This window comes from Microtus pennsylvanicus, chromosome 7 (assembly GCF_037038515.1).
Source record: "Microtus pennsylvanicus isolate mMicPen1 chromosome 7, mMicPen1.hap1, whole genome shotgun sequence".
NCBI classification, from domain to species: domain Eukaryota; kingdom Metazoa; phylum Chordata; class Mammalia; order Rodentia; family Cricetidae; genus Microtus; species Microtus pennsylvanicus.
Window position 1 is genome coordinate 1628156 of NC_134585.1, and position 58271 is coordinate 1686426.

The window sequence follows — 58271 nt, forward strand, 5'->3', positions numbered from 1 at the left end:
GATTTGGTTTGATTGGCTTATTATATCATCTGCAGCGGATTCCCAGTAACCAGGAGTTAAACTCAATACATATACATGCATATGTGTATATTCTTAAATATAACCTGTTCAGTCTGTATAATGTTACCTATTATGTTTTCGGGCTGATCATTGTGTAGGTTAACCAGCTGGTGTGCTCTTCCCTGGGGAAGACCATTTCTCCTGCTCCCAGCATCCCTCAGTTACTGTAGACCTTCTGTAGGTAGAGGCCTCCTGGGCTTTCCCCACCTGTCCAGCTCGCGTCTGTCAGCTCAGCTCGGGTTGCTGAGACTTTATGACGTCATTAGAACTCACAGTTTCACAGCTAACTCCCTGACCCTCTGGCTCTTACATCCTTCCTCCCTCTTTCCCAAGCCTTAGGTGTGGGAGTTGTCTTATAGCTCAACAACTCAGCATTTGATTGATTGTGGTCCATGACCTCACTACCCTTGGGTATTTGGCTGGGTTGCCAGTCTCAGGCACGATTTCCCTATTGGATTTTTGTTTGTTTTGTTTTCCATGACAGGGTTTCTCTTTGTATCTTGGCAGTCCTGGAACTCACTTCTTAGACCAGGCTGACCTTGAACTCACAGAGATCTGGACCCTGTTCCCCCACCCTTTTTTTTGAGATAGGGTTTGTCTGTGTAGCCCTAGCTGTTCTGGAATTCACTCTGTAGACCAGGTTAACCTCGAACTCATAGAGATCCGCCTGCCTCTGCCTCCTGAGTGCAGATACCCAGCAACTTAAAACAAAACATTTACTTATTTTACTTCACGTGTGTGAGCAGTCTGCCTGTATGTGTACCACAAGTGCCTGGACCCCTTGGGGGCTAGAAGAGGTGCCCCTTCCAGATGAGTTAGCTCTCCAGCCCCATCAAGAACAATGTTTTGTTACTTAATGGGTTTTTATAAAATAAACAAATAAATATAGTTTTTTTCCGTTTATTTATTTATTAAAGATTCCTGTCTCTTCCCCGCCACCTCCTCCCATATTTTTTAAATTGGGGTTTGGAGAGATGGCATGGACAGCTTCTGCAGAGGACTGGTGTGTGGTTCCCAACTCCTACATAAAGGCTCATAACTACATTTCCAGGGGATCCAACATCCTCTGCTGGCCTCCGTGGGCATCAGGTACATGGTACATAGCCATACATCCGGGCAAAACACTGTACGTACAAAATAATTTCTCAAAACTTTGCTGGTTCATCAGACAGAGGTCTGATCTCCAAAATATACAAAGAACTCAAGAAATTGGTCATCAAAAGAACAAATAGCCTAATAAAAAAATGGAGTAGAGACCTAAACAGAGAACTCTCAACAGAGAAATCTAAAATGCCTGAAAGACACTTAAGGAAATGCTCAACATCCTTAGTCATCAGAGAAATGCAAATCAAAACAATTCTGAGATTCCATCTTACACCTGTAATAATGGCCAAGATCAAAAACATAAGTTGGTGACAACTTATGCTGGAGAGGTTGTGGGGAAAAGGGAACACTCCTGCACTGCTGGTGGGAGTGCAAACTGGTACAAATATTTCATATGTCCTCACTCATAAGTCTTTCTGGGTCTGGGTTACCTCACACAAAATAATGGTTTCTAGCTCCATCCATTTTCCTGCAAAATTCAAGCTGTCATAATTTTTTTTTCTGCTGTGTAGTACTCCATTGTGTAAATGTACCACATTTTCTTTATCCATTCTTCGATCGAGGGGCATTTAGGTTGTTTCCAGGTTCTAGCTAAGACAAACAAAGCTGCTATGAACATGGTTAAGCACATGTTCTTGTGGCGCGATTGAGCATCCTTTGGATATATACCCAAAAGTGGTATTACTGGGACTTGAGGAAGGTTGTTTCCTAATTTTCTGAGAAATTGCCACACTGACACCCAAAGGGGCTGTACCAGCTTGCGTTCCCACCAGCAATGCACGAGTGTTCCCTTTTCCCCACAACCTCTTCAGTATAAGTTGTCATCAGTGTTTTTGATCTTGGCCATTCTTACAGGTGTAAGATGGAATCTCAGAGTTGTTTTGATTTGCATTTCTCTGATGACTAAGGATGTTGAGCATTTCCTTAAGTGTCTTTCAGGCATTTTAGATTCCTCTGTTGAGAGTTCTCTGTTTAGGTCTCTACTCCATTTTTTTATTAGACTATTTGTTCTTTTGATGACCAATCTCTTGAGTTCTTTGTATATTTTGGAGATCAGACCTCTGTCTGATGTGGGGTTGGTGAAGATCTTTTCCCATTCTGTAGACTGTCGTTTTGTCTTGTTGACTGTGTCCTTTGCTTTACAGAAGCTTTTTAGTTTCAGGAGGTCCCATTTATTAATTGCTTATCTCAGTGTCTGTGCTGATGGGGTTATATTTAGGAAGTGGTCTCCTGTGCCAATGCGTTCAAGTGTACTTCTCACTTTCTCTTCTATGAGGTTCAGTGTGGCTGGCTTTATGTTGAGGTTTTTGATCCATTTGGACTTGAGGTTTTTGTTTTTTGTTTTTTCGAGACAGGGTTTCTCTGTGGTTTTGGAGCCTGTCCTGGAACTAGCTCTTGTAGACCAGGCTGGTCTCGAAATCACAGAGATCCGCCTGCCTCTGCCTCCCAAGTGCTGGGATTAAAGGCGTGCGCCACCACCGCCCGGCTTGGACTTGAGTTTTGTGCATGGTGATAGATATGGGTCTATTTTCACTCTTCTACATGTTGATGTCCAGTTATGCCAGCACCACTTGTTAAATATGCTTTCTTTTTTCCATTTGATATTTTTTGCTTCTTTATCAAAGATCAGGTGTTCAAAGATGTGTGGATTGATATCTGGGTTTTCTATTCGGTTCTATTGGTCCTCCTGTCTGTTTTTATGCCAATACCAGACTGTTTTCAGTACTGTAGCTCTGTGGTAGAGTTTTAAGTCAGGGATTGTGATGCCTCCAGAAGTTCTTTTATTGTACAGCATTTTTTTTGGCTATCCTGGGTTTTTTGCTTTTCCATATGAAGTTGACTACCGTTCTTTCGAGGTCTTTGAAGAATTTTGCGTTGAATATGTAGATTGCTTTTTGTTTGTTTTGTGAGACAGGGTTTCTCTATGTAGCCCTGGCTGTCTTTGAACTCTCTCTATAGATCAGGCTGGTTTCAAATTCCCAGAGATCCACCTGCCTCCCCAGTACTGGGATTCAAGGTGTGCTCCCCACCTGGTTAAGAAATGAGGCACTTCTAAGCTATTTTTGCTTGTCTGTGACCCAGAAAAATCAGGCTTCCAGGAGAGCATGCCTGATTTAAGTGCTCCTTAGTAAATCTCAGAGCACGACAGAGGGGCGCTGATGACCCAGCTGGCGGCACAGCTACTCCTTCCTCTCCTGTGTTTTAGGAGCCCCACTTTCTAGCTTCCCGTTGCCTGGAGAGCCCTTCACTGGTGGCATCCTCAACCACCTTTCTCAAGCCTGTCTGCACCCTGGCAGAATTCATCCCTGTCCCTTGGGAAGGGACCCCAAGCTGCTTCACAGTCTGCTGCCCCAGCCTCTACACCATTTTATGTATCTGCTCGACAGTTCCCCAAGAGGAGACAGCAGCCCCTAAGATCAGGGCTCATTCACCATCTTAATGCTTCAATCAAGAGAGCCCGTGCCATAGATACTCATTTCTCTGTTCATCTCTTATCAGACTGAGCTGCCGGGAGGAGATCATCTGTGACTCTCCCCTCTGTCACCCACACTCTAGAGGCTGAGGCAGGAAGATTTCCAGTTCTGGGTCAGTGCGGTGACAAACTTAGACCCTCCTCAAACCACAAACCAACAAGCCAGGCGTGGTGAAACTACCTCACTGTATCTCTAGCACTCAGAAGGCAGAGGCAGGAGGATCGCTGAAAAAGCCGTCCTGATCTACACAGTGAGCTCCAGGCCAGCCTGGTCTGCATAGTGAACTCCAGACCAGGCAGAATCACACAGCAAGACCCCTTCTTAAACAAACAAAGCCCACAAAATAAAAACATGAGATGGTTGGCCAGTCACCCACTTCTGAGAGGCACCAGCCTCTGAAGAACCCTGTCTTTGCTCTCTGGGCTCCAGGAAGGCTCACAGCACCCTACAAAGGTTACAATATATGGGACCCCAGACGGCAAGGTTTCTCCACCACTGAGCACATCTGAGCCCTTAACTCACTAGTGTCTGTGGTGACCAGTGGGGGCAGCTGTGGTTCATCCAGGCTCAGGTATTCGAGAGCAAGCGCAGCCGCTCCTGCGAGCCTGGGTCTGGTGTGGCCTGAGTCCGGATTCAGCTGGACTGGAAAAAGTAGAGGCAGCAAACACACACACGGTGTCCAGCAGTCCCTGACTTTGCTTCTGCCAAGAACGGAGGGGCACCCTGAGTGCCAGGCGCCTTGTGCATCTAAGCCCTGGGAATCCCAGCAGCAGGGGTACGGCTTCCCTGAGCAGGGAAGTTGGCAGGGGCAGCGACAGACAGGATAACACCTGAAAAGCCCACCATTTTATTCTTTGAGATAGGTCTGCCACTGAACCTGAAGGTGCCCTTTTGGCTAGGCTCCCAGGATCCGCCTATCTCCACCCTCCATGTTGGAGGCAGGTCCAGCTATGCCCAACTTTAATGTGGTTGCTGGGAAATCAACTTAGGCTCCTCTTGTGTTCCCAGAAACCCTTCTCAGCCAATGATTCTTCTCCCTAGCCTCTTGCTTTTTCTGCTTGTTCAGCCGGGTATCCCAGGCCAGGGACTAAAGCTGCCCATGATTAAATTAAGGTGGGTCTTCCCACGCTAATTAACCTAATCTAGATAATCGCTCACAGGTCCGCCCAGAGGCTGGCCTAAATCAGGACCACCCCTAACCGGCATGCCCAGGGGCTGCCCTAATCAGGACCACCCCTGACTGGCATGCCCAGGGGCTCTTCTCCTAGGTGATACTAGAACTTCAGCATCTTTCTTTTTATTTATTTTTGAATTTCTAGACAGTCTCACCATGTAGGCCTGTCTGGCCTGGACTTCGACGTGCAGATCACGCTCTACTCAAGTTCACATAGTTCCACCTGCCCCTGCTTCCAGAGTGCTGGGGAGACTAAGACAGGCAGGTACCACCAGGCTGGAAACAATCATCCTTAAACAGCCCAGTGGGTGAGAAGGCAGCCTGAGCTACGTGAGACCCTGTCTCAAAAATGGAAAAGAGATTGGGGAGACGGGTGGCCCAGTGGTCAAGAGCACCTTCTGGGGATCGATGCTTTTCCTAAGCATCATTTGTCAGTTCCAAGTCAGGCATCAGGTGCCTCCGACCCCTGGCGACGTCTGCACTCGGGTGAACGTAGTCCCGTGCAAGCGCACACCTACAAATAATTAGAAATAAATCTTTTCTTTCTTCTTTTTTTTTTTTCGAGACAGGGTTTCTCTGTAGTTTTGGAGCCTGTCCTGGAACTAGCTCTTGTAGACCAGGCTGGTCTCGAAATCACAGAGATCCGCCTGCCTCTGCCTCCCAAGTGCTGGGATTAAGGGCGTGCACCGCCCTGCTTAAACTGGGCTATGGTGGCGGTGCAGGCATTTAATCCCAGCACTTGGAAAGCAGAGGCAGGTGGATCTTTATGAGTTCTAGTCCAACCTGATTTACAGTGTGAGTTCAAGGGCAAAAACCAAAACCAAAACAAACAAACAAAAACCCCACAAAAACCAAAACCACAACCAACAGCAGCAACAACAAAGGAAGATTAGGTGTTTTGGTGGGTCGCTGACTCAGGCTACGGGGCAGGGAGTATTTCCAGGACAGTGTAAGGTCACACTTGGTAGAAGTAGTTTCCAGGGGCCATAGGTTTCTTTATTGCCTCCTTGCTTCCAGAAGGGTCTTTTCCCCCTGCCTATTTGTCAGCCACAGGCGTTAGTCTGGTCATCTGAGGTCTTTTTGTTTTTTTGTTTTTTTGGTTTTTTTTTTTTTTTTTTTGTTTTTCGAGACAGGGTTTCTCTGTGGCTTTGGAGCCTGTCCTGGAACTAGCTCTGTAGACCAGACCAGGCTGGTCTCGAACTCACAGAGATCCGCCTGCCTCTGCCTCCCGAGTGCTGGGATTAAAGGCGTGCGCCACCACCGCCCGGTTTAAACAAACTTCATAGACAGGCTGAAGTGCCTTATCTCCCGCCCAGGCAGGTGACCGTCCCGCAGCGGTTGTGGCTACTCTTGCCCCCACCCTGGCTGAGGCTCGCAGCAGCACAGAGGTCCAAGGTGAAGGTCACCTCAGCTGCTGGGAGCTGTGAGTTCAGCCAGAAAGACGCCGCTGTGGGTGGTGTGAGCAACAACTCAGGTCGCTATTTGGGGACTAGAATCCACTCCAGAGTTTTCCACTTTCTGAAAACATCTTGCCCAACCCTCAAGAAGAAAGAATTTGGCCTTTGATGTTTGTTTGTTTTAAGACAGAATCTCAGCCGCCCAAGCCCTGGCTGGCTTGGAACTTGCTCTGTAGACCATGCTGATCTCAAACTCAGAGAAATCTGCCTGCCTCTGCCCCTAAAATGTTGGAAATTAAAAGAAAAAAATTAATTAATTTATGTGTATGTGTGTGGACCTGAGTATATGTGTGTATCGGTATCACACACATATAGGCTTCTGAGGAGGCCAGAAGAGGGCATTGGATCCCCCGGAACAGAGTTAATGGCAGGTGTGAATTTCCCATGTGGGTGCTAGGAACTGAACTCAGGTCCACTGCAAGGGCAGAGGTGCCAGGTGCGGCCACCCCTGAGCCACCTCTCTAGTCTCTCCCTCCCTCTGGGGCTTAGGATGTAGCTCTAAGAGCTAAGTGGAGTGTGCCTGGAGTGTGTAAGGTGCGGGGTTCAATCCTGTAAAATAAATAATCCCACTGAAAAATAAAAACTACTGATTAAAAAGTATTTTCCTTTTTAGCCATTGCATCAGTAGTGGAGAACAAAATGGGATGTTGGAAATTGAATCCTTTTGGGAGAGTCAGGCTCAAGATCCCCAGACTCCTCCAAGCATAGAGTAATCCCAGCACTTGGGAGGCAGAGGCAGGTAAATCTCTGAGATCAAGGCCAGCCCGGTTTACAGAGCGGTGCTGCATAGTCAGGGTGGCTCAGAGAAACCCTGTGGGGGGCAGGGCGAGGTGGGCGAGATTCCCAGAATCCTTTGTGTGTCCCCACCTTGTATTGGGGTAGGGAGAGAGGGAAGAGCCTAGGCACGACACAGTCAAGAGAGTAGACCCAAGACACCTGGTTTGTGTCTTGGTCCAGAGGAAGGAGGGACAGGGCAGGGTACCAGCTGCAACTAGGGTCGTCTCAGCACCTGGACTTCACTTCTCATCCATTTTGTTCCTTTCTTGCAGGGTCTGGCCCAGTGATGGTCTCCCGTCACTAAGCCTTGTACCTACTCCAGAGTCCCCTTGGTGGGTTCGCCATCTATGATTCCATCACAGTCCCCCACTGCCTTATGCTTGGGGTCGCCTTTAACCTCCTCCCTCCAGGTCTATGTAAGCCACACCAGTGCCTCCAAAGAGACTCCGGTCGCTCCAGCCACCGCCTTCAGGGTCCTGTGCTGGGGGTGGAGTGAGCTGCTTGGTCCACGGCAGCTGCTTTGGAGCTCCTGTCTGGTCTTTCTCCACCATCTTTCTTCTTGGCTGCCTCTAAAGACCAGCAGGGCGGGGGAGAAGGAACCCTCGTCCAGCCTCAGCCTCGTGTGAGCCCTGGATCCCTAATGAACGTTTTTAAATCACACGCTGTCAGAAATGGTGCCCGAGAACTTGGGGTGAGGGCTTTGACATTCCACAGAATTGTGTAAGCAGAAACTGGACCAAAGTAAGGCAGTTTTTCAGAAGGATCTAGGAGTGAAATAGGAGTTTGATTTTTAGTTTGCAAAACCTATATATAGGTCTCTCTGAAGGCAGAAGTCAAGGGGAATTCCCTCGTCAAGGTACCAGAGATAAACGGCCCAGCCCAGCTACCACCCACCTTGTCACCTAAGGGCACCTTTCTTCCTCTACCACCTCCGGCTGCTTTGTTCCCTACCACCTCCGGCTGCTTTGTTCCGGTTCTGGGAAGTCAGTCCTTCTCCTCAAGGTCATCAGGCTGAAGCCTCACGAAGTCTTCACCTTCTGCCTTGCAGTCCCCACCCCCAGTGCCCCCTCCTCTTTGTTTGCTTTGTTTGCATTGCTCAGTTTCTGTTTATTTACCTTCTTTACCGATCACATGTTATTGAGAAATAATTCCACACTGAAGAAAGGCGCAGAATTGATGGAAAGCGATGGAAGACAGGTGTGGAGACCAGCGTCTGAAATCCAAGCAGAGGCAGAAGGACCGTGAAAATATGGCCAGCCTGGGACGGTGTGCCTTCAAGTCTCCGTGTGTGTGAAAGAGAGAGAGAGAGAGAGAGAGAGAGAGAGAGAGAGAGAGAGAGAGAGATTTTACCTTTTAATCATCATCATCATTATTATTATTATTTATTCTTCTTTTGTTCATTACATCCTGGTCACAGCTGACTTTTTACCTATTTGAGTTGTCCTTTTTTTTTCATTTTCTGAGACAGGGTTTCTCTGTAGCTTTTGGATCCTGTCCTAGAACTAGCTCTTGTAGACCAGGCTGACCTGGAATTCAGAGATTCACCTGCCTCTGCCTCCTGAGTGCTGGGATTGGGATTAAAGGCATGCGCCACCACCGCCGCCCAGCGAGTTGTTCATTTTTTAAAACCGAAAAAGACAAAGCAAACAGAAAAAAAAAAATTTAAACAATGATGTGGCCAGGCCCTGGGACCAATGCCCAGCGCTAAGACACACAAACACACAAGACACACACACAAGACACACAAACACACAACAAAACACAAACACACAAGACACACAAATGTAAGACTTTAAGACAATTCTGAAGCCATTTCTGACAATTCTGAATCCTCTCAGCCTCTGTGCCATAGTGCTTCCCCTCCTCCCCTGGGAACCAAGGACCTAACAGCTACGCGTGCACGTACTTAGTTCCTGAACAATTACCCATACACGAATGTTTTGATTCGGTCCCCTGGGAAACGGGGTCAAAATGACCTCTTACCTCATCTGATCTAGCAACAGCTCTCCAGTCAATTATTGGTAATAGCCCTTTTGAATAAGCCAATCACAACCCTCCTTGCTTCTGTGGCCTTCTCCTTTAAAAGTAGCCTGTGCCAGCTATTCGAGGTCTCTCGGCTTCCTGAATGCTGGGGGACCCTGTCATGACAGAATTAATAAAATCCTCATGCTTTTGCATTGGCTATGGTGTGTGAGGTGGTCTCTGGGGGCGACTCCTCCTCAGTGTTTGGACGCTAGAGTCCAATACAAACACACAACAAAACACACAAACACAACAAAAACACAAACAAAAAATGTTAAAATCAATGTTTTTGCTTCTTTCATTAAAGTTAAAAGATAAGATAAAAAAAACTGAGGGGGCTGGAGAGATGGCTCAGAGGTTAAGAGCATTGCCTGCTCTTCCAAAAGTCCTGAGTTCAATTCCCAGCAACCACATGGTGGCTCACAACCATCTGTAATGAGGTCTGGTGCCCTCTTCTGGCCTGCAGGGATACACACAGACAGAACATTGTATACATAATAAATAAATATTAAAAAAAAAAAAAACCTGAGCCCCGTGCTGGGCATATGTCTATATCCCAGCACTTGGGGTTTGGGGTTGAGGCAGGAGGCTAGAACATTGGGGCCAGCCTGGTGTACATAATATGCATATCCACCAATAATTTTTGTTGTTGTTTGTTTTTGAGACAGGGTCTCACTATGCAACTCTAGCTTTCCTGGAACTCGCTCTGTAAACCAGGTGAGTCTCAGACCCACCTTCCTCTGTCACCCAAATGTTGAGATTTAAAGGCATGTGCCGCCACACCCAGCACAATTAAAAATTTTAATCACTGAAAAAAGAAATCAGAGGACTGGAGAGGTGGCTCAGTCGTTAGGAGCACTGGCTGCTCTTCCAGAGGACTGAGTTCAATTTCCAGCAACCACACAGTGGCTCACAACCAGCCATGATGAGATCTGGCGCCCTCTTCTGGCCTGCAGGCATACATGCAGGGAGAACACTGTAAGCATTATATATAAATTAAAAACCAAACATCAACAACAAAAACCCAGGGGGCTGGACTGTCATTTGGCTCAACAGCTAAGAGCACTGGCTGTTCTTCCCAAGGACCTGGATTAAATTCCCAGCAGCCACATGGGAATCCGACACCCTCACACAGACACACATGCAAGCAAAACACCAATGTACATAAATTTTTTTTTTTAAAGATTTATTTATTTATTAAGTATACAGGCCAGAAGAGGGCACCAGATCTCATTACAGGTGGCTGTGAGCCACCATGTGGTTGCTGGGAATTGAACTCAGGACCTTTGGTAGAGCAGGCAGTGCTCTTAACCACTGAGCCATCTCTCCAGCCCTACATAAAAATTTTTAAAAAATCTTAAAAAAAGGAAGAGCTGGGTGGTGGAGGCACATGCATTTAATCCCAGTACTTGGGAGACAGAGGCAGGCAGATCTCTGAGTTTAAGGCCAGCCTGGGTTACAGAGTGAGTTCCAGGACAGCCAGAGCTGTTACACAGAGAAACCCTGTCTTGAAAAACAAACCAAAAGAGTAAAGCAAAACAAACACCAGAATGAGTGAAACTGTCTGTGGATATTAGCATCCTTCAAGTGGAGATGCCTCCTGCCATTTTGATAGTTTTCTCCCCTAACTGCATCATCTGTTACCTCTCGTTACATATGGATTAAAAGATAACTAATCGCCTCAGCACTTGGGAAGCTGAGGCAGGAGGATCACCTTGGATTTGAGACCAACCTTGAATCACGTAGTAGCCTGGGCTACAGGTGAGCTCCTGCAAAATAAATGAAAACCCAAGAGCTGGACAGATAGCAGAGTGGTTAAGAGCACGTGCTGCTGTCCCAGAGGACTCGGGTTTGAGTCTCAGCACCCACAAGCCTGCTCACTCCAGTTCTCTCTTCTGGCTTCCCTGGAGCACCACACAAGGTAAATGAAGGCAAAATAGAAAGATCGCGGCTTCAGCTATCTCAGCGCGCCATCTAGTGTCCATTAGGCGCCATCACACCATAGGTAGAAAATACGGATTGCAGTGCAATCAGTAGGGTACACTGGATCTATTTGAAGCCAATCCCCAAATTTCCAGCGTCGCTCTGGCCCCTCCTGTTAACCCTGTAATTTACTCATCCCCCTTAACTATGTTACTACAATGTCACTACATCTGAGGGTGCGAGAATTCCCAGAGCTCCTTTGGTTACATCATAGCCTTGACAACAGAACCACAGCACAAGTTCAAGCAGAAGGCCCCGGTACAGCGCCTGCGCTCTTCGTGAGTCCTGTGCTGCCTTTAAAGCCCCATCTCTTGCTGAACTCTGACCCTACACCTGCTCCCTTCCCAAGTGTCTGTCATTGTTGGGAGCTTTCTAGGACGGACAGGGTGTGGTCTGCTTGGGAGTATTTTCTCTCCCTGTCTTCTGGTTTGAGAAACCAGCCAGACTGGCTTGGGACAGTGTGGTCTCAGGGCAAGAAGCAGATGCATCAGTATCCCTTGTTAGGAATGCCCGCTGAGCTCTTGCCTCGTACCCTGACCGCTTGAGTTCTACTCCTGGACTTGTTCTTTTGAGACAGTATCTTACCACGTGGCCCTGGCTGGCCTGGAACTTGTTATGTAGACCTGGCTGGTCTCAAACTTAGAGATCCGTCTGCCTCTGTCTCTCAAGTGCTGACTGCTGGGATCAAAGGCATATACCTTCACACCAGAATCAGATTTCTTTTTCTTTTTAAAAAATATCTATTTATTTATTATGCATAAAGTGCTCTACCTGCGTGTATGCCTACAGGCCAGAAATGGGCACCAGATCTCAGTACAGATGGCTGTGAGCCACCATGTGGTTGCTGGGAATTGAACTCAGGACCTCTGGAAGAGCAGCCAGTGCTATTAACCTCTGAGCCAGCTCTCCAGTCCCTGGATTTCTTTAAAAAGACTTATTTTTCTTTTATGTGTATAGGAGTTGCCGTGGTCATGGTGTCTTTTCTTTCTTTCTTTCTTTCTTTCTTTTTTTTTTTTTGGTTTTTCAAGACAGAGTTTCTCTGTGGCTTTGGAGCCTGTCCTGGAACTAGCTCTGTAGACCAGAGCTGGTCTCGAACTCACAGAGATCCGCCTGCCTCTGCCTCCCAAGTGCTGGGATTAAAGGTGTGCACCACCATGGCCCGGCTCTTTTTTTTTTAATTTTTTAAAATATTTATTTATTATGTATACAATATTCTGTCTGTGTGTATGCCTGCAGGCCAGAAGAGGGCACCAGACCTCATTACAGATGGTTGTGAGCCACCATGTGGTTGCTGGGAATTGAACTCAGGACCCTTGGAAGAGCAGGCAATGCTCTTAACCACTGAGCCATCTCTCCAGCCCCATGGTGTCTTTTCAAGCGATAGAAACCCTAACATGTGCCTTTTTTGTTTTGCTTTTGGTGACCCAATGTGTTTCAATAGGGTTGCTCTCGGGAGTGCAGGCTTCTTACCAGTGCTACCACTGTCTGACTAGCCATCCTCAGGGAGGGAGCCTTTCCCTCCTGCATGTGGGCATTTTGACAGATTGGTGCGCAGCAGGTCTCTGAGTTCCAGACTGCAGAGGCTATACCATACCCGGGAGATTGCTTCACCTCACACCGATGCTCCTGGGACTTGAAGGGAGTGGCAGAGATGTCCCAGTGAGCAGTGTGGTACCCTGGGGCCCCAGCAGAGGGAGAGTGCTGTTGAAACTCCTCCCCCAGTTGCCACTGAACCTTGTAGCACTGTGAACACTCCCCAGCAGGCAGGACGCTTCCAGCTCAGTTCTCCCTTGGTTTCTCTATGTCCTGTAACTAGAGGACGCCGTATCCTCAGACATTGGTCTCGTTATCTGTTTCTCGTGGGCAACTCCTGTGTTGCTGTTGGGCCCTGTCTCCTAGACAATCATGGGGAGATGGCTCAGCCCTGGAACTGGGTGCTTTTTTTTTTTATTTTAATAATCCATGGCTTTGGGGAATAGCCTTTTTGAGACAGCACCCAGTAGTCCTAGGTGGCACAGACCTTGCATGTACACCAGCCTCCTTCAAACTCACAGAGACCTGCCTGCATCTGCCTTTCTTCTTTGGGGGATTTTTTTCATCCCCACGGCTCACTATTTGCTTTCTCATTGTCTAGTTTTTGAGTTCATCTGTACTCTGGATATTAATCTCTGTCTGCTGGCAAAGACTTTCTGTAGGCCCCTCTTCACCCTGTTAACTGTTTCCTTGGTTGCTCAGAAGACTGAATTCCATGGAGTCCCCTTAGTTGACTGGTGTCTTTTTCTCAGGTGACTAGAGTCCTATTTAGAAAGTGCTTTTCTCTGCCTTTTCTTTTTCTTTTTTTAAAAGATTTTATTTATTATATATACAGTGTTCTGTCTGCATATATGTGTGCATGCCAGAAGAGGGCGCCATATCTCATTACAGATGGTTGTGAGCCACTATGTGGTTGCTGGGAACTAAACTCATGACCTCTGGAGGTGCAACCAGTGGTCTTAATGGCTGAGCCATCCCTCCAGCCCCTTTTTTCATTTTTTTTAAATATTTATTTATTTATTATGTATACAATATTCTTTCTGCGTGTATGCCTGAAGGCCAGAAGAGGGCACCAGACCTCATTACAGATGGTTGTAAGCCACCATGTGGTTGCTGGGAATTGAACTCAGGACCTTTGGAAAAGCAGGTAATGCTCTTAACCACTGAGCCATCTCTCCAGCCCCCCTTTTTTCATTTTTCAACACAGGGTATCTGTATAGCCCTGGCTGTCCTGGAGCTCCACCTGCCTCTGCCTCCCAAGAGCTGCGATTAAAGACATGCGCCAGCACAGTCAGGCTGAGTTCCTGGTCCCATACTGGGGTGTCTGAATCGTTTGGGGCTGGTTTGAGTGCAAAGAGAGAGAGATGAGGATCGAGCTTCATTCTTCCATATGAGACACCGTTTTCTCAACTCCACATGTTAAACATGCTCTCTTTTCTCAAATATATAGTCTTAGCACTTTTATCAAAAATTGAGTGGCTGGAGAGTGGAGAGATTGTTTAAAAAACTGGTTCTCAACCTTCCTAATGATGAGATCTATAATTTGGTTCCTCATTATGAACCCTAACCCCAAAATTATTTTCTTTTTCTTTTTTTTCTTTTTGGTTTTTCGAGACAGGGTTTCTCTGTGGCTTTGGAGCCTGTCCTGGAACTAGCTCTTGTAGACCAGGCTGGTCTCGAACTCACAGAGATCCACCTGACTCTGCCTCCCGAGTGCTGGGATTAAAGGCGTGCGCTACCACCGCCCGGCTCCAAAATTATTTTCTTTGCTACTTCATGATTGTAATTTTGCTACTGTGATGAACTGTAATTTAAATATTTCATATGCAATCTCTGTTGGGTGTCACCACCCGAAGGTTGGGAACCACTGGTTGAGGTTAACAGGGCTCACAGCCCTTGGCGAGGTCCTAGGTTCTAATCCCAGCACTGTCAAGGTAGCTCACAATCATCCATAATCTAGTTCCAGGGGATCTGAGACTGTCTTCTGACCTTGTAGGGCACTAGCCACACATGTGGTCACATACATATATGCAGGCAGAACATTCCACACACACAAAAGTTCTGTGTCACTGCCATGCTGACTGTATTGCTATTGCTGTGATGTATAACTTGAAATGAGGTATGGTAATACATCCAGCAATATTTTTGCTATTGTTGTTTTGTTTGGTTGCTGTTGATATTTTTGTTTTTTTTGAGACAGTTTATTTTATTTTAATTAATTAATTAATTTTGGTTTTTCGAGACAGGGTTTCTCTGTAGCTTTGGAGACTGTTCTGGAACTAGCTCCTGTGGACCAGGCTGGCCTCGAATTCACAGAGATCTGTCTGTCTCTGCCTCCTGAATGCTGGGATTAAAGGCGCGTACCCCACTGCCTGACTCAGTATGATTTTCTTGTAAACAAACTGGCTGCTGATGTCTGCATGGTGATTTTGTGACCTGCTACTTTGTTCAAGGTGGTCATCAGCTGTGGAGTATTCTGAAGGAGCCTTCGGGTCTTCTCTATACAGAGTCATGTCATCTGCAGGAAAGATGTCTTCCTCCCGATGTGTGCACCCCTGTATTCTTCTTCCCTTGCCTTATCACTGAGCTCAAGACTGGAAGGGCTATGTTTACAGGAGTGGAGTGTGGGAGAGGGGTCACTCACGGGAGCAGGGATAACTGGCAGTCCACAGCCTCACTGAGAAGCTCACCTTGACACAGGAAATGACTCACGGATGACTCATCTTCCTGGAGTTCTCTGCACAGCTGCCAGACAGCTAGAAGTTCAGAGAATTTGCTTCTCCACAGCTGGCTGGCCAGTCCCCTCCCCAGGACATGTTACTCTTTGTACCACTGGGGAGGGGTCCTTGAGAGATTTTAAAGTGTTGTGGTTTTTTGTTTTTTGTTTTTTTTTTTTTTGGTATCGAGCCATGTGGCTAACATAGATAAGAATAATGGGCTATATAAGTTATAAGAGTTGATAAGAAGCCTGAACTAATGGGCTTTTATAACTTTTAAAAAAGTTTTTTTTTTTATTTTTTGGCAATGTTACTCTGTAGTCCTGGCTACCCTAGAACTCACTCTAGGCTGACCTTAAACTCACAGAAATCTGCTTGCCTCTGCTGGGATTAAGGAGTGCGCCACCACTGCCTAGACCTTTTTTTGTTTTTTTTTTTAAACTGTTTTATTTGACATATATGGGCACTTTTTCTGCCTATATAAATATGCGCCATGTGTGTGCAATGCCCACTGAGGTGAGGGAAAGGCACTGGATCTTTTGGAGCTGGAGTTACAGATGGCTGTGAGCAGTTGTGTTGGTGCTGGGAACTGAACTTAGGTCCCTTAGAAGAGCGGTCAGTGTTCTTACCCACTGAGTCTTCTCTCTAGCTTGTTGTTCTCCCAGACACATTTTGGCCTGTGATAGGGCAGAACAGAGCTAGGTGGAAAAGCTAAACTGAATGCTGGGAGAAAGTAGGCAGAGTCAGAGAGACGCTGTGTAACCACGGGAGGGGAAAGACACGAGCTGCCAGCTGGAACCTTGCTGGTAAACCACAAGCCTTGTGGTAAAATACTAAATAATAGAAATGGGTTAATTTAAGGTATAAGAGCTAACTAGTAATATGCTTAAGCTATTGGCCAAGCAGTGTTTCAAATAATATAGTTTCTATCTAATTATTTTGGATCTGGGCAGCCGGGAAATGGAGTAGTTTCCACCAACAAAATGGTGCACCAACGTGGTCTGAAACATTTGGGGTTGGTGCCCGCCACCCACTTTGGGTCCAGATGCTTGTGTGCTCACTTGGGGTCAGGAGGAAAGTAGCTGAGACCATGCTGTGACTCAGCGCTCCCTGCCTGGGTAGGCTGCGGGATAGGGTCTGCTAGGAGTGCACAGGCATGCCTGTAGCTCAGCACCCCTGCCTGGGCAGGCTGCAGGATCAGGTCTGCTAGGAGTGCACAGGCATGCCTGTAGCTCAGCACCCCTGCCTGGGCAGGCTGCAGGATCAGGTCTGCTAGGAGTGCACAGGCATGCCTGTAGCTCAGCACCCCCTGCCTGGGCAGGCTGCAGGATCAGGTCTGCTAGGAGTGCACAGGCATGCCTGTAGCTCAGCACCCCTGCCTGGGCAGGCTGCAGGATCAGGTCTGCTAGGAGTGCACAGGCAGGAGAGCATGGCGGATTCCCACCATCACACACAGATATTTCCAGGCTGCACAGTGCACTGCATGGCAGATTTAGCTTTTATTCAGATAAAAAGGTGCTTCCCAGAGTTGAGGTGGTGAGGACTGCTCCTTTCTGGCAGTCTCAGGGGCAGTTAACTGGCCTTTGCTATGCTGGACTGGGCAGAGCCAACAGGCAGGGCTGTGGAGTTTGTTCTAGCCATGCTCACTTAGCATTTAAAAAAAGTGAGTCTGGTCAAAAAATAATTATGGATACACATGTAATAAAGACAAATCCAAATGGAAAAAAACCTCTAAATAGGTCACAGTGTTGGATGAATGTATGTGGGCTTGAGAGAGAGAAGGAAAAGAATAGAGAAAAAAATAAAACAAAGTCTTTAAAGAGACAGAGTACAGACAGTTGTAGATTAAAGGAGTAAAGAAAAACAAGCCACATAAAGATGGAAAATACACAGAGAGTCTGGATTATGTATATTATTGTATTTTCTTTGAATTGTCTGACTGTGAACGAGCTAAGTACAGAGAGACAGTTCATTGTACAGGCTGCTAAGCTTAGCCAACGTGTATCCTTTAAATGTATCTTGTGAACGAGCTAAGCACAGAGAGACAGGTCGTTGTACAGGCATCAGGCTAGTGCCTTGTGGTCACGGCTCTTCCTACTTATCTTCTGTGTGATACACAGCAATTCTTCTTAGAAAGTATTTCTGAGCATTCCCCATTTCCATCAACAAATTCCATCCAAGAAGTATTTGTTGGGCATCTCTAGCTTCTCTGTGGCTCCTGTGTATGCAGAGCCCAGTGACATCCTTCCAAGAGGAGCTGGATGTGGTTCACAGCCCCTCAGTACAGCCTGAGTAGCAGGCTCAGAGCCTCTCAGGCAGGCCCTGGGGTCTGAAGTAATTAAGATTTTTGCCATGTTGGCCCCATTCCTCAGCTATTCAGGTAGTTTTTCAACCCATGGTTTCTCATTCCAAATTAAGACTGGCTTAGGAGGCCCTTAAAGTGTTTCTTGTCTGTGCTGAAGTTCAGACGTCCACAGTTTCTCTTCATTGGGCCTCAAAGTTGCCCTGAGCAGAGAAGTATCTGCCTGAATTTTGTTAACGACTTTTAGATTGTCCTGATAGGCTCTCCACAAGACCCAAGTCCCTTGCATGGCTTCTTTGAAGAACAAATACCAGCCATCACTGCTGACTCCTATGAATAAAGAGAAGAGAAGACAAGGATTGTGGCAAGCCTCATGGTACATTTGGTGGTGTACTTGAGGTACACAGTTCTTAGGGCTGGAGGGATGGCTAAGACACTGAGAGCACCTTCTGCTCCAGTCAAGAATCAAGGTCAGTTCCCTGCACCCACACCCAGGGGCTCTGATCCCTTGTCTGACCTCCAGAACCCCCACCTGACTACACCCACACAGAAGCTACATATTCACTGTGGTGGATTCCATGAGAAATGTCCCCATAGGCTTGGGTAGTTGAGCTTGGTTTTCTACTTGGAGGTGCTATTAGAGGAGGTTGAGGTTTAAGAGGTGTGGCTTTGAGGGAAGAAGTAAGTTACTGTGAGAGGAAAAAGTCCCATCTGCCTCCATTTTGCTCTCTCTCTTCCTGCTGGCCACGGAGGATGTGAGCTCTCAGCTTCCTGCTCCAGCCACCATGCCTGTGGCTCAGTGCACTGCTTGCCTGCCATGGTGCACTCCTATCCATTGGAGCTGCGGCCCAAACAAACTCTTCTCAGGATTGCTTTGGTCATAGTGATTATCACAGCAACAGAAAATTACTAATACATACACATGATTTAAAAAAAATACTTTTTTGAGATAAGGCTTCATTTTGTAGACCAAGTTGGCCTTGAACTCCCAGAATTCACCTGCCTCTGATTTCAGAGACCTGGCTAGCCTATGAGTTCAAGGCCAGCCTGGTCTACAAGAGCTAGTCCCAGGATAGGCCCCAAAACTACAGAGAAACCCTTTCTCGAAAAACAAAAACAAACAAACCCCCCAAAAACAAACAAACAAAAACAAAAAACAAAACATCTCTCTCTCTCTCTCTCTCTCTCTCTCTCTCTCTCTCTCACACACACACACACACACACACACACACACACACACACATCTTTTAAAGACAACAGCTCTCAGCTGGGTGGTAGTCACACATACCTTTAATCTTACCACTTGGGAGGCAGAGACAGGTGGATCTCTGTGGGTTTGAGGCCAGCAGGTTTACAGAGTGAGTTCCAGGACAGGTTCCAAAGCTACAGAGAAACCCTGTCTTGAAAAATAAAATAAAAGCAAACAAACAAAACCAACCAATCAACCAACAAACAAACCACAACAGCTCTCTGACCTGTTGCTTCCATCTGCACTCTGGACACCCTTCCACTTCGCTCTCCACCCCTGAGACAACCTGTCCTTGTTTATTCCCTTGCACTGAATCACAGGCATCTTACTCCAACAGTAGAGGTTAGCAACATTGTATTACATTCTTCCCCGTAGGAGACCAGCAACACTGTATACATTTTCCAGCTCAGAAGATCAGCAACATTGTATACATTCTCCAACTCAGAAGATCAGCAACATTGTATACATTCTCCAACTCAGAAGATCAGCAACATTGTATACATTCTCTAACTCTAGAAGATCAGCAACATTGTATACATTCTCCCACTCCAGGAGACTAGCAACATTGTATATTCTCCCCTTTAGGAGACCAGCAACATTGTATTTCTTTTTAGTACAAGCGTCGGTACATCTGGAACAGACTTTGTGGGCTGATCACAGTGGCTATATCTGTGTCCCTTGCTTGAGGAGCAGATTTCCTCCACCCAGAGGGAGACAGTGACAGCAGACCAAGGAAAACATCTATCCATGGTCAACTCGGTGAGCCCTGAGCTCACTGGTCCCTCACAGGAGCCTGGGTGAGTCGGGGATAACCACTGACAGCCACCCCAGTGCTCATGTCCGCTCACACAGCTGCACCACTGACAGCCCCCCCAGTGCGCATGTCCACTCACACAGCTGCACCACTGACAGCCACCCCAGTGCGCATGTCCGCTCACACAGCTGCACCACTGCAGCCCCCTGCACAGCTCCCAGCAGCTCCACTCCACATCTCCTCTCCCTCAGGAACTGCAGCTGGTTTAACCCTGAGAGGGAAGCGCTACATTGTGTCACCTCCGATGTTTCAGTCCAGAGGAAAATTCACAGTCACCTCCCTCTTCTACAGAAGCTCCCTTTGTTAATGCAATACCAGGTCAAGGGTTGGTGTGTCAAGTGCAGCCCCAGGTCCCCTCACACTGAGGTCAGAGACACCTGACTTTCCCCTCAGAAAGGCTCCCCCCCCCCGCCCCGACTTCTTCCCTCATCTTCCTTCTGTCTTTAACATGTGATCTTATATTTTATTCACTCACTATATACTTATTTTGTATAAATATTTGCTGTGGTCAGGGTAGTGGAAGTCATCATCCCTCATAAGATTATCACCTTTTTGGTCACCATACATCTCTGCTAAGGCTCCTAGAGCTCCCGACTTGAAGTCACAAATCTAGAACAGAAAACTGTGGAGGCCAGAACCTGGAGCAGGGAATGAAGTAATTTCTATCTCTGGTGAACCTTTTTGTTTTTTTTTTTAAATTATTTATTTATATATTTATTTATTTATGTATGCAATATTCTTTCTGTGTGTAAGCCTGAAGGCCAGAAGAGGGCACCATTATAGATGGTTGTAAGCCACCATGTGGTTGCTGGGAATTGAACTCAAGACCTTTGGAAGAGCAGGCAATGCTCTTAACCGCTGAGCCATCTCTCCAGCCCCCCCTTTTTTTTTTTTTTGGTTTTTGAAGACAAAGTTTCTCTTTATTGTTTTGAAACTTTTTCTGGAACTTGCTCTTGTAGACCAGGCTGGTCTCGAACTCACAGAGATCCGCTTGCCTCTGCCTCCTGAGTGCTGGGATTAAAGGCGTACACCACCACCACCTGGATGACTGCTCAGCTCTTTATTAGGGGTTGATCATGTGTTTTAGACAGACAAACACAGCTTCACAGAGTTAAACAAATGCAACATAAAAGAATGCAACTTGGGGACTGGAGAGATGGCTCAGAGGTTAAGAGCAGTCTTTGCTCTTCCAGAGGTTGTCCTGAGTTCAATTCCTAACAACCAACCACATGGTGGCTCACAACCATCTGATGCCCTTTTCTGGCCTCATGTATACTTACAGAGTTCTCATATACATAAAATATAAATAAAATTAAAATATAAATAAAATTAAAAAAGAATGCAACACATCTTTGCATCACTAAATAGATGTTCCACAACATAAACAAATGTAACACATCTTAAAATAATATTCTACGGGGCTGGAGAGATGGCTCAGTGGTTAAGAGCATTGCCTGCTCTTCCAAAGGTCCTGAGTTCAATTCCCAGCAACCACATGGTGGCTCACAACCATCCGTAATGGGGTCTGGTGCCCTCTTCTGGCCTGCAGGCACACACACAGACAGAACACTCTATACATAATAAATAAATAAATAAAATATTTTTAAAAAAAATAATATTCTACAACATACCAGGATTTCCATTTGGGAGGGAGGCAGAACATAAATCTGGTAGGACCCGATTCAAGAAGAAACCCTGTAGATCCCTCCTCTCTGCCCATCCTACAATCCAGGTTAGATTCTGAAAGATGGGAAAGAAGGAGAGAACCTTCAGGGAGGGGCCTGGAAGGAGGCAGGAGCTCAGGAGACTGAAGCTCGTGTTCTCATCCCACAGTCTCCCGAGTGCAGGGGCCTAGTTGGGCCTTGACAGGACAGGGATGGAAAACACTCAGGGACCCCGAAGGAGGATGAGACAGGCACAAGAACAGGCCTAGTCCTGCATACTAACTAAAAAGACAAGAATTAAACACAGAAGACAGGGGAAAGAGCCACAGCCAGGACTGACCCCAGGTTGACCTGTCACAGCAGCCTTGACAGGACGAGGCTCTGGCCATCCCAGTGTCCCTGTGATCACAGATGTCAGCATGAGGCTCAAGTGATGAAGAGAACAGAGCCAGGAGGTGACAGAGCTGAGGAGTGACCATGTCACAGCCAACAACGGACTGAGCTCCACCTGGGCACAGCCCTGTTCTCACTCAGCTCCCACAGCCTCATCCTGTCCCACCAGATGCACACAGCATAATGAACGCAGATTCTGGAAGGTTCTCCATGCTGCTATTTACTTCCTCCACAAAACAGTAATATTCTCCCCTTTAATTTATAAACCATCAATGTCTCAGGTCAAGTTCACATTCACAGTCTTTCCTTTCCTTTCTTTCTTCTCCTCCTCCTTCTTCTTCTTCTTCTTCTTTTTTTTTTTTGTGCTTTCAATATAGGGTTTCGCTATATATCTCAGGCTGTCTTGGAACTCTGTAGACCATGCTGGCCTTGAACTCACAGAGATCCACCTGCCTCTGCCTCCCGAGTGCTGGGATTAAAGGTGTGTGCCACCATCACCTGGCAACATTCAGATTCTTAATTTCAGTGGGGAAGTCAGGGCTACAGCTCAGGGCAGCTCCTGTCTGCAGGAACAGGAAGGTTGGCTGTGGAAGGGAACAGAGCAGTGCAGGGACAGAGTCCTGGTGTGCATGGTGGGCTGGACTCTCCAGTTCTTCACATGAAACCCATAGGATCACAGGGAACATCAGACACGATTGCTGAGAGTGAACTGGGGGCTCTGGATGTCACAGGAGAGACCTGGACACATCGTCTGTCACTCCATCCACACCAGGCAGCTGTCTTCACGCTACAGAACAAGAGTCATGAACAATCAGTGAAGACAACATCCCAACCACCCACCACTCACTCAAAGGTGATTCTGGGAGTCCCTGTCCCCCCTGCCCCTCCTCAGGTCAGGTTGAAGAGTGTCACCTTTACAATCTGGAAGAGACACATCAGAGACAGAGCTCTGGATACTGTCCCCGTCTAGAATAATACATAACTATTCATAGCAAGGTACAGAGGATCCAGAAGGTTTGGATGGTGGGATTATTATGGGCTGGCTATGTTTCCAATCATCTCCAGATTCACCCCAACAGCCATAGGGACAATCCTGCCCCCCATTCTTACCTGGAGCTGGAACATATTCCATTCATTTTCCACCTGTGAGAAGAAAAGCTGTGAGAGACCAGGGAAGACCCTGACCCTAGGAAGTTTCCAGAACCAACAGCAGACCCAGGTTAGAGAGAGCAGCAATGAGGGCTGTAGATGTGTTTCCCTTTAATGAGGCAGAGCACACTTCTAAAAGGGGCTGAGAGAGAACTCAGACCCTGCCCTTTCCTACCTGGGTTTCTCCTCCTCTTCATCACAACAGCCACCACAGCTAAAATGACGGTCACAGTTCCAGGGAGAACCAGAACGACAAGGATTGCCGTGATGGGAGCCGCGATGTGGATGGGAGGCTCTGGGAAGGGAAGGACAGGAGGGAAGATGAGGGTCATGACCCCAGCTCTCAGCTGACCCTGCTCAGGGTCGGTAGAAGGCTCCAGCTTTCCCTGACCCCAGCTCTGCACCCCCTTCCTCCTTACCCCATCTCAGGGTGAGGGGCTGCCTAAGCCCCTCATGGTACACATGGCATGTGTATTTGTGCTCCTCCCCAGAAGGCACCACCAGAGATGCCCACTTCTGGAAGGTTCCATCCCCAGAAGGTCTGGTCTCCACCAGCTCCATGTCCTGAGTCTGTTCCTCCTCCTCCCTCTGCCAGGTCAGGGTGATGTCAGCAGGATAGAAGCCCATGGCCCAGCACCTCAGGGTGACATCACCGTTAGATCCAGGATGATGGGTCACATGTGCCTTTGGGGGATCTGTGCTGATATGAAGAATTCCACAATTTAGCATTTGTTCAGGGCACCCCATAAGAGCTCAGGTGACCATTCTAGGAAGAGATAGAATTGGGGTGTGGGAAGGATGCAAACCTCACACAAAGGCATCTGGGAGAATGTATTCTTTGGAAAGTTCTAGAAACTGGGGGAAGCACCCTAGGGTAGGGGAGTCCATGTCTCCCATCAGGTAAAGGAAACTCCGGTCCTGGTGTGTAAGGGCTGACACACTCAGATGACAAAACAGGACTCAGTGTCCACACACACTGGGTGTGGGCAGAGAACCCGGCCTGGGAGAAGCCATGGCTGACAGGGGCTGCCGACTGAAGGAGCCACTGTTGGTGATGTCGGGATCCTCTCTCCTCCCTCCTGAGACAGATGAGGAACTGTCCAGGGAGAAGGCTGAGCCCTGGGAGGTCAGTGCAGTCCCTGCCATGCTGGATCAGGAGACCCAGGGACCCTGTCTGCCCTCAGAGACAGGGGCATGACCCCAGTGAGGGTTTCCTCTTTCTCAGGACTGAGCCCAGCCAGAGGGCAGAGGGAGGAGTTGCCCGTGCCCACCACCCCAACCCCGTACCTCTGCGCAGCAGTGTGTCCTTCCCGTTCTTCAGGTGCCTGAGCAGAGACTCCACGCACTTGTTCTCCAGGTAGGCCCTGTGTCTCTCTGCAGCACCAATCTGCTCCAGCTTTCGCCGGGAGATCTGCGCCGCCGTGTCCGCTGCCGTCCACATCTTCAGGTCGTCGTTCAGGGCGATGTAATCGCGGCCGTCGTAGGCGACTTGACTGTATCCACGGTAGAAGCGACCGTCCGACCACGAGCACACGTGACAGCCATACATATGCTGGATGGTGTGAGAGCCTGCGGGGATCCCGCGGTCAGCCCCGCCCACTCGCGGACTTCAGGGATTTCCGAGTCCAGCATCTCTGCGAGCTTCGCAGCCTCGGGCTGAACCTGGGACCCATGGAGACTCTGGCCCAAATGTAGGGACGTGGAGGAGTCTTGACCTCCGATTAAAGGTCACTCACCATTCTCGCTCTGGCTGTAGTAGCCGAGCAAGTTCTTCAGGTTCTCTCGGAATTCCTTCTCCCAGACCTTTGCTTTCCTTGTCTCCCTCTCCCAATACTCCGGTCCCTCCTTCTCCATCCACGGCGCCCGCGGCTCCATCCTCGGAGTCTTCGCGTCGCTGTCGTAGCGCACGAACTGCGTGTCGTCCACGTAGCCGACGATAATGAATCGGGGCTCCCCGAGGCCGGGCCGGGACACGATGGTGCGAAAATACCGCAGCGAGTGCGAGCCTGGGGGCGGCGCGAGGTGAGACCCCGACCCTGCTCCCGGGACCCCGGGCAGGAGCGTGGGCCGGGAGGGGAGCAGGGCGCGGGGCTCGGAACGCGGGTGGAGAAGGGGCGGGAGGGTCCGGCTGGGCCACGCGGGGACGCGGCTTCCCCGGTGCCGCCCCCGCCCTCCCCGCGGAGCCCGTTTCCCTCCCGACCCCGCACTCACCTGTGCGGGTCAGGGTCGGGGCCAGGGCGGCCGCCAGCAACAGGAGCAGCGTGCGCGGCGACATCGCCCCCATTTAGAGATCTCGTGCGGGTCTCAGCCCTGTGGGAGTCGACAGAGTCGACTTTATAAGCAGTAACTTCGGCGACGCTGGTTGGTTCTCCAGGTTCGCGCCATCCAATGAAGTTATGACCTGGAGTCTTGAAGTCATCAGTGTCCAGGCAGACTGACAGGGCAGTTTAAGAGATGGAGAAGTGAAACTGGGAACTTGGGGAGTCCTCAGCTCCGGACATCCCCACGCCAGACCTCACCCACTAAAGAACAGCTTTTGTCTCGAGCCCTGTGTTGCGGGATGAAGCACTGTTTGTCATGGTGTCTCTAAGTTCTGACCCAGAAGCTGAACACAAGGAGGCCAGGTTCATTTTGTTTTCTCTTCCACCCTTCCTCTTCCTTCTTCTCTTTAGTTGCCAGAGGCTGAACTTTTCTAGGAGAAAAGTCTTCTCTGGGAACACAGTGGCAACAACAAGCAGGCTGGAATGCAGGGCACAGATGCTTCTCTTTAAAGCAGAGGCGCTGGCCTGCAAGCACCACACAGACTCCCACAGAGACCAGGCTCCTGTGTTCACCTGCAGTGGGCAGCTCCTACTGCCAAGCCCGACGCTCAGGATCTCACCTGTAAATAGAAACTTTGCCTCTTCACTCGGGATCGTGTCTTCACAGCCTGTGCTTACACTCAGACTCCTAGTGTTTCTTCCCAGATGATCATCTGTGGCTCCAGGTGCTTGTGTTTTACACAGATCTTCATTCCATAGTCCTGAGATTGTCCTTGTGGACCTGGGTCATTGACTCACCACAGTAGACCCCTACTCCATGGGAAGAGACCCCTGTAGAGACCAAATACAGCAGGACACTGACCCTGTCTACAGTCCACGTTTCCCTGTGTGCACACACTTCCATGGTACAGCTGCTTTAGTGAATAAACCCCAGTCAGAGAGGAACTGGAACTAATAATAAAGAGAATAACGGTGACAGCATGGTAGAAGATACATAACCTGTGACCATATCTCTCCCCCCATCTCTGTCTCCCTTCCCCCTCCCCTCCCTCTCTCTCTCACTTTATGAGCTGATGAGATGAGGGAGATGAATGTCACAGACTTGTGGGATCCTGGACCTGATAACAGTTGGCTTCTGAGTTCTTCAGTCCTGTGCAGTGTGGACACTGGACAGAGGGTGATTCTCACGGCAGGGTACACACTGGGGTTTTTAGGTTTTATCCTACTGTTCCACAGTGTGGGAAATTTTAAATTAATAATTTCTTTGTTTCTGGAGATTTTGACTTGATCACTTCAAATCTCAACCACACATAACTGAAGCAGAAAGTAAAGGCGGAGGTGAGTGGGGACTCGGTTGCACAGAGTCACACACAAAGCAGGGTGTCATAGTGTGTTTGACCAGAGCTGTAAAAACTCCAGTCACCTCTGAATGCAGGTGTCCACGGCAGCCCCACACTCCAGGACTCTGTGACAGCATCTGCTTCCGTGAACATCCATTTTAAGTGCTGTGTGTATTTTACCTGGAATCTTCATTCTCTTAGGTTTCATCCTGACTAACCTGAGGAGGCAGTTAGCTTTTGGGAACTCTACAGAAAGTGTCTGTCTTAGATACTTTTCCACTTTTTAAATTTTTTTTTAAAAGAGATTTATTTATTTATTTATTATGTGTATAGTGTTCTGTCTGCATGTTTACCTGTAGGTCAGAAGAGGGCGCTATATCTCATTACAGATGGCTGTGAGTCACCAGTGGCTTCTGGGAACTGAATTCAGGACCTTTGGAAGAGCAGCCAGGGCTCTGAACCACTGAGCCATCTCTCCAGTACCTTTTTAAACTTTTAAATTTGTTTGTTTGTTTTTTTTGAGCAAGAGTTTCTCTGTATAGCTCTAGCTGTCCTGGAACTTGCTCTGCTGACCAAGTTAGCCCGGAACACACAGATATCCACCTGCTTCTTCTCCTGGAATGCTCGGATTAAAGGTTTGCATCACCCCCTTCTGGCTTTAATTCTGCTCTTATTTTTGTGGGTTTGTTGTTTTGTGTTTTTGTTTAACTAAGATGGGGTTTCTCTGTAAGGGCCTGGCTGACGTGAAACTCATTCTGTAGACCAGGCTGTCCTGGAACTCAGAGATCTGTCTGCCTCTGCCCCCTAGTGCTGGGATTAGAGGAGTGTGCCACCCCCACCTTGAATAACTATTTTCTTTTTTAAGAAAAGGTCTTTCTATACAGCTCTTACTGTCCTGAGATTTACTATGTAGACCAGGTTGGCATTGAACTCACAGAGATCCAAATGCCTGTGCATTCCTTGTGTGGCCAGCACACATGCCCATAGTTACTTTCTTTTTTTTTTTAAAGATTTATTTATTTATTACATATACAGTGTTCTGCTTGCATGTATACTTGCAGGCCAGAAGAGGCCACCAGATAACATTACAGATGGTTGTGAGCCACTATGTGGGTTGCTGGGAATTGAACTCAGGACCTCTGGAAGAGCAGTCAGTGCTCTTAACCTCTGAGCCATCTCTCCAGCCCCCCATAGTTACTTTCTTATGGCTGTGATAAGACACTGTGACCCCAGCGAATTATAAGAGGAAGTGTTTTTGTTTTTTTGTTTTTTGTTTTGGTTTTTCGAGGCAGGGTTTCGTGGTTTTGGAGCCTGTCCTGGAACTAGCTCTTGTAGACCAGGCTGGTCTCGAACTCACAGAGATCCGCCTACCTCTTCCTCCCAAGTGCTGGGATTAAATGCGTGCGCCACTACCGCCCAGCAAGAGGAAGTGTTTAATTTGAGCTTAAGTTTTCAGAGGATTTGAGTCCATGATGGCAGAGGAAAGCTATGGTGGCAGGAACAGCTGAGAGCTCACATTGTGATCCACAAGCAAGTGTCAGAGACAATGGGAATAGTGGGAGTCTCTAAAACCTCTGTGCCCAGCCCCAGTGACACACCTGCTCCTACAAGGCCACACCTCCTGATCCTTCCCAAACAGTTCCATCAGCTGGAGCTGAAGTATCTAAACCTCTGAGCCTGTGTGTCCATTCTCATTCAAACCCCCACAGTATTCAGTGTGGGAAGTCAGATGCCCTGCAGGGTTCTGCAGATGTGTCCACTGTGATCTGTAGACAAACACCCTCAAACAGGAGGACCCCACTGCACCAGGGTCTCCCCCTTTGCTTCTGTCTCCTCCTGCCCAGTCCTCTGCCTTCTCCCTCAGGCCTCCCCCATCAGTGCCCAGCACCCCTCACTCCAGAGCTCTGCACTAACACTGTCTCTTTGCATCTAGATTATCTCTCCCTTGTCAGTCATCTTGCTGTGATCCGGGCTGCTGTAGGACGATGCTCTCGTACACTATAAAAATTTATCATTCACAATACTTTAATAAAATGCTGATTGACCAGTAGCCAGGCAGGAAATATAGGTGGGGCAACCAGACTAGGAGAATTCTGGGAAGAGGAAAAGCAGAGTTAGTTACTAGCCAGACCAGAGGAAGATGAGAAGGCCTTACTCAGGAAAGATGCCAAGCCACATGGCTAAGCATAGTTAAGAATTATGGGTTAATTTAAGTTGTAACAGCTGGTTAATAAGCCTGAGCTAAAAGGCCAAGCAGTTTGTAGTTAATGTAAGTCTCTGTGTGTTTCTTTGGTACTGAATGACTGTGGGACTGGGCGGGACAGAAACTTCTGTCTACAAGGCTGCAGGTTCCTTCTGTAAAAGCTCCAATGGGAATAGAGAGATGGCTCTGCAGTTAAGAGGACTTATTGCTGTTGCAGAAAATCTGGGTTCAGTTCCCAGCACCCCCATGAAGACTGGCAAGCATCTGTGACTCCAGTCCCAGGTGATCCAATGTCCAGCTCACCTGCGTACTAATATTCAAAAACCAAAATTCACCTCATAAAAACAAAAGTTTAAGAATACAGTTTAGGGGCTGGAGAGATGGCTCAGAGGTTAAGAGCATTGCCTGCTCTTCCAAAGGTTCTGAGTTCAATTCCCAGCAACCACATGGTGGTTCACAACCACCTGTAATGAGGTCTGGTGCCCTCTTCTGGCCTGCAGGCATACACACAGACAGAATATTGTATAATAAATAAATAAATAAATATTAAAAAATACAGTTTAAAAAGAGCTCAAACAGCTTCATATCTCCCTCCTACACATCTTGAGTATGACAGTCAGGGGCTGAGAGCACAGGGCTGTTTGATCAACATTGAACCTCCAGTCAAGGAAGCCAGAGATGCAACAGGACAGGGACTGATGACTGAAATAGACGGTGCTGAAATGAAAAGTTGCCAAACCCCATAAAATTAACAATACAGTAATGTTTCATTTTATGGGTCTCCAGTGCACAGCAGATCACAGCCTCGTTACAGGAAGAAGACACTGTACGCTCACCTTTGCAAATGAGCCGTGTGCTGGTTTTGATTGCTGCTGAACAAGACAAATTCCTGTCAGTCACTTCAGTGGTAACTTGTAACAGACCGTGACAGCCCACATCCAGCAAGTTCCTGCAGCTCATGATGTCTCTTTTCCCATCTTCCCTCCCACATGAGGCCCTCAGGCTCTCATCTTTTTAACATGACAGAGAAGCATCAGAGTCTAGGGCAATAGTTCACCTTCTTGAAGAAAAAGAAACAGAACTCTGTCTGAGCCCACAGAATTTAAGGATGAGAAGGAGGAATCACGGTTGGCTGAGCTGCCCCATGACCTCCCCGCTACACCACTGCGAGGGTCTCAGGTCTCAGGCTGTCCTGTTCTCATGAAACTTACATCCAGATGGAACTTCCCATCCTTTCCCACCTGTGGGAAGACAGCTCCCTGCAAGAGGGTAGGGAGGGTGCAGAGCCAGGAGTCACAGCAGCTGCAAAGCCTGGAACCAGGGAAGTTTCTAGAACTCTGAAACAGACTGTGATGTCTATTCTTGGTTGTCAACTTGACTATATTATATCTGAAATTGACTAAAACCCCAAAATGGAGGGCACAGCTGTGAGGGATTTTTGCTTAAATTAAAGTGGAAAGATCGACTTCTGGTCTGGGTATTTGAGATAGGAAGATAAACATAGTTGGACTTTCTTTGGATGGTCAGCTCCTGACATGGAGACCTTTTATTAATTATGAAAGCTTGGCCTTAGCTTAATCTTGTTCCCAATTAGCTCTTAAAACCTAAATCATCCAATGTATCTTAATCTAAGTTCTGCCATGTGGCTCAATACCTCTTGTCAGTACCATGCATCTGACTTTTTCTTCTGGCTCGTAAATCCCCCCGTCTCTAGGTCCTTCCCAGAGTTCCTATCTCTGTCAGGAGGTCCCCCCATATTCTCCTGTCTAGCTGTTGGATAGTCAGCTCTTTATTTTTTTTATTTTTTTGGTAGCATTATTGTTTGTTTTTATTTTTATGGTTTATTTAACTTTATTTTTGTGCATTGGTGTAAAGGTGTCAGATCCCCTGGAACTGGATCTTCAGACATTTGTGAGCTGCCATGTGGGTGCTGGGAATTGAACCCAGGTCCTCTGGAAGAACAGTCAGTGCTCTTAACTACAAACAATAATGCTCTTTAACACAAGATAAGGCAGAAATCAATCAGTTATTTATTGGAAATGAGCTGGAGGCCTCAGAATTTCATAAAAAGTGTCATGTCAATAGCAAAGGTTTAAAAAAAGACTTCCATCATGTGACATCAAGCCAAGGACAGGAAATGTCCTACTTGTTCTTTACACAAACAATCACCACTAACTGCAGGAAGTAACCCAAAGGGTATTCAGAGGAATGAAATCGGGCAGATGGATGTGTTTCATTTTTTAGTATTTGGAAAACTAAAATCTGTACACCGCACCATTGATACCTATTCAGATTTTCAATGGGCAATTGTTTTGAGTTTAGAAAAAGTGATTTGGTAATCACACAATTGCTAGAAGTTGTGGCCATCATGGGTTTGCCTGCACAAGTGAAGATAGACAATGCTTCAGCATAAGTCTCTAATGAGATGAAACCGTTTTTTGATTTATTATAATATAAAGCATATTACAGGCATACCAAACAATACTACAGGCCATTATAGAATGGTCAAATCAAACTCTAAATGACATGTCAAATAAACATAAAGGGATGATAAATATTCCAAGAAATAGATTGCATAATATTTTATTAAGTTTGAATTTTATAACTTTTTTTGAATTTTATAAATGTTAACGAGAAAGGAACAATAGCTGCGGTGAGAAATTGGATAATAGAAAAACCTACAGAATTAAATCAGGTGATATACTTTAAAGTCATACTGACTTCAGAATGGAAACCAGGACATGTGTTACGTTGGGGAAGGAGTTTTGCTTTTGTTTCCATAGGAGAAGAAAAGCTATGGATATCATCAAAATTGATGAAGATTTGATGTGAACAAGAGATACCTCTTAATTAGAAGAGATGATAGTTCATCAAGCAACTTGGCTCTTTAATCTGAACTAACCTATAAAAATAACAAATGTTTTTCATTTGAACAGATATAAATTGCCAAATAAGAATTTCTCCAAAATTAGGGTTAGGGAAGGGTTTTGTTTCTGTCTTTTCAGGAGAATGAAGGTATCCATGGACAAATGAGACTTCTGAAGAGAAAGGGCGAATCATGCATAAAAAATGTCCCAAGAAACAGAGTAAATTGGCAACTGGTATATCACATTCCCAACATCTTCCCAAATGTTTGCTTCTGCTGTTTTCTGCAGACATATAATGCAAATGCTCTTTTTTGTAGCCCCAGTTCAATTAAAGATTAAAGCTGGCTTTGCAGTTGGAGTGTGGCTCTCCTTCTCTAACGGAAGCATGCTTATTAAAGTGAAATCCAAAATCTCTGTCTCATATCAGAAGAACCACCTGATATGGGAAAGAACAAAAAATTTAAGGACATTTTATTGTCACTAATCTCATAATCCTTTGGCTATATATTGACTTTATAACAACTTCTCCAGAGGTATAAATTTTATGTTTAATATATTTATTAAACTTTTCATCATGATATTAATGGTCATATAGAGTACTAATTAATTCTAGAAAATTATTTCATATACCTTCCTGTACATCATTTCGGGTTTGAGTCTCTGTGAGTTTTCTGAAGTGTAGGACAATATTATACAGGTCACATATTTCTGCACTGTATTGGCAGCCAGGCTCTCAGGCCACCGTTTGCACCTGAGGTGGTCACATGACACTTACAGACTGGGTGTCACCTGGGTCAGGATATGCTAATGTTGTTCTGCTCCCTTCTTTGTAATTATGGAGATTGCCTGGGAAGAGGTGTTAATTCAAGCTAGCAACAGAGCTGAGAACTTGACGTTAGTCCTGCTATCCCAGAAACAGAATGCGAATGAACTTCCCCCTCAGTTCACCTTTGGATATAAAAGCTGTTTGGAGAATAAATGTTGGTGATCTTCAGGATTTGAATGAACCCTGAGACTCCTTTCTGATATTGCTGTGTGAACTGTGTCTCAATTATTCCCATGCCTCCATGCTGGTCCAGAGAGACAATTTATGTTGGCGTTGGACCCCGACACTGAAATGAGCCATGAGCATACCTAACAGTGATCTCTGAAGTCTCCATAAAGAGAATGGGACCCCATTGTTGTAATAGGAGTGGCGGGGTTGCGTCCCCAGCACCCCGGCCGCCTGCATGGCTAGCTTATGACCCGAAATAACAACACACAAACTGTATTCATTTAAACACTGCTTGGCCCATTTCTTTCTAGCCTCTTCTAGGCTAACTCTCGCACCTGGACTAGCCCATTTCTAATAATCTGCTGTAGCCCACGTGGTGGCTTACCAGGGAGATTCTAGCCTACATCCATCCTGGGTCGGAGTTTCATCGCGTGTGCCTCAGAGAGCAGAGCTATCACATCTACCCTGGAGAGGGGAGCATGGCGTCTCTCTGAGGCTTCTGCTCCGGAGAGGAGAGCTATCGAGTCTGAGCTCACTTCCTCTTCCTCTCAGCATTCTGTTCTGTTTACTCCTCCCACCTATGTTTTAACCTATGAGGGCCAGCCAAGCAGTTTCTTTATTTTTTTAACCAATGACCTTCCTCCATCACCCCATGACAATGATTTCTCCAGGACTATGACAATACCACTAAGCTGAGAAACACCACCTAAAGATCAGTTTTTGACTATAAACTGCTCAGAACAATTTCAAGGTGTCCAGCTAAGATGATCCAGTCTAACAGACTACTCTAGCCAGGACTTGTGACAAACCCTGCACTTTCCCATTATGCAGAGACTGAACAACAAATGATACATCTATCTCCCCCAGGACTTGACAAGTAACTCAATCTTTTCTCCACAATCCCTTAAAGATACTGTCACCACCCAGACAAAAGGAAGTAAATCTAAGAATACAATGCCCACATTCCCAAAAGGTGGCGTGGGTAGCTTTTGGCCTTTCCACGGTTTATGAATATTTGTCATTGTTTAGGGGGATTGGTTACCCGTTGTTATCGGTTATGGTCAGGAGAAAAGTTGAACAAAGGAGATTAGATACAGAGTACTTGTTTTGAAAAGAAAAAGGGGGAAATAGATACGATAGGTTAAAAGGGAGGATTATTGACTCTACTCTAAAAAGAAAAAAAGAAAAATACCTATATATGATAAGATAAAAAGGTAGATTCGTGAATCTACTTTTAAAAATAACTACTAGTTTTAAATGTTTTGCATTGGACTGAACTTTTGTATATTTTATACTAATTTTTTTAGTATTTATTTATTTATTATACAATATTCTGTCTGTGTGTATGCCTGCAGGCCAGAAGAGGGCACCAGACCCCATTATAGATGGTTGTGAGCCACCATGTGGTTGCTGGGAATTGAACTCAGGACCTCTGGAAGAGCAGGCACTGCTCTTAACCTCTGAGCCATCTCTCCAGCCCCAGATACAAATTTGAAATTAATTTTGTTAGAACATATTGTACATAGATTTTTACTCTTGTTTAAAGTATTATACCTATACAACTCATTTAACTATGTAATGCAAGTTTCTAGTCCTTGAAACTTATTATTGCCGACTGTTTAGGATGATAAAGAAATGCTGGTTAATAATTAGTCACGTATTTTAATCAAACTTGTAGTCATGTTAGTTATGCTTTCAAGGCCAAACCAAGATACATTTTAGAAAGACAGGTCATCTTCAGACACTTCAGAGAGCTACAGAGTATGGTAGCATTTATGATGTTTTAATAGCATAGGGTTTTTTTGTTTGTTTGTTTTTTGGACAATGAGAAATTTCTGCTCCTGGCAGCACCAATCTACTTCAGAGAAGATAGCAGGCATCAACAAAACTCCACATGGAGTTTACTTTCTTGGCAGCAAAAGTAAGCCACTGGGCATGAAAAGGTCCTTGGCTAGACTGCGACAGCATGCTGTCCGAATTGGACAAGGACACAAAAGAGAGTGACTGACCAACATTGTCAAGACAAGGAGGGGCAGCCCTTCAGAGTTTCCTGCTTCACAGAAAAGTCTGTCAGAGCATGCTGTCCGAATTGGACAAGGACACAAAAGAGAGTGACTGACCAACATTGTCAAGACAAGGAGGGGCAGCCCTTCAGAGTTTCCTGCTTCACAGAAAAGTCTGTCGGATATGCTAGGCCTGTAGGTTGAGATGGGTGCCCGAATGTTTCAGAGGAACTTTTGGTGGCAGTCTAGGCAGTCAGATGTTTCTGTCATTTCTTATATTTTTGGAAGTCACTTGCTTGTACTTCCTGATTATCAGTTAATATTATTTCCTCCTTGGGTCTCTGAGGGAGTTGAAGGCTGGATAGTTATAGTTTTCCTTGTACACCAGAAGCAGATAGCAAGCTACCTTGGAAAGTAATTTAGGTACAAGACATTGGACTCACAAGATAGGATCAATATAAAGTATTTTCTCTGAATTTGTCAAATGCAAATGGATTAGATATTATTGATGTGTTTATTGCCTGTATATATTGTATATAGTTATTGTACTTCTTCTATAGTTTTTCTTATATTAGTTACAGCCTTTTTTAGGGAAAGTATATTGCTATTTCATTTGTATTTTTTTTTTCTTTTTGGTTTTTCGAGACAGGGTTTCTCTGTGGTTTTGGAGCCTGTCCTGGAACTAGCTCTTGTAGACCAGGCTGCTCTCGAACTCACAGAGATCCGCCAGCCTCTGCCTCCCGAGTGCTGGGATTAAAGGCGTGCGCCAACACCGCCCTGTGATATTTCATTTGTATTTTAATAAATAAAGATTATCTGAAGAACAGAATGTAAAACAGCCATGTTAGTTAGCCATACAGGCCAGGCAGTGGAGTGCACACCTTTAATTCCAACAGCCACACTAGATAGCCATAGAGGCTGGGCGGTGGTAGTGCAGGCCTTTTGTTTGGTTAGAACAGTCACCTCAGCCCCTATCATCCTTATCCAAGGAGTCTGGAATGTTTAATTTAACCCATCTCCATTAATCTGTGCATCATCATAAGGTTGTGGCCTACCAGCAAAGTTTCAGTGCATCTGTCTCCAGCGGTGGCTCCATGACTTCTCCTTTTTCCCAGCGTTCAGTTTAGTTTTCCCCATCTAGCTAAGTTCTGCCCTGCTATAGGTCCAAAGCAGTTTCTTTCTTCGTTAATAGTAATCATAGCATACAGAGGGGAATCCCACATCAATTGTCTATTATAGTGATTGATTTAAAAGACTGCCTTTTTTTCTCTTTTGCTATATATTTACAAGAACAGGATGGAGAAAAATTTGCCTTCCTGGTTCCTGCTTATTATAATAATCTATTGAAAGATACCAGTGGAAAATTCTTCCTGAAAAAATGTTTAATAGCCCCACCTTGTGTCAGCATTTTGTACAACAGCCATGAGAACTAAATCATAGTTTCCTCAATCTAAAAATTATCATTATATGAATGATATCTTACTGGATGTTTCAGATGCAGATTCCTTAGGAAAAATGTTTGATGAAGTAAAGAGAATTTTGCCTTGCTAGAGATTACAAATCGCTCCTGAAAAAATACAAAGAAGAGATTCTATCTAGGATAAAAGATAGGTTTACAGAGAATTCAACCACAGAAAGTACAAATCAGGAGAGATCAATTATGAACCCTTCATGATCTTCAGAAGTTGCTGGAGATGTTAACTGGCTACAGCCCATAATTGGATTAATTATACAAGAGATAACTTATTTAAAATGTTATAAGGTGATAAGGTCTTAAATAATCCAAGATTATCATCTGAGGCTGAGAGAGAATTGGCTTTGGTAGAAAAAAGATCACAGGATGCACATGTGGATCATCTGGATCCAGACCTTGATTGTACCCCAGTCGTTCTATCTTCTACTCACTTTTATAAAGAAATTCTCTTTTTTTGCTGTTTTTTTTTTTTTAGGACAGGGTTTCTCTGTGTAGCTTTGGAACCTGTCCTGGCACTCACTCTGTAGCCTTGACCTCACCAAGATCCACCTGCCTCTGCCTCCCAATGCTGGGATTAAAAGCGTGCACCACCACTGCCTGGCTATAAAGGAATTCTTAAGCAGAGAGAAGATAATGTTTTAGAGTAGATATTTTTAGCACACAGATTAAAGAAATAAAGACCTATGGCCAGGTGGTGGTGATGCACACCTTTAGTCCCAGCCCCCAGGAGGCAGAGGCAGGAGGATTTCTGTGAGCTTGAGGCCAGCCTGGTCTACAAAAGCTAGTCCCAGGACAGGATCCAAAGCTACATTGAAACTCTGTGTCAAAAAACAAAAAACCAAAAACAACAACAACAACAACAAAAAAGCAAGAAAAAGAAATAGGGACCTATAATATAGACAGTTTCTGAATTGATTCTGCAAGGAAAAATGGGACTTCATCAATTAGCAGGAACAGACCCAGCTGACAATCTGGTACCTTTTACTCATGGTGAAATTGCCTCAGTATGGGCAGAACCCTGACTTGCAGTAATTGCTTTGGGAGGGATTAACAACAAATATCCCCAAAACAGGAGACTTCAGTTTATAAAAAGATCTAATTGGATTTGCCTTCATATAAAGAAAGGACACCAATTCCTGGAGCCCCTACATTCTATACTGATGCAGATAAATCAGGAAAGACAGATTATGTCAAGTGCAGCCCCAAGTCCCCTCACACTGAGGTCACAGTCACCTGAACTTTCCCCTCAGAAAGCTCCCCATTCTCCCCTCATCTTCCTTCCGTCTTTATCGTGTGATCTTATATTTTGTATGTATCTTTTATTCATTCATCATATACTTATTGTGTATGAATGTTTGCTGTGGTTGGCACTGGAATCCATCATCCCTCACAAGACGAAGATAGCAGAATCATGACACTGATCATCACCTTATTGGTCTTCAGACATCTCTGCTAAGGCTCCTGGAGCTCCTGACTGGATGTCACAAAGCTAGAAGAGAAAACTGTAGAGGCCAGAACATGGGGCAGAGGATGAAGGAATTTCCATCTCCAGCATTCCCCACAATCTTTTCATTTTAAATTATGAATTTTGCATCTATGAGTGTTTTCTTGCTAGTAGTGTTTGCACCATGAATCTGCATGGTGTCCACAGGGCCATTGAATGTCATCGAACAGGAGTTAAGAATGGTTATGAGTCATCAGGTGGGTGCTGGGATCTGAACCTGGGTCCTCTGCAAGAGCAGCAAGTGCTCTCAAGCCCTGAGCCATCTCTTCAGTCCCTGGATCAAGTTTTTTAATAAACATAAATCTAAAGTAGACTCAGCCTGAAAATCCTTGAGTCTCCACTGGAGGGAGCACCAGGATTCCCAGAGGCAGAGAGGGAGAGGGGACCTTGGGCAGAACACAAACCAGATCTGAGATCAGACCCTGTGGATCCCTCCTCTCTGCCCATCCTACAACCCGGGTTAGATTCTGATAGATGGAAAGAGGAGAGAACCTCCTGGGAGGGGCCTGAAGGGAGGCAGGAGCTCAGGAGACTGAAGCTCATGTTCTCATCCCACAGTCTCCTGAGTGTAGGGGCCTAGTTGGGCCTTGAGAGGACAGGAATGGAAAACACCTCTTACTGCTGTCACTCAGGGACCCCACAGGATAATGAGGCAGGCACCACTCACAGGAGCAAGAACAGGCCTAGTCCTCCATACTAACTAAAAAGACAAGAAATAAAGACAGGGGAAAGAGCCACAGCCAGGACAGCAACCCTGACTGTCACAGCAGCCCTGGAGGCTCATAATCCCGGAGACAGGACAAGGCTCTGGCCATCCCAGTCTCCCTGTGATCACAGATGTCAGCATTTGGTTTTAAGTGATGAAGAAAACTGAGCCAGGAGGTGACAGAGTTGAGGAGTGACCTTGTCAAAGCCAACAATGCACAGCCCTGTTCTCACTCAGCTCCCACAGCCTCATCCTGTCCCACCAGATGCACAGAACACAGATTCTGGGAGGTTCTCCACGCTGCCATTTATTTCCTCCACAAACTCTATCTCAATTATTTAATTTAGCTGCCAAACAACCTGTCAGATCAGGACATTAACAAGTTCGCGTTTAGATTCTTATTTTCAGTGGAAGTCATGGAGGTGACAGGATGGAGATTCCCCTCCTGTCTGCAGGAACAGGAAGGTTGGCTGTGGAAGGGAACAGGCAGTGCAGGGATAGGGACAGGTGTTCAGGGTGGGCTGGGCTCTCCAGTTCTTCACATTGAGCCCATGGGATCACAGGGAACATCAGACACTATTGCTGAGGGTGAACTGAGGGCTCTGGATGTCACAGGAGAGACCTGGACACATCGTCTGTCACTCCATCCACACCAGGCAGCTGTCTTCACGCTACAGAACAAGAGTCATGAACAATCACTGTGAAGACAACATCCCAACAACCCACCACTTACTTAAACATGATTCTGGGAGTTCTGAAATCCAATCATGTCCAATTTGTTCCTCCCCAAATCAGTCCCAAGAGTTTCACCTTTACAGTCTGGGAGAGACACATCAGAGCTCTGGTCACTGTCCCTGTCTAGGGTAAAAATATATGTATTCATGAGAAGATAAAAACTTGATCCCTAGAAGATTTGCTGGAGGAGCTTATTATGTGTTACCAGAGCTCCCCAAATATGCCAGCGTCACCCCACAGGCCTCAGGGACAATCTTGCCAACCACTCTTACCTGAAGCTGGAGCATAGTTTCCTACTTTTCCACCTGTGAGAAGAAAAGCTGTGAGAGACCAGGGAAGACCCCAACCCTTGGAAGTTTCCAGAACTGACAGCAGACCCAGGGTAGAGCAATGAGGGGTGTGGACATGTTTTCCATTAATGAAGCACAGACTCTTCTAAAAGGGGCTGAGAGAGAACTCAGACCCTGCCCTTTCCTACCTGTGTTTCTCCTCCTCTTCATCACCACAGCCACCACAGCTCCAATGATCACAGCTCCAAGGAGAACCAGACCAGCAATGACTGCCATGATGGGGACCGTGGACTGAGGAGACTCTGGGAAAGGAAGGAAAGGGAGGGAAGGTGAGGGTCATGACCTCAGCTCTCACCCCTGACGCTGCTCAGGGTCTATAGAAGGCTCCAGCTTTCCCTGACCCCAGCTCTGCACCCACTCCCTCCTTACCCCATCTCAGGGTGAGGGGCTGCCTAAGCCCCTCATGGTACACATGGCATGTGTATTTGTGCTCCTCCCCAGAAGGCACCACCAGAGATGCCCACTTCTGGAAGGTTCCATCTCCAGAAGGTCTGGTCTCCACCAGCTCCATGTCCTGAGTCTGTTCCTCCTCCTCCCTCTGCCAGCTCAGGGTGATGTCAGCAGGATAGAAGCCCAGGGCCCAGCACCTCAGGGTGACATCACCTTTAGGTCCAGGATGATGGGTCACGTGTGCCTTTGGGGGGTCTGTGTGGAAGATTTAAGAAATCCCACAATTAACAAGATAAACTGAAATCTGCAAAGAAAAAGTTAAATCAATAATGACACTGAACTATGTGACTGAACACTTCTGTCATCACACAGTGACCTGCAGGTAGAGCTGGTCCCCTCATCACAGAACTACAGAGTTTCCTGGAGAACCCAGAAGCTAAGAGGGAATCCACATGAGCCAGCAGGTCAACATGGTCTTCTTATGTGATGTTCTATAGCATAAGTTAGGTAGTAAACAAATGGAGGAATGGAAAATAATTGATTTATACATGTGATTAAACTCATATCAAAATAAGAAATTAAGAGGCACGGGCTACACAAAAGGTGCCACCAACTTCTGCTGCCACCATTGAGGCACAACCACTGTGATCAATTGCTGACCATTTTTATTGTCCATCCAAGTGAACAGCCATCACCACAGTGAGCAGCAAAATGTGGTGAAACTCTGATACTCAGCCAGAGAAAATAAGTCCCCTAGCCCTGCCTCTTGTCGGGGAAAGATACCAGGTATTGCCAGGCGGTGTTGGCGCACGCCTTTAATCCCAGCACTCGGGAGGCAGAGGCAGGCGGATCTCTATGAGTTCGAGGCCAGCCTGGTCTACAAGAGCTAGTTCCAGGACAGGCTCCAAAGCTACAGAGAAACTCTGTCTCGAAAAAAAAAAGATAGCAGGTATTGTCACCCAGGATCCCTGAAGTGTGCTGTGGAGCCCAGTGCAGCACTCATGGGACACAGCGGTGCTCACAGGGTGTGTGGATCTTCCCTGTCACTCCAGTCCTGGAGGTGCAGAAGACCCTGTCTCTGAGGAAGTTCAATTCCTAATCCACTAGGGCAACACTGTAACTTGTTGGGGCTGAAGGAGAGCAGGGGCTCTGGATGGCTAATCTGGCAGAAAATAATCTAAACTCCCAGGAATCTTTCTCATTTAAAGGGGACCCTGATTTAACTTATCTAATTCTCCAGAATGTCAGTCCCCATGGCACCTGTGGAGACTGATACACATGATAACACAGGGGAGGGAGAAACAGTATCACCCCAGTGAGGAAGAAAAACTCACTAAAAGCAAAATGACAACTTAAAAAAAAAAAGAATTAAAGAAAGAACTCCCCCCTTTTAGTATTTGTCCAGGGCACCCCGTAAGTTCCCACGAGACCATTTTAGAAAGAGATAGAATTGGGGTGTGGGAAGGATGCAAACCTCACACACAGGAATCTGGGAGGATGTATTCTTTGGAAAGTTCTAGAAACTGGGAAAGCAGCCTAGGGTAGGGGAGTCCATGTCTCCCATCAGGTAAAGGAGACTTCAATCCTGGTGTGTAAGGCTGACACACTCAGATGACAGGACTCGGTGTCCACAGACACTGGGTGTGGGCAGAGAACCCGGCCTGGGAGAAGCCATGGCTGACAGGGGCTGCAGACTGAAGGAGCCACAGTTGGTGATGTCGGGATCCTCTCTCCCTCCTGAGACAGATGTGGAACTGTCCAGGGAGAAGGCTGAGCCCTGGGAGGTCAGTGCAGTCCCTGCCATGCTGGATCAGGAGACCCAGGGACCCTGTCTGTCCACAGAGACAGGGGCATGACCCCAGTGAGGGTTTCCTGTTCCTCAGGACTGAGCCCAGCTCGAGGGCAGAGGGAGGAGTTGCCTGCGGCCCCGCACCTGAGCGCTGCAGTGTGTCCTTTCCGTTCTCCAGGTGTCTGAGCAGAGACTCCACACACCGGCTCTCCAGGTAAGCCCTGTATCTCTCTGCAGCACCGGTCTGCTCCCACTTGCGCCGGGTGATCTGCGCCGCCGTGTCTGCCGCCGTCCATGTCGTCAGGTCCTCGTTCAGGGCGATGTAATCGCGGCCATCGTAGGCTTCCTGACGGTACCCACCGAGGAGGCGCCCGTCTGACCCCACGTCACAGCCAGACATCCCCTGGATGGTGTGAGAGCCTGCGAGGACCCCAGGTCAGCCCGGCCCATCTGCCCCGTCCGGGTCACCCACGCCTGCAGCCCCACCCACCCGCGGACTCCAAACTGAAAGGGAACCAGGTCCGGTCCCCGTTCTCCTCCCCGAACTTCGGACCTGGGATCCCGGGCCACTCTGGGGCGATGCGGAGGGATCGTGATCTCTGACCGCGGTCACTCACCTCCCTCGCTCTGGTTGTAGTAGCCGAGCGCGGTCCTCAGGTTCACCCGAAAAGTCTGCTGGTTGCTCCTGGCGATCTGTGTCTCCCTCTCCCAATACTCCGGCCCCTCCTGCTCCACCCACCGCGCCCGCGGCTCCATCCTCGGAGTCTCCGCGTCGCTGTCGTAGCGCACGAACTGCGTGTCGTCCACGTAGCCGACAGAGATGAACCGGGGCTCCCCGAGGCCGGGCCGGGACACGGCGGTGTGGAAATACCGCAGCGAGTGCGAGCCTGGGGGAGGCGCACGGTGAGACCCCGACCCTGCTCCCGGGACCCCGGGCAGGAGAGCGGGCCGGGAGGGGAGCAGGGCGCGGGTCTCGGGACGCGGGTGGGGAAGGGACGGGAGGGTCCGGCTGGGCCACACGGGGACGCGGCTTCCCCGGTGCCGCCCCCGCCCTCCCCGCAGACCCCGTTTCCCTTCCGACCCCGCACTCACCCGCGCGGGTCTGGGTCGGGGCCAGGGCGGCCGCCAGCAGCAGGAGCAGCGTGCGGGGCGCCATCTGCCCCATCTCAGATCTAGGGCGACTCTGAGTTCCGCCGACTCCGTGGACTCCGTGGACTTTATAACCTGTAAACTGGGCGATGCTGGTTGTTTCTCCTGGATCTCGCCACCCAATGGGGCTGAGAGTCGCCAAGTTGTCATCAATTTCCGGGCAGAAGGACCTGACCCAGGTTAGGAGCTGGAGAAGTGAAACTGGGGACACGCTTGTCCACCTAGACCTCACCCTCCTGGGGACTAAGACTTTGTCTGAGCCCTGTGCTGCGGGATGGAGCGCTGTGTGTCATGGTGTCTCTGAGCTGCCTAAGGCCAACTGCTCCTCAGGTTCGTCAGAATGAAACCTGAGAGCATGAAGTTTCCAGCAAAAATACACACAGCACTTAAAATGAATGTTCATGCCGGGCAGTGGGGGGAGGGGGGGCTTTGATTCTAGTTCTTAGGAGGCAGAGGTAGCAGATCTCTGTGAGATGATAGAGGCTAGCCTGGTGTACAGGAGCTAGTTATAGGACAAGTAGGGCTGTTACACAGAGAAACCCTGTCTAGAAAAACAAACAACAACAAAGAATGTTCACAGAAACTGGTGCTGTCTGAGCCCTGGAGAGTGCGTGGGGCTGTGACTGGATTTTTCACAGCTCTGGTCAAGCACTTTCGACACACTGTGTTATATGACTCTGCAGGAAGGAGCCCCTGCTCATCTCTGCTTTTACTTCTTAGTTCAGCTATGTGTGACTGGCATTTGAAGATATCAAACCAAAATCCACAAAAACTAAAGAATATATAAATATGAATTTCCGCACATTACTGAACAGGGTGAATCCTTAAATCCCCAGTGTGCGCCCTGCCATGAAAATCACCCTCTGTCCAGTGTCCACACTGCACAGAACTGAGGAACTCAGGAGCCAACTCTGTTATCAGATCCAGTGTCCCACACACAGCGACATTCATCTCTCTCATCTCATCAGCTCATAAAGTGGGACTGAAGGTCTCTCTCTCACTAAAGCAACTGCACCATGGAAGTGTGTGCACACAGGGAAATGTTGAGTGTAGACAGGGTCAGTGCCCTGCTGTATTTGGGTCTCCACAGGGGTCTCTTCCCATGGAGAAGGGGTCTACTGTGCTGAGACAATGACCCAGGTCCACACGGACAATCTCAGGACTATGGAATGAAGATCCGTTGTAAACACAAGCACCTGGAGCCACAGATGATCATCTGGGAAGAAACACTAGGAGTCTGAGTGTAAGCACAGGCTGTGAAGACACGATCCTGAGTGAAGAGGCAAAGTCTCTGTTTACAGGTGAGATTCCTGTGCATCAGGCTTGGCAGTGTGAGCTGCTCACTGCAGGTGACCACAGGAGCCTGGTCTCTGTGGGATTCTGTGTGGTGCTTCAGGCCAGCGCCTCTGCTTTAAAGAGAAGCATCTGTGCCTTGCATCCCAAACTGCTTGTTGCTGCCATTGTGTTCCTGGGAGTGACTTTTCTCCTAGAAGATTCAGGGTCTGACTACTGGAGAGAAGGAAGAGGAAGGGTGAGGGGAGGATGAAATGAGTCTGGCCTGCAGGTCCTGAGACAAGGTTTGTGTCCATAGCTCTTACTGTCCTGAAACTTACTGTGTAGACCAGGCTGGCTTTGATGTCACAGAGACCCACCTGCCTTTGTATCTCAGGTCCTGGGATTAAAAACTGTGTCACTATACCTGGCTTTAGTTACTTTTCTATGGTTGTGATAAGAACTGTGATCCCAGCAACTTATACAAGAAAGTGTTTAATTTAGGCTTAAGTTTCAGTAGGTTTGAGTCCATGAGGGTAGAGGAAGCTGTGGTGGCAGGAACAGCTGAGAGCTCACATCGTGATCCACAGGCAAGTGTCAGAGACACTGGGAATACTGGGAATCTTTAAAACCTCTATGCCCAGCCCAGCAACACACCTCCTCCAACAAGGCCACACCTTCTCATCCTTCCCGAACAGTTTCATGAGCTAGATCTGAAGTATCCAAACCCCTGAGCCTCTGTGGCCATTCTCATTCAAACCCCCACAGTATTCAGTGTGGGATGTCAGATGCCATGCAGGGTTCTGCAGATGTGTCCACTGTGATCTGTAGACAAAGAGCCTCAAACAGGAGGAGCCCACAGCACTAGGATCTCCCCCTTTGCTTCTGTCTCCTCTTGCTGAACCCTTCTCCTTCTCCCTCAGGCCTCACCCCAGCAGTGCCCAGCACCCCTCACTCCAGAGCTCTGCACTAACACTGTCTCTTCCTTTGCATCTAGTTTCCCTCTGTGGTCGGCCATCTTGTCAGCCATCTTGCTGTGAGCCAGGCTGTGTGGTTTCCTTATGTAAAAGCTACAAAAGAGGGTGAAGAGATGGCTCAGAGGTTAAGAGCACCTGTCGCTGTTCAGTTCCCAGCACCCACGTGGTGCTCCACAACCATCTGTGACTCCAATTCCAGGGGATCCAGTTCCTGGTGCACCTGCATACTCATATGCACAAACTATACATCTAACAAAAATACATTTTAAAGATTGCTCTAATGGCTCCCTCTCTCTCTCCTACACATCAAGAGTGCACAGGGCAGTTGAGTCAACATTGTACCACCAGTCGATGACGTCAGCTCTGAAACAGGACAGGATCTGATGATTGAAACAGACTGCTGAAATTGAAAAAAATGAAAAGCAGTATAAAATTAAAAATACAAATTCATGTTATATACCTGCTCTGCACAGCGGGCCACAGCTTCTCTCCAGGAAGAAGACACCCTGTGTGCTCCTCTTTGCACTTGAGCTGTGTGATAGGTTTTTTAAAATTTTTTTATGATTTATTTAACTTTATTTTATGTGCATTGGTGTGAAGGTGTCAGATCGCCCTGGAACTGGATTTTTCAGGCAGTTGTGAGCCACCATGTGGTTGCTGGGAATCGAACCCGGGTCCTCTGGAAGAGCAGTCAGTGCTCTCAACCTCTGAGCCATCTCTCCAGCCCCCTGTGTGATAGTTTTTAATTTCCACTGAACAACAAAAAAATTTAATCAGTCACTTAAATGGTAACTTCTAAAAGACCATGGCATCCCCAGCATCCAGGGAGTTCCTGTAGATAGTGATGGCCTCTGTCCCCATCTTCCCTCTTTCTTCAGCTTTCCAGGTCTCATCTTTTTAATGTGACAGAGAAGCATCAGAGTCTAGGGCAATAGTTCAACCCGGTGAAGAAAACAGCAGGACTTGTCCTGAGCCCACAGAGGGTGAGACTGGAGGGGGAAGTATGGCTGAGCTGTCCCACAGGCTCATGCTTACAAGACTCCAAGGGTCTCGGGTCTCAGGCTGTCCTGCCCTCATCCAACTTATAACCTGTGTGCAGAAAGCATCTTATTTTCTTTAAGGGAGGAAGCAAATTCATGGAAACCAAAAGAGGTTGCAAAGCATTGACCCAGGGAAGTTTCTAGAACTCTCAAGCAGCAGTTAAATTTAGTAAGGGAATTTATTGGTGAAAATGGGATCCTGTAACTTGGGATGCGGATGTGTGCTACTGAAGCTGAGAATTTGAACCCTCAGATTCTGGAGGGTTTATCTCACCTGAGAAAGCAGCCTCTTCACCCTCAGCCCCAACACCTGAAATGCTGGCTTTTTTCACCTTTGATTAGCAAATTCACCCTTCACTGTCTGTTAACCAGCAGGGACTTTCTCTGCAGGAACTGTCAAATAGGACATCCTGACCTCCCTCAGGACCCAGCAGTAGTTACCTCTGAACCTCTAAACAGACTGCAGTAAGGCTGACAGCTACAGGGGAGGTGGAAAGTGTAATCTCAGAGGGGATGTGCTGCATAGCTAAAGAGCTCAAAAAGTTACTAAGTCGTTCTAGTGGAAGTCTGGGGAATGTGTGGGAATGGATTTCAAGGCTGTGGAATAATGGTGGAAGGAACCTAAAACTGGGTCACACTATGTTATTGATATGGGCCCTGTAAGTGCAGATTCTAGATTCTGTATGAAAGCTCTCACAGTTTAGAAAGGTGACAAAGTTTGTTTTAATGTTTGTCTGAAGCACTTATCAAAGATGGGCTTCTGAAAAGGACTTGGAGCTGACTGACATTCCTTGGCTCAGTGTTGATGAAGGGATTTTAAGGCTCAGGGAAATTGCAGTGCTGGAGTGAGTGTGCTGTGTAAAACCTAACCCTCCACAATGGGAAGTTCAGAAGACACACCCTTCACAGATCCTGTAAGACACAGAGTGACGAGGGCACCAGCAAGTTTTGTTGTCAACCTTTCACTTGAGCCAGACCTTAGGGTTGGGATACTGCTGCTCAGTGCAGCTCAGCTGGATGAATTAAAAACAATGGGATTCATTGGGTCCAAAGGTATCAGGGACAAATGGCAGCATGGAATTGCCAAAGACAAGGTGATCACAGTTATATAATGGTCAACACAGGCAAAGGTAATTTTATGGTGGCATGAATCACACGGACTTTGGTACTGGATTAACCATGGTGTTTCCAGATAAGAAATAAATAAGAAGCTATATTAGTCAGTGTTCTGTTGCTGTGAAGAGACACCACGAACATAGAAAATCTTATAAAAGAGAGCATTTAATTGGGGTTTGCTTACAGATTCTGAGGTTTACCCATTGTCATCATGACGGACAGTGTCACAGCATGCAGGCAGATGTGGTGCTGGAGAAGTTGCTGGGGGTTCTTCATCTGGATCCTCAGCAGCAGGAAGAGTGGGAACTACTAAGCCTGGGTTGGACTTTCAAAAAAACCCACCACAGTGACACACGTCCTCAAACCAGGACACACCCACTCCAACAAGGAGACCCCTCTTAATCTCTCTTAAACAGAGCCACTCCCTGATGACAATCATTCAAATATATGAGACTGTGGGGTCTTATTTATTCAAACCATCACGTTCCACTCCTTAATCCCCATAGGCTTGTAGCAATGTCGTGATGCAAAATGCATTCAATCCAACTTCAAAAGTCCCCAGAGTCTATAACAGTCTCAACACTGTTTAAAAGTCCAAAGTTCAGAGTCTCTTCTGTGACTCATGGCAATCTCTTAACTGCAATCCCTTGTAAAATCAAAATAAAAAAGCAGATCACATATTACCACCCCACAGCGGCACACGACATACATTACCATTCCAAGAGGGAGAAAAGTGAGCACAGTGAGGAAACACAGGACCAAAGCAAGACCAAAATCCAGCTGTGCAAACTCTATACTCTGCATCTCCTTGTCTGATGTCAGAACACTCTTCAGATCTCCAACTCCTTTCTGCTCTGTTGACTGTGACACACTTCTCTCTCTTGGGCTGGTTCCACAGAGTTTTAGCATCTGACCTTGAGAGGTGTCCCATGACTGTGCCATCTCTTCATGTAATGGCCTCTCTGGCCCCCATACAGGGACGCCCTGACACACAGCTGTCCTCAGCTACATTCCTAAGTTTCTGCATAAGGAGAGAGATGCCACAACTTTATGGACCACTTCCTCTATGGAAAAGACAACACTTTGTCCTTCCTGGAATAGATAATTATTCTGGTTATGGATCTGCCTTTCCTGCACATAGTGCTTCTGCCAAAACCACCATCCATGGACTACAGGTTGCCTTACCCACTGTCATGGTGTTCCACACAATATTGCTTCTGACATAGAAACTCACTTCACTGCAGCGAAGTGGGACAGTTGACACATGATCATGGAGTCTACCAGTTTTATCATGTTCCTCACCCTCCTGAAGCAGCTGGACTAACAGAAAGGTGGAACGGCCTTTTGAAGACACAGGTGCAGAGTCAGTTAGGTGACAGCAGCCTGGGCCGCAGAGACAGGGTCTCCAGGAGGTGGTATATGCTATGAAGCAATGTCCAACATACGGTACAATTACTCCAGTAGCCAGGATCCATGAGTCCAGGAATCAAGGGGTGCAAAAGAGGACAGTTCCACTTACTGTCACCCCCAGTGACCCACTAGGAAAATTTTTGCTTCCTGTTCCAGTACCTTAAGTTCTGCTGGCCTGGAACATTTGGTTCCAGAGTAAGGAGAGCCCCTGACAGGGTCCACAAGAAGCATCCCACTGTACTGGAAGCTCAGACTTCTCCCTGGCCACTTTGGGATTCTGATGTCCTTTGGCCAACAGTCTAAGAAAGTAATAGTAGCGTTAGGAAGGGAGATTGATCCATATGACTAAGGGGAAATTGGTTTGCTTCTCCACAATGAAGATGAGAAAGATTATGTTGCCAGGCAGAGGCGGTGCACCCTTATAAAAGAAAACCTTATAAATACACATCTTCCTCTACACTGGTGTTTCCTCCAGCTGATGAATCCCAGAGCCTCGGATGAACTAAAACTTCACTTGTCTGAAGACGCTGGTGAAGTTAGTGTTGACTGGAGAACACTGAGTCTACAGCAGGACCCTGTGCAGTCTTTCTGGCCGTTTGACCACAGGGTCATTTCTGCCCAGTGTGGTCTGGATGTGAGCACACGCACAGGAGATTCCCTCAAACCGAAAGCACAGGGAAGCCTGGCTCAGCAGATGGGAAAGGTTGGCAGGGAACTCATTTCAGTGTGGATCAAGTTACGGGAGAACTTGAGAAGGACCACAGCATAGAGGAAATTACCCTGGGAGAGCCACGAGCTGAGAGAAAAACAACCCTGCTACTCCCCACAACCGAAGACGCCAGAATGCGGTTCATGGCCATCAGGGTCCACCAACTCCATTGCACATTTGCTCTCAGTAGCACAGTGTGTAAAGTAGTGTGTCCTGTGACCTTGTCACATGTGTGTGATGTAGTGTGTCCCTGTGACCTTATCACATGTGTGTGTGATGTAGTGTGTCCTGTGACCTTGTCACATGTGTGTGATGTAGTGTGTCCCTGTGACCTTGTCACATGTGTGTGTGATGTAGTGTGTCCCTGTGACCTTGTCACATGTGTGTGTGATGTAGTGTGTCCCTGTGACCTTGTCACATGTGTGTGTGATGTAGTGTGTCCTGTGACCTTGTCACATGTGTGTGTAGTGTGTCCCTGTGACCTTGTCACATGTGTGTGTAATGTAGTGTGTTCCTGTGACCTTGTTTATGTGCGTGTAATGTAGTGTGTCCTGTGACCTTGTCACATGTGTGTGTAAAGTAGTGTGTCCTGTGACCTTGTCACATGTGTGTGTGATGTAGTGTGTCCTGTGACCTTGTCACATGTGTGTGTGATGTAGTTTGTCCCTGTGACCTTGTCACATGTGTGTGTGATGTAGTGTGTCCTGTGACCTTGTCACATGTGTGTGATGTAGTGTGTCCCTGTGACCTTGTCACATGTGTGTGTGATGTAGTGTGTCCTGTGACCTTGTCACATGTGTGTGATGTAGTGTGTCCTGTGACCTTGTCACATGTGTGTGTGATGTAGTGTGTCACTATGACCTTGCCACATGTGTGTGTAATGTAACGTGTCACTATGACCTTGTCACATGTGTGTGTGATGTAGTGTGTCCTGTGACCTTGTCACATGGGTGTGTAATGTAACGTGTCACTATGACCTTGTCACATGTGTGTGTAGTGTGTCCCTGTGACCTTGTCACATGTGTGTGATGTAGTGTGTCCCTGTGACCTTGTCACATGGGTGTGTAATGTAACGTGTCACTATGACCTTGTCACATGTGTGTGATGTAGTGTGTCCCTGTGACCTTGTCACATGTGTGTGTGATGTAGTGTGTCACTATGACCTTGTCACATGTGTGTGTGATGTAGTGTGTCCCTGTGACCTTGTCACATGTGTGTGTGATGTAGTGTGTCACTATGACCTTGTCACATGTGTGTGTAAAGTAGTGTGTCCTGTGACCTTGTCACATGTGTGTGTGATGTAGTGTGTCCCTGTGACCTTGTCACATGTGTGTGTGATGTAGTGTGTCACTATGACCTTGCCACATGTGTGTGTAATGTAACGTGTCACTGTGACCTTGTCACATGTGTGTGTGATGTAGTGTGTCACTGTGACCTTGTCACATGGGTGTGTAAAGTAGTGTGTCACTATGACCTTGTCACATGTGTGTGTGTGATGTAGTGTGTCCTGTGACCTTGTCACATGTGTGTGTAAAGTAGTGTGTCACTGTGACCTTGTCACATGAGCATATAATGTAGTGTGTCAGGTTTCCTCTCTCTCCCTCTGTCCCTTTCCACACACCCTTACCCATGTCTGAGTCCCTAATACTCCTCCAGCTCTAATGCATCACCCCATGAATTTCCTATGATCCATCCAGTATTTCATTGTTTCTTTTTGGTTTTGTTTTATTCTATATTTATTTTATTTAGTTTTCCAAGACAGGTTTTCTCTGTGTAGCCGTGGCTGTCCTAGAACTCATTCTGTTGATCAGGCTAGCCTCAAACTCAGGAATCTGCCTGCCTCTGCCTCTCTTGTGCTGGGATTAAATTGTATATGACTGCCAGGTGGTGGTGCACGCCTTTAATCCCAGTACTTGGAAGGCAGAGGCAGGTGGATGTCTGTGAGTTTGAAGCTGGTCTGGTCTACATAGGAAGTTCTGGGACAGGCTCCAAAGCTACAGAGAAACCCTGTTTCAAAAAATCAAAATAGGGGCTGGAGAGATGCCTCAGTGGTTAAGAGCACTGGCTGCTCTTCCACAGGTCCTGAGTTCAATTCCCAGCAAGCACATGGTGGCTCACAGCCACCTGTAATAAAATCTGGTGCCAACTTCTGGCCTGCAGGGACAAAATAATAATAATAATAATAATTGTACACCACCACACCTGGCTCTCTCTTGTTTTATGAGACAGCTTTTCACTGTGCAGGCCCAGCACGTGTAGGCTTCAGGAAATCGAGATGTTTGCTAGGCATTGTCTGGACAGCCCTTGGGCTCTGGTTCTAGTGCAGACCTGGTGCCAGTGGCTGAGTTTTCCACCAGCCTCCATCTGTGAATTCAGGTCATTCCCTTCCCACTTGGCCTTGATGCTCACATTGGCACAGCAGCCTGCACCAGCCCAGTCCCCAGCAGGGGGCTTAGGACAAATGACTGTGTCACGCAAGGGTCTTCCCATACAAGATGCAAGGTGGTCTCCCACACGGATGTCTTCAGAGGATCCTGTGCGGGATTCGCACTGTGCACTCATGACCTTGGCATTGTTTCTGTCTTCTTTCCTTCCTTCCTTCCTTCCTTCCTTCCTTCCTTCCTTCCTTCCTTCCTTCCTGCCTCCCTCCCTTCCTTTCTTCCTCTCTTCCTCCTTCCCTTCCCCCTTCCTTCCGTCCTTCTTTCCTTCTTTCTTTTGTTTATCTTCTTTTTTTTTTAAAGACAGGATTTCTCTGTGTAGCTGGCTGACCTGACTTTCTCTGTAGATCAGGCTGCCTCAAAGTCAAAGAGATTCACCTGCCTTTGCCTCCCCAGTGCTGCTGGAATTAAAGGTTTCGTCATGTCCAGGTTCTGTCACTCCAATGTTCAAGGAGATCTGGAGTGAGCCTCCATGGCCTCCTTTCCTCAGCCTCAGCTCCCACCCCACAGTAATGCTGACCTAGGATCCTGGGAAGCCATGGACAGGACAAACCTGTGCCCCTGTCTTTCCCATTGACAGTGAGTCCCTGCTGTGTTCTGCACCAAGGCTGCTGTTTGTCCTCCATGTTCATCACCAGCACACAGAGTACAGGTGCCTCTCCCAGACCTCAGAAGGCTCTGGCTACACTAGAAAACCTCACAGAACAGCAGCCTGTTGGGGTCCTTGCAGGAGGGGCCCTGAAATGTGGGGGCAGGGGTGACCCACATGCCACTGTTGTCCCTCAGACTGAAAGGTGCTGAACACTGAGACCGTCCTTCTCCACCCTCACTGCCCAGTGTTCGGGCTTGCACAGTCCTGCTGCAGTTCCAGCAGTCAGGAAGCACGTGGTTTCCACTCTCTCACCCTGAGGGGGGACCTGTCCATGTGCCCCATGTCTTCACTGATGTGGGGGCTGAGGAGACCCTGGTGGCAGGCAGTGGGGGAGGGGAGAGCAGGGCGAGGAGAGCAGACAGAAGCCCTGCAGGTCAAGTGCACCGCTTGTCTCCCATTTTCAGCTCTCAAAGCCGTAGGATTTTACATTTTAGTATTTATTTTATGAGAATGCCTGGAGCCATTGATGGTCAGAAGTGATGTCAGGGGCTGGAGAGATGGCTCAGTGGTTAAGAGCATTGCCTGCTCTTCCAAAGGTCCTGAGTTCAATTCCCAGCAACCACATGGTGGCTCACAACCATCTGGAATGAGGTCTGGTGCCCTCTTCTGGCCTGCAGACATACACACAGACAGAATATTGTATACATAATAACAAATAAATAAATATTTTAAAAATAAATAAATAAATAAATACCTTACTGTGTGTGAACAGAAATTGTATTCTGTCTGAAACGTAACTATTTCCAAGGTTAACAACAGAGTGAGGAGAATGGATCTTTTCACAGGTTACTCTTTCCCACGTCCTCTTCCTGTCCACTTGTTAGAAGCCCGATCGATTTTCCTGTCCACCTGTGTATTTCACCATCATTTTGGTTGAAGTACATGGAGAGAAAAATCCAAGTTCTCATCCACAATAAGAGCTGATACTTTGTTGTCATTGTTTTGCTTTGTTTTTCCCGACAAGGTTTCTCTGTGTATCCCTGACTGCCCTTGAATTGACTTTGTAGGCCAGGCTGGCCTGGAACTCACAGAGAGTCACCTGCCTCTGTGCCCCAGTCCACGGGTAAGTCAACGGAGACCCTAGAGGGGAGTGGGAATGGGATGGGACAAGAGACACAGAGATGGAGACAAGACAGGATTCTGATCAGGTCCCGTTTATTCAAGGGAATAATCCAGGCAATACAGGGTAAGGGAAACGAGGAAGCTCTCCTTGTGTACATGGGTAACTAAACACCTTACTAGGCCACCTAACCATGGTCTGATGGTCAGGCGGAAAGTCCCTAACTGCAACATGCAGGAAAGTCAGAATGTTCAGAAGACAGAAACAATGGAGCAGTAACTCCTTGCGGAGTTAGTATTTGACAGATCAGAACAGCAGGAGAAGCCAAGCGCAATGGGGTGGGTGAAACTGATCCAGGGAGCAGTGAGTCTCCCACACCTCGGCCTCCCAAGTGCTGGGATTAAAGGGGCGCGCCCCCACCACCTGCTGTTATGCTTAATGTCTTCAAGTAGTCACGGACACTCAATTTTGATATGACAATAAAATAACACTTTTATAAATATTTGTTTTATTTTATGCCTGTGAGTGTTTTGCCTGCATGTGGGTATATGAACCACATGGGCCTGCAGCCTGAGGAGGTCAGAATCAGGCATCAGGTTCCCAGGAACAGGAGTTATTGGTGGTTGTGAGCTGCCTTGTGGGTGCTGGTCCAGGGCGAGAGAGGGATGGGGTTGAGCTGCGGAGGGGCGGGGTTGAGCTGCGGGGGGGCGGGGTTGAGCTGCGGAGGGGCGGAGCCTGCAGGGAGCAGAGCGAGGCTGTGTGCTCCTCTGTCCTAGTTATCTGATGCTGCGCAAACACCAGACCAAGAGCTACTTGGTCGAGCAGGGGTTCATTGCAGCTCACACTTCCACATCACAGTCCAGCATCCAAGGGATTCAGGGCAGGACCTTGAGACAGGATCCTGGAGGTGGGAACTGAAGCAGAGACCATGGAGGGACACATCCTGTTGCCTGGTTCCTCAGGGCTTGCTCAGCCTGACTCCTTACACACCCCAGGTCTACCTAGCAAGGGTTGGCTCCTCCCACATAGGTCTGGGCCACCCACATCAATCATCGATCAAGAAAGTCCTACAGAATTGCCTACATGCGTTCTACATGGAGGCGGCTTCTCAGGTGAGGTTCATCTCCGCAAACATGTCTAGGTTTGTGACAATTGACAAAAAAGAAACAGCACAACCTCCCAGTGAGGGGTCGCTGAGCCTAGGACCTGAGGGAGGAGGATTGTGTGAGCCTCTTCCCTGGTGTGGAGCACCAGGAACATATCCTCTTTGGGGCAGCCCCATTGTTAGAAGAGTTGGACTTTGGAGGAGGGGACAGAGTGGGTTCCAACTCCATTTCTGTCCCTCAGTCCCATGGCCCTTCCACTCCCTTGCCTGGTGTGTGACTCTGTTGATATAGTCATAGGAGCAAACTGTATAGGTCAGGGAAAGTCTCTCAGAGCAGCCAAATCTGATTATGGGAGGGACTGATTATGGAGGGTTTGGAAAGAGAGAAAAAGAGAGAGAATTTATAAAAGAATAAAATAAGCATTCTCCCACTTAGAGCAGGCCTTGGGTAAGCTGGAGGAAGCGTCTCTTCCCCACCAAGGTCGGTTCTCCTGGGCTGTGGGTTAGCAATGAAGTTTGGAGGGTGCAGATCCCACAGATGCGGAACTGCAGACTCACTGTGTGCAAAGCCTGCAGCTGCACTGCCCAGCAGGAAAGAACCGAGCTCAAAGGCGGCTCACTGCCTGCTCCTGCAGCCTGGAATCCTGTCAGAGCAACCTGGGACTTTCAGTTTGATTTGTCTTGAGGAGTGGCAGACATGTGACCCTCACCTGGGCAGTCTCCTCAGGTGGAGCAGACTCTGAATGCTTCCCCCATCCCACCCCCCTTTCAGACTCTCCCAGGTCACCTCTGCAGGGGCTCAGAGTTTCTCCTTTCTTCATCCTCAGCTGGGCCAGTCAGCCTGGAAAAGACAGTGAAGGGAAGAAAGGGAATTTACATCAGAGCAGGAAAGCTAGGGCACCTAGGAAGCCTGGTGTTTGGTGTCTCAACACCAGAAATGAAATCCTGTGAGGAGAATTCTGAATGCTCGTGAGAACACTCCAAGCAAAGAGTCTTGTGAGATAAGTTTGTTCAAAACAGGGAATTATTCTTGGACTGTGTTTTTGTGCCCCTCCCAACAGTAGCAGATAGGAGTGAGTCTTTTTCTGATTACCCAAGATTACTTTCTGTTGTTGTTTCAATCAAATGTTTATTTAAACTGTCCTTTATAAGTTTCTATGGCAACCGTGCTTTTCCCGTGTGCAGCTTGTCCTTGTGACTGTACACAGCTTGAACCCATGAGAACACTGCTCCTGTGACCTTTCCTTCTCCAGGAGTCCCATGATCTCAACCACACAGCTCAGCCCGGGGGGAGGCTGCTGACACTGCCTGCCCTGACTCCTTCAGACCGCAGGAGAGTCCCCTCTTGTGGGCACTCTTTCATTGTGCTACCCACCTTCCTCTTAAAGCAGGATTTCTCTCTCTTCCTCCCTCCCCTTCCCTCTCTCTGACTCCAATTCCACAGCAACATTCGATCTTTCAGTGCTCTTGTCATGTCTGAAAAACAGGGTTAAAAACTGTCCATCTGGCCAGCCAGACATCTACTTGACACATGCAGGGAATCACGGAGCTGGCCTGATCAAGTTGCCATAAGAGGCATGAGCCATCGGTTTCTGAGGTTTGAATCCACAGCTCCTCAGACACTGCCTTCCCTTTCATTCCTGAGAAACCAAGGCTCTCCCTCAGGCAGTACAGCCTTCAGACCACCTGTGTTTCTCTGTGTTCCTCAGAAGTCCGTGCCACATGTAGAAGTTTGGCCTAATTAGTATTAGACAAGAATTTTGCACGCCCTGTCTAGCTTGCAATCAGCAGTGTATCATGGCTGCCACAATATTCTGTTTTGATAAGTGTATAAAAAGTCTGATTGCTGGGAATGAACTTGTCTCAGCCTTAGTCTTCCTGTGACCCCTTTAAACAGGCCTGGTTTTAATTCCCGCCAACCGTATCAGGAGACCCTGGTTCTAAGTAAATGCTGGCGTTTACAGGTGCCTCCTTGAAGAGGAACTATAGTTATGTATTATTTGTGTTTTAATAAAGTTTTCCTGAAGATAGAAGAGCAAACAGCCATACTTGTCAGTCACAGAGAACAGGGAGGGTTGGCACACACCTGGAATCCCAGGACTTAGGAGACAGAGGCAGGTGGATCTCAGTGAATTCAAGGCCACTCTGGGCTACACAAAATTGAATCATCTGAGCTCACACAAGGTGGTCCCAGCACTTGGGATCACACGCCTTTAATCCTAGCACGAGGGAGGTGGAGACAGGAGCAATATGGCTGGACAGAGAGAGGAAGCAGGAAAAGATAGAAACTCAGGTGGTGTGGAGTTTGAGGATCTCACCCCATTTTGGTCTGAGGTAGAGGTAAGAGCCAGAAGCTGGCTACTTTGCATTTCTGAAAACCTGAAAGTTGAACCCCAATATCTGTTTCTGGGCTTTTAATATTTGTGCTCCTTTTGGCACCCTATGTTTGGGGTACAAATTCATGAAAAAGCCATTTTCCTGTGGCTTTGCTGGAACTGGCATAGGCCGGAGCTACATGCAGTAGCAGTCACTGCCCTGGCTGCTAGGATTTTCTTTTTTCTCTCCTGGCAGGCTCTCCATGAACCCCCTTCTCAGGCTGATCCCAAACGAGGTAGCTGCCCTTAAATCCAGCCAGGCTTTTGCTGTTTTTAAAACATATTTATTTGTTTATTTTGTATACAGTATTCTTCCTGCAGGCCTCATTACAGATTGTTGTGAGCCACCATGTGGTTGCTGGGAATTGAACTCAGGACCGTTAGGAAGAGCAGGCAGTGCTCTTAACCGCTGAGCCATCTCTCCAGCCCAGGCTTTGCTGTTTTACACAGCAGCAACCAGCCTCATATCTTCATCAACTTCATCAGTAGATTTGATAAGACAAATGGAAATTCTTAAAGGGAGAAATTATTTAAAAGAGAGAGCTTTTCTCACATTAAAAAATGGAAAAATCCATTACAATTGAGGGATTTGGGTCTCTGTTGACAACAGGCTGGACAGTTTGAAAATGGAATGACTAAATGAGAGGACGTCTAATTCAGAAGGGATTCATGTAACGTCAGCTGTAAACATTATCAGCTTTGTCAGTTTTGTGTTATCACTAAAAAGTTGATTAATTTTATTTCTACGATACAAAGCTCAGAAAACCTTAATAAAACAGATCACAGAGATATTCAAATTTAGAGAGAGGAATTTAATGGAGAACTGATTTCAGCATTGCATTAAAAGAATAGAGTGAACCAGCCTATCATTTTCAAACAGCCCACCTTAATATATCCAGAAACCTTTGGGAATTCTCAAATGGCAGAGGTTCTGTTACAGCTGAATGAACTCCTGTGCCAACATTAGATTTAATGAGATTCAAAGAAGCAGTGGTCTCAAATGGCATGTGTTCACCTTTCGTGAAGCAAAGGTTAAACTCGTAGTCAGTTTGCAAAAGAATTATTCCTAAAGACTGGACAGAATTGGTTAAAGGTGTTTTAGTCCCTGGTTCACAGTTACAGTGGACACCTGGATCAGAGAAGGGCTAAGATTATTCAACAAAGGAGTAAAAGTAAAGATTATTGAACAAAGGTAGGGAAATCTCCCAAGATCAACTTCATGGAGAAGGAAACTGCTACTGTTGCAGTGCAATCTGTATACGACGACCACACCCTGGATTTATGTCCTGCAGCAGCTTTGAATGTTAGGGGCACAATGGGAGAAACAGGAGAGAAAAATGAGTAATTTACTAAAAGTTATACAAGGCCCAAATGAAGCCTTTATGGATTTCTCAAAAGATTGATTTCAGCAGTTAATAGAATGATACCACATTCAGAAGCTAAACAAGCAATAATTGAATCTTTGACTTTTGAAAATGCT

The 58271-nt window shown here is 47.2% G+C and overlaps 2 protein-coding genes and 1 pseudogene across 5 annotated transcripts; all 3 read right to left on the reverse strand.

Annotated features, from left to right (window-relative positions):
* Nucleotides 1-17602: 17602 nt before the first annotated feature.
* Nucleotides 17603-17978, reverse strand: LOC142853515 (serum amyloid A-4 protein pseudogene; annotated as a pseudogene).
* A 4239-nt stretch (nucleotides 17979-22217) lies between these two features.
* On the reverse strand, nucleotides 22218-42729 carry LOC142854165 (H-2 class I histocompatibility antigen, Q10 alpha chain-like). 4 transcript variants are annotated; one of them, XM_075979355.1, is made up of 8 exons: nucleotides 42581-42729; nucleotides 42106-42375; nucleotides 41633-41908; nucleotides 39679-39954; nucleotides 39438-39551; nucleotides 39232-39264; nucleotides 39035-39082; nucleotides 22218-22510 (listed from the first exon to the last, which is right to left on the reverse strand). In XM_075979355.1, the coding sequence occupies exons 1-8, from the start codon at nucleotides 42651-42653 to the stop codon at nucleotides 22506-22508; spliced, it is 1095 nt and encodes a 364-aa protein (XP_075835470.1). In that variant the 5' UTR covers nucleotides 42654-42729; the 3' UTR covers nucleotides 22218-22505. The 4 variants fall into 4 exon arrangements, with proteins under 4 accessions (XP_075835470.1, XP_075835472.1, XP_075835469.1 ...); XM_075979354.1 differs by lacking the exon at nucleotides 22218-22510 and adding an exon at nucleotides 38514-38895; XM_075979357.1 differs by lacking the exon at nucleotides 39035-39082.
* LOC142853516 (H-2 class I histocompatibility antigen, Q10 alpha chain-like) lies at nucleotides 22856-25156 on the reverse strand. Its single transcript, XM_075978700.1, has 6 exons — nucleotides 25084-25156; nucleotides 24609-24878; nucleotides 24160-24441; nucleotides 23292-23567; nucleotides 23048-23167; nucleotides 22856-22866 (listed from the first exon to the last, which is right to left on the reverse strand). The coding sequence occupies exons 1-6, from the start codon at nucleotides 25154-25156 to the stop codon at nucleotides 22856-22858; spliced, it is 1032 nt and encodes a 343-aa protein (XP_075834815.1).
* Nucleotides 42730-58271: the final 15542 nt, after the last annotated feature.

What these genes read in the sequence shown, in the direction of transcription:
- LOC142854165 (XM_075979355.1), bottom strand. Translation starts at nt 42,653, where the DNA reads ATGGGGCAGATGGCGCCCCGCACGCTGCTCCTGCTGCTGGCGGCCGCC. An exon ending in CTACAACCAGAGCGAGGGAG is followed by an intron (nt 41,909 to 42,105) that starts GTGAGTGACCGC and finishes GGGTCCTCGCAG; the next exon opens with GCTCTCACACCATCCAGGGG. An exon ending in GGACACACTGCAGCGCTCAG is followed by an intron (nt 39,955 to 41,632) that starts GTGCGGGGCCGC and finishes TCTTCCACACAG; the next exon opens with ACCCCCCAAAGGCACACGTG.
- LOC142853516 (XM_075978700.1), bottom strand. Translation starts at nt 25,156, where the DNA reads ATGGGGGCGATGTCGCCGCGCACGCTGCTCCTGTTGCTGGCGGCCGCC. An exon ending in CCCGACCCTGACCCGCACAG is followed by an intron (nt 24,879 to 25,083) that starts GTGAGTGCGGGG and finishes CGCCGCCCCCAG; the next exon opens with GCTCGCACTCGCTGCGGTAT. An exon ending in GCCCCTCACCCTGAGATGGG is followed by an intron (nt 23,168 to 23,291) that starts GTAAGGAGGAAG and finishes TTCCCTTCCCAG; the next exon opens with AGCCTCCCATCCACATCGCG.